This window comes from Thermobia domestica, chromosome 8 (assembly GCF_964235325.1).
Source record: "Thermobia domestica chromosome 8, izTheDome1.hap1.1, whole genome shotgun sequence".
NCBI lineage: Eukaryota > Metazoa > Arthropoda > Insecta > Zygentoma > Lepismatidae > Thermobia > Thermobia domestica.
The window spans coordinates 15,933,068-16,005,156 of record NC_137461.1 but is presented as its reverse complement, the minus strand read 5'-3'; the positions used below and the strand labels follow the sequence as shown (position 1 = coordinate 16,005,156).

Below are 72,089 nucleotides of genomic sequence, written 5' to 3'. Positions count from 1 at the left end.
TATGTTTTCTGGAGACAATTGAATATTGGGTTTCTTAGCATCTATTTACGTTTTATTGAGAAGAGTCGATCACAGACAATTTTTCCTTTAAAGTCAGATTGTCTTTTATTCTTTACCATAACGTGATTGTTTCACAAATCTTACCATCACATCGATCTACTATGCACTATATTGTTGATATTCATTTGATGCAACGCATATTAGGTTATAAACTTTGATAAAGCAATTTTGATTTTTTGCTTAGGTTGGGTCATATTGAGTGCATACATAATTTTGAAGTTGTTATTTTAGAAGCCTGTTGAGGCTAACTTTCAGCTATTCCTGAGCTACGCTCTTGCATTCGTATTGGTTCGCTTTCCAGAAATTCCCAATTCTCATTATCGCCGAATTCCAGTCTTCTCAAAGATTATTTTCTTTAACCTAATCTGTTTTATCGTGGCCTAACATTTCCTGGCAATCAAACATTTCGTGTCTGTTATGGGCATTATCGGTAACTGATATTTGTTCACGCGTTTTTTCTGACGCAATTAATAGATGGCACAAACTTATAAGAAAGTAAGGGATTGTCCATTAAGTACAAAGCGTCATTTTTAACATTTATTTACCCAATTTGTTGCACAGTTACCTTCAGTGGCGGATTTACGCCGGGAAAAGGACTGAGCCCCTCCAAAATTTTAGGATTTCTATAGAAAACGAATCAAATGTTACTCATAACCTTCAAGCCCCTCAACTTAAAATTAAAAATTTCTAAACACAAAGTATTCCTAAAGAGAAGCCCCTACTAATTTTTTTTTCTAAATCTGTCGCTGGTTATCTTCGTGCCCATCTTCTTTTTCCCCTTATACCCAGATGTTAGAATCTCTAATACTCAGATTATAATCACTGTCCATTTTTCCGTTTTTTCTTCAGCGCGAGTTTTTCTTAAATATTGCCAGATTTTTTTCCCCCTTTTCTTTGGTAATTTTACGATCAGTGAGATGCCACAAAATGATTGAAAGTTTGTGACAGTTAAATTGTTAAAAAGAGTCTCTTATGTCACAAAGCGTAACAAATTGTAAACCTTCCTCATGCTCTATAGCGTTACATAATTAATGAACTGTCCTAATAGTATCTAATACCGAAATCTGCAATACATCGCATGCATTCCATTTTCATAGGAAAAGTAGGGTTACATACAATGCTCCTGTATTGATTGCGATGCGTTATCGGAAATGAAACGGTTAGCAGAAGTCTGATAAATACGTTATTTTGTATGTCATTATTTCAAAAGTGTACATTATACAAAAATGCACTTTAAGAACTCTGACATGTGTGTGAAGGGCCCTTTTCTGCCTGGATACCCAGTAGCGATTTCTTAAAAAATGCACTGCCGAGGACTGTGAAACTATTCATATTTTGTGTAAAGTAACTCCTGAAGTGCAAAATAGGTATGTCTTACGGTCAGTGATGCTAGCTTGAGGGAAATTTCCCGTGGAATAGGGAAATTTAGCAAAGAATTTTTCAAGAAGGGAAAAGGTAAATTTTACGAATATGAAATAAAATGTAGTTAAATTTAGCTTTTCAACAAATGTTATGTTACTAAGCACTGCAGCAATATGACGAAAGACGATGGAATTGTTTTCGAAATCACACACATAAAGTGACAAACATTTTTTTTTCCCCACATGCCTTCCGTGGCCTGGCTTGAGGATGTCATTATACAAGATAACATTGGAGTAATTACAGAAGATCAAAAGCACAAACGTATGTTGTGGATATATGAGCACAGTATAATAATTCATAGATATGCAATAACGTTTTGGGAAATTCTATTTTGAGGACCTAGCATACTGCTTACAGTACCTATTTACTCCAGAGTAGCAGGTTAATCTAGTTTGGAGAAATTCGTCCTATGGGTATTAAATTTCACTCTACTATAGTAATACTAAATCTGAGAATAGATTTGGCTAGAATTATTGTTTTATATTCTATTTCCCTTCTTTTCTTTTCCCTTAGTTTTCCTTTAAACCCTTTTCCACTTTTGTCCATGACCAAAATTTCGGGGTACATGTCCCCTGTTCCCCCATTGGCTACGTCCCTGGTGTGCAAACCTGTCTTTATTAATGCTGGCTTCAGTTAGTGAGTTTTTTTTTTTTTTTGAACGGAGTACTACCATGTATGAAAAAATGTAAAATGTAACAATTGTCAGTAAAACGGAGTTATAATAACGGTCATTACAACTGTCATACTGGCACAATTTAATACTAGTCAGTCAAGAAAAAAAGATCGATATCTCGAATTCGACTTCAGATTTTATGTTTGTAAACAAAGCAGAAGCCCAGAAGCTATTTGTGACCGTTATTTGTGTGCATACTTCGTATGTGTTTAATAAACTCTACTTATAAAACCTGTGAGTACACATTTCTTTGCTGTGCAAGAGTTGTGGTGAGTGTTTAAAATGATATAAAAAACGCAAACATGAAAAAATAAAAAAAAATGAAAGTTCTTAATTTTTGGAATGGCTGGACAAAAACTGTCAAAAGATTTTCATCAAATGTTTGTGTATTATTTCAAAATACGCCTACAACAAAACGTTTATTAATTACCTCATGTGTTTATTACTTATTTGTTTAAAAAAATAATGCTACAAAAAAATTGCTGTATGTGCAGAGTAGCTGCTCCACCATAAGAAACTAACGAACAACCTTAAGAAAGCTGGGCGTATTGCCTGCCATCTTTATAAAAAATCGGTTGGATGTCGTATGATGGTAATACCTAATTGAGTGTTAAATGTTATTATTTTCGTATGCGATTCACTTTCTAGTAAAGTTCGAGTAACTTATTGGCGAAAAAAAAATAATCGGCAATCATTTCATGCTTATTGTTGATCTAGTGGTTTAGGTACAAGGATTCATTTTCAAAGAAGGCCTATTACATGTTATTGGTAGATTTAGAGGGTAAGGTTTTACTTTAACACAGACTCCGTATTCGTTTCACTGTTTACCGTTGGTGCTCGAATACTCATAAGTTTAATACTCTAATATACAATTGAATCGTTGAGTTCGAAAACCGGTCATCTCCATCGAAACTAATTTGAGAGGAGTGACAAACAAAACTAAATTAATCAATGTGTATCTGACATTTAGGGTTATTTTCATTTTTGAAAAGTAGAAAAATGTCAGTTCTACGGTCCGGAAGTGAAAACAGCCCTATATGCCACATGCATATTGACTAATCTAGTTTTGTTTATCACTTCTCTCAAATTAGCTTCGATGGAGGTGACCCGTTTTCGAACTCAACTATTCAATTTCTTTTCCAGCTTAGAACCAGTAATCTAAAAAAAAAAATCTTTCAGTGATTCTAATCATATGTTTTAGTGATAGTTTATTTTATTTTGTTCAAGATGGCATACAATGAAACAGATATAGCTAGGAAACTAGTGTTACTTTTCGAAGAATTTAGGAAAGAAACGGCAGAAGCTTTTGCTAGATTACTAAGAGTGAAGATACTTTGCACAACATAGAAAAAAGTATGTTCCACATATTAACAAAACGTAATGTTTTCGCTTCAGTACTTATACACTTCACTTTCTACACAAAACTGCATGCAGTCTACAAATATTGATATTAGAATTATCGTACCGGCATCAGTACTTAGTATGTATTATCGATATTTGTAAAGAAAATTATGTATTTTCAGATACCGGTACAGAAACCACATTCAGATTAGCATATGTCCCACACATACATGCCAACTCACGAACAGCAAAATAATAATAATAATAATAATAATAATAATAATAATAATAATAATAATAATAATAATAATAATAAAATAAATAAATAAATAATCCCGTAAATTGATTTGCCTTGGTTATTCCTTATGTCCAAGAATATCATCCCAATCGTAATCAATGAAAGATTTACGGGGTTTGGGACTTTCAGTTTGAAGCCCATCCAAATTGCATAATTTTTAAAAAATAAATTTAATGTTAGTCATTCTTATGCGTATAAGCTTCAAGCCCCCCCCCCTTAAAGTATAGTGATTCCTTTTAAAAAAACCGAAGCCTTCCTGAGTGAAGCCCCTCTCAAACTATTTTTCTGGATCCGCTACTGTTCATAATTTATTTTCCAGAAAGAAATTCATTTCGCCTTCTTCCTAAATAGGAAATTTACCTAAATTTAGAATGCAGGAGGTTCCAGTAGTAATAATTTCCTAAGGGGTGCAAAATAACCCCGATTAGAGGCTGAAACCTCCTTCTTCCAGTTTTATTATTTTTTTAAGACTTTAAAACGTCTCAGAAGTACGCCCCCTCTTGGCCCGAATGAGCCTTTGTGACGTCATAGGTCAAAGGTCAATGACCTTGGCCCGGAGTCAATGATCTAGGGGTACTTAGGACCACCCCCTCTAAAATTCGGCAGGGGTACCTTGGCCTACCCCTAAATTTTGGCAGGGGAACATAGAACCCCCCCCTTAAATTTTGGAAATTGCCAAATTTAAAAATTATGTATGGTAGCCTAGGACCATATTATGTACTTCTATCAGTATTGGGGTCTATGTCGTTCCCTTTCATGGGTAAAAAAATGCCAAAAATTTAAATTTCGGAGATTTTTGACCTAATTTATCGCCTTTGACGAGGTGTTATTACCCTATATGGTTATATGGGTGTATACAGGGGTCCATCACCTTTCATAAGACATGGGTATATTAATGCACCCCTTTAAAAATTTGGGAGGGGTACCTTGGCCCACCCCTTTAGTTTTGAAAATTGTCAAATTTAAACATTTGGTATAATAGTATAGAACCCTAGTATGTATCACTATAAATTTGGGTGGTCCACCTTGTTCCCTTTCATGGGTACAAAATTGCCAAATTTTAGTACAAGGACGTGTTTGCTTTTTGGCCCAATTTATCCCCTTGGATGAGGTCCTATTACCTTATATGGTTATATGGGCGTATACAGGGGTTCATTCCCTATCACAAGACATAGGTACATTTGTGCACCCTTTCAAAAAATTGGGAGGGGTACCTTGGCCCACCGCTTAAATTTTGGAAATTGTCAAAATTAAACATTTGGTATCATAGTACTGGACCCTAATATGTATCATGATAAATTTGGGTGGTCCACTCGTTCCCTTTTAGAGGTACAAAATTGTCAAAAAAAAAAAAAAAAAATAAACGTAAAGCCATACGTTGTACTACGTGTTTGGTTTTCACCTAATTTATCCCCTTGGATGAGGTTCTATTACCTTATATGTTTATATGGGCGTATACACGGGTCCATTTCCTACCAAAGACATAGGTATATTAATGCACCCCTTCAAAAAATTGGGAGGGGTACCTTGGTCCACCCCTTTAATTTTGGAAATTGCGCAATTTAAACATTTGGTATTATAGTATAGGACCCTAATATGTATCATGGTAAATTTGGGTAGCCCACTTCGTTCCCTTTAAGTGGTACAAAATTGTCAAATTTTAGTATAACTACGTGTTTGGTTTTTGGCCCAATTTATTCCCTTGGATGAGGTCTTATTACCTTATATGGTTATATGGTCATGTATATTGGTCCATTTCCTATCATAAGACATGGGTATATTGATGCACCCCTTTAAATTTTTGGGAGGAGTACCTTGGACCACCCCTTTAGTTTTGAAAATTGCCCAATTTTAACATTTCGTATTATAGTATAGAACCCTAATATAGATCACTATAAATGTGGGTGGTCCACCTCGTTCCCTTTGGGGGTAAAAATTGCCAAATTTTAGTACAACCACGTGTTTGCTTTTCGGCCCAATTTATCCCCTTGAATGAGGTCCTATTACCTTATATGGTTATATGGTCATGTATATTGGTCCATTTCCTATCACAAGACATCTGTATATTGATGCACCCCTTTAAATTTTTGGGAGGGGTTTCTTTGGACCACCCCTTTAATTTTGGAAATTGCCCCATTTTAACATTTGGTATTATAGTATAGAACCCTAGTATAGATCACTATAAATTTAGATGGTCCACCTCGTTTCGTTTCATGGGTAAAGAACTACCAAAAATTAAATTTCGGAGGTTATTGACCTCTTTGATAAGGATTTAGCACGTTATATGGGTATGTACAGTGATTTATTACCTTTATATCTTTATGTTCCCTTTTAAATTTGGGAATTGTCAAATAACAAGTTGGTGTCCCTCTTATGGACAAATATTCAAATTTTAAAGGTTATTGACCTATTTTATCTTTCTTGATACGGCTTTATTATTGAATAAGTACAGGATTTATTACTTTTTTCATAAGACACAGATGTATTTGTGTACCAATCTTAAATTTTGGGAGGGGCACATTTCTTATTTCCATATCAATAATTAGTAATTGTTCTTAAAATTGGATGGTATCTCTTTCTTTGGGTAAATCATTGTCAAATATGAGTATGATCACGTGATCAGTTATTGACCTATGATGGGATTAGGAGTCCAGGACATTGGTACATTGAAACTTTGTAGGATAATTTGAGAATTGTCAAAATGAAATTACGTCATCTGTTTTGATTATTCTCGCCAAATATAAACGTAAGCAATACGATGTACCACGTGATTGACCTTGATGAGGTAGTGTACAGGGATTCATTTCCTTTTCAAAATTCGTGGAAGTTATCAAATAACACATTTCTAGACAACAGTTGGTTCTGCTAAGGTAAAAAATTGACGGTGATTATTGACCTTATTGAACATATAATGATATGGTTATTTTAAGACAGGTTATTTCGAGAGGAGTATTCGAGAGGAGTAATAGGACCTCATCCAAGGGGATAAATTGGGCCAAAAAGCAAACACGTCCTTGTACTAAAATTTGGCAATTTTGTACCCATGAAAGGGAACAAGGTGGACCACCCAAATTTATAGTGATACATACTAGGGTTCTATACTATTATACCAAATGTTTAAATTTGACAATTTTCAAAACTAAAGGGGTGGGCCAAGGTACCCCTCCCAAATTTTTAAAGGGGTGCATTAATATACCCATGTCTTATGAAAGGTGATGGACCCCTGTATACACCCATATAACCATATAGGGTAATAACACCTCGTCAAAGGCGATAAATTAGGTCAAAAATCTCCGAAATTTAAATTTTTGGCATTTTTTTACCCATGAAAGGGAACGACATAGACCCCAATACTGATAGAAGTACATAATATGGTCCTAGGCTACCATACATAATTTTTAAATTTGGCAATTTCCAAAATTTAAGGGGGGGTTCTATGTTCCCCTGCCAAAATTTAGGGGTAGGCCAAGGTACCCCTGCCGAATTTTAGAGGGGGTGGTCCTAAGTACCCCTAGATCATTGACTCCGGGCCAAGGTCATTGACCTTTGACCTATGACGTCACAAAGGCTCATTCGGGCCAAGAGGGGGCGTACTTCTGAGACGTTTTAAAGTCTTAAAAAAATAATAAAACTGGAAGAAGGAGGTTTCAGCCTCTAATCGGGGTTATTTTGCACCCCTTAGGAAATTATTACTACTGGAACCTCCTGCATTCTAAATTTAGGTAAATTTCCTATTTAGGAAGAAGGCGAAATGAATTTCTTTCTGGAAAATAAATTATGAACAGTAGCGGATCCAGAAAAATAGTTTGAGAGGGGCTTCACTCAGGAAGGCTTCGGTTTTTTTTAAAAGGAATCACTATACTTTAAGGGGGGGGGCTTGAAGCTTATACGCATAAGAATGACTAACATTAAATTTATTTTTTAAAAATTATGCAATTTGGATGGGCTTCAAACTGAAAGTCCCAAACCCCGTAAATCTTTCATTGATTACGATTGGGATGATATTCTTGGACATAAGGAATAACCAAGGCAAATCAATTTACGGGATTATTTATTTATTATTATTATTATTATTATTATTATTATTATTTTGCTGTTCGTGAGTTGGCATGTATGTGTGGGACATATGCTAATCTGAATGTGGTTTCTGTACCGGTATCTGAAAATACATAATTTTCTTTACAAATATCGATAATACATACTAAGTACTGATGCCGGTACGATAATTCTAATATCAATATTTGTAGACTGCATGCAGTTTTGTGTAGAAAGTGAAGTGTATAAGTACTGAAGCGAAAACATTACGTTTTGTTAATATGTGGAACATACTTTTTTCTATGTTGTGCAAAGTATCTTCACTCTTAGTAATCTAGCAAAAGCTTCTGCCGTTTCTTTCCTAAATTCTTCGAAAAGTAACACTAGTTTCCTAGCTATATCTGTTTCATTGTATGCCATCTTGAACAAAATAAAATAAACTATCACTAAAACATATGATTAGAATCACTGAAAGATTTTTTTTTTTTTTAGATTACTGGTTCTAAGCTGGAAAAGAAATTGAATAGTTGAGTTCGAAAACGGGTCACCTCCATCGAAGCTAATTTGAGAGAAGTGATAAACAAAACTAGATTAGTCAATATGCATTTGGCATATAGGGCTGTTTTCACTTCCGGACCGTAGAACTGACATTTTTCTACTTTTCAAAAATGAAAATAACCCTAAATGTCAGATACACATTGATTAATTTAGTTTTGTTTGTCACTCCTCTCAAATTAGTTTCGATGGAGATGACCGGTTTTCGAACTCAACGATTCAATTGTATATTAGAGTATTAAACTTATGAGTATTCGAGCACCAACGGTCTTGACTCGTATCACTAGTTCTGGCGGTATATATATCCTGTTTTAAGGCAACATTTATTCTATAATGGTAAATGTTCGAGCAACGACGATCTCGATTCGGGTCGCTGTTTTCGGATGTCGTTATTCTGTATGCGTATTGTATATCTGTTCGAACACTAACGGTTTCGATTTGAGTCGCTGTATTAGGGAGCCATTTATTTTGTAAGCGTATTCCATATCTGCCCTCCTGTTGTCCCACAACAAGTGCTTTTAGGAGATCTTAACTTACCTGGTTAAGATGTCAAAGAACATTTCCAAAAAAGGGATTACAGACCTTTTCCCGGATCGCCCTCAGGTTTCAACAATGAAATGAGCATCAAGCACCGAGAGGTTCGAATGTCTCGTCTCAAAATCCTCACGGACATCCAGATAATCACTCAGACCACGACACACAAAAATATCATTCACACATGCAACGAAAACACATTAAATAGAATAATACTATGTTTATTTATTGAAAGCACTATGTGTAAAAACAAAACAAAAAATACGTAGGAGAAAACCAGTCACAACACTAGAAACTGATGAGAACACTTAACTACCATATTCTCGCGTGTATAAGCCGCACTTTTTTCACGAAAAAGCAAACGAAATAGGGTGCGGCTTATACACGCCAATGATTTAAAATGGCATAAAGATAATTATGGTATTAATTTTTTGCGTTTGTTGTACGGTATTTACCTTACATCACAAGAAACACGTATAGAAAACAAATCCACAAGGTCACAATAAGACGAAACAACAATTCAACACAGGAACAAACACGTTAACTCAAATACCGCTATTGTTGATTTGAATCAACAATTACCGGTAAACGAACAAAAGATTCCTCTGCGATAACAATCGCGCAATCAAGAGTTTTTTCTACGAGAAGGCAGTCTATCTCGTGCGCTGCACCTATACGTTACGAAGAGCGTGCTTTGTGGATTTCTTCTAAGGAAAATGTCCAAACGACTTAGCTACGATGCACATTTTAAATTGCAAATTATCCGATTCTCTGAGGAAAGCGGGAACCGAGCTGCTGCACGTCATTTTCACGTGGATGAATCCAACGTGCGACGTTGGAAAAAGCAGAAGAATGAACTTCAAGTAACAAGGGGCAAGAGGAAGGCGTTTTGTGGAAAAGCAGCTAAGTATCCACAATTGGAAGAAAATGTTTTATCTTACGTTAATGAGAAAAGAAGTTCAGGTTATGCTATTACAGTTGATATGATACGCTTTCAAGCTCTTGAAGAGGGTCGTCGGTTGGGAGTAAGCCACGATTTTCGAGCAAGTGCTGGATGGTGTGCACGTTTCATGCGTCGGAATGGCTTGTCACTGCGTTGTAGGACAAAAGTTGCTCAACGTCTTCCAGTAGATTTTGACGATGGAATTTTGAAGTTTCAGAGATTCATTATCCGTAAGCGACAAGCCAATGAGTATGTGCTCTCCCCAAATCGGTCATGCTGATCAAACACCCATTTACTGGGACATGCCTATGTCTACTACAGTTGCGCCAAGAGGCTCGCGCACCGTAAGAATAAAGTCTACAGGTGGTGAGAAGCAGCGATGTACCGTTATGCTGGCTGTTCTGGCAGATGAAAAAAAAAAAAAACACCCTACGTTGTCTTGAAGCGAAAGACTGTACCAAAAGACATACCGCCGGAAAAAGGATGAATGGAAGAGAATCTGGTGTTGGACTGGCTACAAATGGTGTGGAACAGAAGACCTGGTGGTTTGCTGAAACTAAGCGCTTGTTAGTTTGGGAAAGCTTCCGAGCTCACGTGACTCCTCGTGTGAAGCGAACATTAAATGAGTGTAAAACTGACATAGCTGTTGTTCCTGGGGGCCTTACTTCCATGCTTCAGCCCCTTGATGTTACTGTTAATCGCTCCTTTAAAAGTTCATTCAGGAGACTTTACAGTGATTGGATGATTGCAGGAAACCATGACACTACACCCAAAGGTAAGATCAAACGTCCGACTGCTGTGCGGCTTGTGTGTGAATGGATTCTGGTAGCCTGGGAAAGTGTTAAATGTGAAACGATCGTCAAAGGATTTAGAAAGTGTGGAATATCCAAGGCTCTGGACGGCTCCCAGGATGATATGCTATGGGATATCAGCGATAGTGATCGTGATGCTAGTGATGCCTCTAATGCAGGTACTGATAGTGCAAGCAACCTCTCTACTGGTAGTGACAGTGGTAGTGACAGTGAATAACATTACAACTGTACATTTTGAGCAACCTCTCTAGTGGTAGTGACAGTGTGATTTTATTTTAGAATAAAAAAGTTTTAGTGTGTGATAAGTACGTACACATGATTTTATTTTAGCTGTAGCTTGATAGACATTCTACAAGCGGCTTATCCTTGAGATTTTTTTAAACGGATGTAAAGGTAAATTTTATGGGTGCGGCTTATACACGCGAGAATACGATATTTCCACAAACATAAAATTACACTTCACATTTTAAGATATTATAGCCCTTTGTATCACTGTATAGATGAATGAAATATTATATTTGGGGGTTCACCACAAACACTCTTCTCACACCACTCACTAATGGATGTGGGGATTAACACTATGGGGTAACACTAAAGTAATCCCACGACCTAAATTCCTGGCTGCTGCGGAGTTTGAAGTTGACGATCCACGTAACTAAATTAACATTTTAAATAAAATTAATTATAACTTATTTCCTCATTCTCTTTTAACAAAATAGTTTGTATGAAGTAACACTAGTGCTATGCATTATTTTAACCCGCTCATGTGGGGCACTAACATTTTGTTAGGTTTCTTTATTAAATATAAATGAAGAAAATGAGCTCCCTAAACAGAGCGGACCTACAATTGCCGCTGGGTTCACTGTTACTTAAAACAATTCTGTTTCTGGCAGTTTGTGTCGCTTCGTTGACAAACATTACCCTCTTAACTTGAAATCCCGAATTTAAAATTTTGTAAATAATCATAAAATAATAGCTTGAGAATAACTGGGATTGAAATCAGCCAAGGAAAAAAAGTCCTTCTTGCTGGTCTACATTATCAATAAAGTAAGAGAGGAGCCGCGGTGGCTCAGTGATAGAGCGTTCACCTCTGGTGCTTAGGGTCCCGGGTTCGATCCCAGCCCCCGCCAAGTGAACTTTGTGGTGGACAAACACCGTGTGTGGGGGTTTTCTCGGGGTTCTCCAGTTTTCTCCCACATTCTTTACTCATCATCACCGTCTCCTTTAGCCTAACCGGCATAAGCGTGAGACGTAAAACTCAAAGATTTCATTTCATTTTCAATAAAGTAAAAGCAATAACTTAAGACATTACGATTAACCATTAATTTTAATCCCTTAACCTTTCACACCTGTTACGGCATTTATGAAGAAACAGTGCTTGGACATTTACAGTGAGTGTAGCTTAGGGAAATTTCAAAATCTAATAACTTAGTTAAGATTGCCTACATAAATAAATAAATATTTATTTCTTCCAACTACTGTTGTTTTTAAATAAGAGCTATAATGGAAATTCCCATTCAGTTAGTTGGCAAATGGTCGGCAAACTGACTTACTACTGTGTAGGGCAGAGGTTAGCAGTTGAGAAGGCCAATGGGGACACAATTGCTCAGTGGTAGAGCACTTACCTCTAGTGCGTTGAGTCCTTGGTTCGATCCCGGGAAAAGTAAGTTTGTGGTGGACAACATCGTGTTCGTGGGTTTTCTCGGGGGTACTCCCTCCCACTTTCTCATTCCACCAATACTTCCATCATCTTTCACTTACTTTAATCATCGTCTCCCGTAGCCTAACAGGCATAATCGGTAGACGTTAAACTCAAAGATATCAATGATTTTTGGTTAGGCCAGTGGTTTCCAACAGAGTGTGACACGAAAATTTGAGAACTTGAAAATAATCCCAAGTAGCATTTTGGGTTAGCAAACGGTTGGGCCAACCGACCATAGTTGGTTGGCCAACAGTGATTTTGGCGGTACTGCAAATCGTTAAGACAACAATGATTTGCAACGTTGGGCCAACAGAAGATTGTGTACAGTTGGCCAACCAACCAATGGACGACAGTGTGCCAACCATGGAGGAGTTGGGCCAACAAAATTCCAACAAAATGCCAACGAGAAAATCACAGTTGGCCAACGATCGTTATCCTACGGAACGCCTACATTGTGACGACAAAATAGAACATTGTCTTTCGATGCGTTGCCGAAACAACGATGCACCTACGTTGAACCACTGTTTTGTTTTCGCTTGTTGGCATCCTTGGTTGATGGATTGTCGAATTTGCCGTTGGCATTTTGATAGTGGCTTTGCCAACGATACCTACAAATAGACAACGGTTGGCACACCGTTGGACAAGGAAAATGTTACTTGGGATGAAGCACTTACAGGTAATAATTAGTTAAAATTACTTTTGAAATAGTCAAATCTAATTGTCAGTGAGCATCTAGCTGTGCAGGGAAAGTGCTTGTGATATGAATACTCGATAAACTTTGCAAGAAGGAAATAATACCGCGGTTATCTACAATTTCTTCTTGACCGTGCTGTTCCAAGGTCATCGTTACCCTTGACTTAGTTGGTGTGGTGTTGAATTTTCCTAAGGAAATCACACAATGTCATTTTTGATTACTCAAGGTCAATTTAATACAGCATTATTATTAAATATCTCAAAGCTAATATGCACATTAACTGTAGGATATAGGAATCTTTTCTTGACATTGCTAACCATTATCTATGTATCAACATAATAGCACTAAACGAATTCCTTGGCATTAATGATACCATAGTGAGTAGTGACACCTGTAAAACACGCAGGATAGATAACATCTTGTAATGACAACTGTTAAACATTCTCAGCCTTCCGTTTATATCTTTTTTTATTCATTTTTCCTGTAAACTTTTAAAGTCCTATTATTCTGTTTATCATTACAAAAAAAAAAAAAAAAAAAAGTTTGAAATTATTTCCTGCACGTGGTTCCTTTATTTTATTATTACTATTGGTGCCTATGAGGTGATTGAATGACGGGTAAAAAAGGAAGAGGGGTGAACGCGAAGTGAACAGGAAATTAAAAGACATTTCAGTAATCCAAAGAAGTCACTGGTAACACAGACAGGAAAACAGCCGGCGAATTCTCTGAACGGAAATAACTTAAGGTGAGACAGAAACAGAAAAAAAAAACAACTTATTTTGCAAATTTCGTAGTTTGATATAGTGCATAGTGTATAATGGTTAATTTTGTGATGCTCAAGTAACTTTAAGAGGCCTAATCACTGCGAAATTAAAAGACCGTTAATTTTACAGTAGATCCTAATTATGTGATATCTTCAAACAGATAAAAGATAAAATCGAAATGTGGAACAAGAGCGCGCTAGACAATATTATTCTGCATGAGGTACCGTTATCACGAGTCACCTAGTATCTTTCCGTTTGTAACAATTTAGAAACGCGAAAATAAATGCCGATTTTCTAAATGGCTGGAAATCGAAAGCGGATAAGTGAGTCGTATTTTATTGTCTAGCGATGTAGGTGCAGCTAATTTTTTAAAAAAAAATGATTTTGAAAACATTTTCAGAGAGAAATTTGTTGCGAGGAAAATTGCTTCAGTACGTAAGTTTTAGGAATTAGAACACGGTACAAATTTACGACACACATTACATACATGATGCAGATTTTATTACGCATTTTTAAAAATACGACCATTTTTTCTTTTTGCCTTTTCTCTTAATCTTTATACAAAAATAAAGAAATATAATGAACTGTCTTTCACGTACTTTTTAAATTTTGATAATTGGTCTACTATATTATTGTTGTCATTTTGTGAACTATGACCAAAGTAAAGAATTTTCTCTTATTGGAAATTGATGTAATGTAGCAATATGTTGAGTTTCTAATGAAGTGATTGACTACTGTATAGTAAACCACAGAAGTGGTGCATCTAGAGGTAACCTCACCTGATTCTTCAAATTTGTATAACATTTAGCTCTACTTCACTACGTCATTGATTTATTTATGTACTCTTAACAACCACTAAATGAATATATATTACATTTCTCCTGTCGAGGGGTGTAAATCATAATTATTACACGAGTATTGGAGCTTGATAGCATTTATTTTACCGGATTTTTGTACACTGCATTTCAGGACTCCGTTACCAAGTTGCTAACGCCAGTGTTCCTATTCAGTCGGTTCCTATCGGTTCCCTAGAATTGGTTGCCAAAATATTTCTAGTTCGCAGAACTGTTTGTTATACCTAGACATAACAGTAAATTTTACACAATTATACCCAGGAACAGTAAATTTGTTTTAAGAAACTCTTACAGCTACAGAATACGTTATAACCGTTTATTTCTTAATCTCAAATGTTCAGATATCAAGAATGAGAACTGGGATCACATTAGTATAATGGTTTGGGTTATTAATATTTGAAACGGATACATACCATTATCAACAACTGTCGATTCATTGCTGGATTAAGGTAGCCTATTTCTAATACGACAACCATCTATCCTGGATAATTCGTGTCCTAAGAGAATTATATCTATTAAATCTATCTACAGTATATATATATATATATATATATATATATATATATATATACAGTATATGCTTTAGCCCTCCCTTGATCATATCCTGGATCCGCGGCTATATATAACCGGTTGTTAAAGAATTGAAACGCTTAGAGGATAAGAGTGTTATGTTAGATTTTTTTGAAACATTGCATTCTGGCGGTTCATGCACGCGTTATGTGTTAATCACACTACGTAACATATTATTTAGTGAGTCCTCGTCTGAGTACAGATATTTAGAAACGATGAAGGCGGTGTGTTAATGGACAAAGTTGTGAAAGTCAATTTTCCCGACATATTCAATTTGTTACATAACACCTGTATCCTCTAAGCCAGTGTTTCCCAACCTTTTTCAACTTGCGGCACACTACGGGTGTAACTTGAATTCTCGCGGCACACTTATAGATATTATTATTTGTAAACATAAAGTACCGAGGTTTTTCTGTGATTACTGATCTTCTCACAGAGAGGAAAGCTCGATCATTGGTTTTTACTCGTGGTAAATCATTATGCTTATATTTCATTCTAATTTAAAAATAGAAAACAATTGCAATGAAATATTGGACACGGGATTTTAAAAATAAGCTTTCTTTTTCAAAAACTATATCTAACTTTTACTAAGAAGGAAGATCACTAAATAACGAACGAACAAACAAATCTCTTGTACTTTTAAAACACAAATGTTGGTAATTTGTCGACATTTTAAATTTTCAAGTTACGAAATAGTCTGCCACAATAAAGAAGCATAACAATGATCTATATTTTTTTCAACATTAGAAATGTACAGAAAAGTAACATGATATGAAACTTAAACTTATAGACTCATAGTAGAGGTTCATAGTAATGTAAAATACAAATATACATTCTTCCCTACGTTTTGCAATTTGATTGCTATAGAATTAATAATTTTGTTTCGATTTCCTCGCGGCACAGCAGTGGCCCATTCACGGCACACCGGTTGGGAAACGCTGCTCTAAGCGCTTATTAGAATAACACCACTGGAACGCACGTGGTTTGATATTCGACTGTTTGCTGGACATTTGCTTTGGATACAGTGGTTCGAATCCCACTTTAATCGGTAACCTAGATCTTATCCTATTTCGCCTCAGTGCCGAAAATGCCTTCGATTCAATTGAACCAACCAGCCTTAGTGCAATTTCAAACGATCTATTGGATTCAATACGAAGGTAACATGAATCAGTAAGATTTGTTATATATATATATATATATATATATATATATATATATATATTATATATATATATATATATATATATATATATAAAGAAAATGCGTATAGGATTATATAGTAACTATATGAGTGATAATGTTTGCCAGAAGTAGAAACTCTGCTTGCCGTATTTTTCATTCGTGGAAATCCCGGATAGATATGAAAGAAGCATTCGTCCAGTGTGTTTTAACGGACGGTCAAACAACGGATAATATGAAGGTGTATTAAAGTGGCTTCATGTCTCATCACAGTGGGACATGAAATACAATTATAATAATATACAGGGTGTTTCAAAACAACACCGACAACGTTTGGAAGGTGATTCCTGACACCAAGATAAGGCAAAAAAGTATAGACCGACCTGGGTACACAAATGCTTCCTTTCGGAGTTATAGGCTGCCGAAAACAGGAAAAAATGAAATTTGAAGGTCCATAGCTCCAAAAGTATGAGATCTACCGTAGTCCGGTCAAGACTTGACTCAGGAACTAATATGTGAGCTATCCAAAAATACATGTTTCAGAATCCTAAGGTACTCACGCAACAATTTTTGGATAGGCAGTTTGGCTACGGGCATATAATTTGAAGTACTCACGAAGTACCTCTGTAAAACTCGTTGCGGAACTACAGCAGGATTCTGAAACATGGATATTTGTATAGGGCACATACTAGTTCCTAAGTGAAGTCTTGACCTGACTACGGTAGGTCCTATAGTTTTGGAGTTATGGACTTTTGAAGTTCATTTTTCCGAGCTTTCGGCAGCCTATAACTCCGAAAGGAAGCATTTGTGCACCCAGGATGGTCTATACTTTTCGTCTTATCTTGGTGACAGGAATCACCTCTCAAACGTTCTCGATGTTGTTTTGAAACGCCCTGTATAATTAAGAAAAAAGACCCATGGCTCTCCTAAGGTCTCTTCTTACGCAAACAAGGAAATTGTTTCGCAAATATATGTGCTGACATCTAGTGAGCGAAGTGGAAGACCAGACAACAACATACCGTTAGCTCTACTGATAAAATATGTACTTCCACGTGCGACATCCTTTCTTTCTTTTTTCGTCATTGACCTTTCTTTATAATTATGGACAACAACAATAACAATAGTTGAAGATGTCCCTGGTTATGCTTCACTAATATTCCGGTTATAACTACTCTTGTATAGTAGGCACATACGTCAACGCTTAAATATTGAAAGAGGATAGTTCTTATTACGTAATGTTAAAAGGAGTGAATGCATTCACTTTACAGTATTTTAAATGTATAATCACCTGGAAGACATTCATTAAGGTAGTGCACGCTATCGGAAGTTCGAAATTTTTAACACCCGTGTGAGCTGATTTCGTGCGATGAGTTGTTTTATCATTCCCTCTAACAAATTTAAGATAGGTATAGATAAACATTTTGGGGCTATAAATAACAATAATAAGCTAGACATACACTGTTAGACATCTTCCAGGACCTAGTCAACCTATGAGCGAAGCAGGCCGGTAGCCAGCCCAAAATTGTAGGAGGGGCGGCCGAAGTTAGGGGGGACCGATCCAACCATATTATAGTTCATCACCATATTATAGTTCATTCGCAAGCCTACCGTGAAAATTTTAGGGGGCCACGAAAATTTAGGGGGGCCCGGCCTCCCTTAGACCCCCCTGGATACAGGACTACAGCGAAGCCCCTTTGCTAAGGGCACCGATTTTTCTGTAACTTTGGGGGGAGGGCATTGAGATGTATGTTTGGTTGCACACACAGGGTTTAAGGAAGCATGCATATATGAGGATTTTAAGACAAATTGAATTCAAATTATGTCAAATTATGTATAGATATTCATAAAAATACATATTACAATAAAATGCATATACAAATATATATTTATCAAAATACATGGGGACCCACATGAGCATTGGGGGTCAGGTTCCCTCCAGGCCCCCAGGATCAGCGCCCTTGCCCACGACTGCCACTATTTACTTGACTGAGCGTGTTCATTCATTCGCCAAATGTTGTGAGCGTTAGGTCGGAGAGCTTAGTAGATGACGTTACGCAAGTCTTTTTGATCAGTGTTTGAGTGTGAACTACGAAGTGGTTTTGCTCAAAATAAATTGTTTTGCTATTTTAGACTGATAAAGAAATTGGCAAAGAAGACAAAACGTAAAACCTTACAATAAACTCTAATAGAGTAAAAAAGGATCACGTGCTAGAAATTTTAATTTCGTCCGGTAGATGTCAGCCGCCTCAGGACATTTGCCGCTTGTCATTTAACGGCAAGATGTGTCATTTGTACTACCTTTGTTTTAATAGTGCAAAATAGAATATGAGTTGCTACCATTAAATGCACCGTTACCCGTTAAGATGTTAACGAATTAACGATCTCAGCTGAGATAATCGCTGTAGCTGTACAATATGATAAATTTTACTTTGGTGATGCTCATGATTATTTAGTAGAAAGAATTAATTGTTCCAAATGTTAATTTTCTTTTTCCTTTGTGGTCTCTCTGAGTTCTGTGTTGTTTGGGACGTTGGCTTTGTTTGCCTCGTCGGAAATTCAATTCTTATTAAATAATAACTAGTAAACATTTTATCAACATTCCTACCACTTTTCTCAAAAAATTCCAGTATCAAATCGAATCCTCATACATTTTAACAATAAGAATAAAGGAAAATGTTAGTCTGACCGTCATGCTATCCTGGAATGTTATACAACCATGATTAGGAGATTTGTAATGTTTGGTTGTAGAAAGACAAGGGGCACAATGAGAATTCCTTCTAATAAAGGGCACACATCTCAGTGCATGCAAATTCCTAATGGTAAACAGTCAACGCCAATAGATGCCGCTATCTGGACTATTAACTTCTTGTCTGATGTTAATAGAAGTCGCTACATGCTTATTCATAACGAAATACTTGAATATTGCATTGAAAATATAGTATGGGGTCTGGAGTGGTTGTGGGCAAACTAAACAAAATTATTATTATTATTATTATTATTATTATTATTATTATTATTATTATTATTATTATTATTATTATTATTATTATTATTATTATTATTATTATTATTTTAACTTTATTTGTTACGGTGAGGATATTATACAGCGTAAGGATATATGTTGAAAGAAAATGGTGACAAGTTTAGCTTAACTTTCGAGGTAACGTATACTAATTAAGGCGAAACTAAACTATTGTTTTTTTTTAAAAAAAAGAAAAATACTGTATATATGTATATGTGGACTTTTAATATGTCTAAGATTAGTTGTTTCAATCCTATATGATATTTATAGCTTTTTCTGACATTTTAAAGCATTAGACTCAATTTCTGAATGTTTAATTCTTCGAATACTTTTATATATTGTGAGTATTGCAAGTATCATGCTATAATTACTTTATTTTTATTATTGTTCATGTCAAAAAAATTGTAATATTTGTTTGGTAGTCAGTTAAGGGTCTTCACTACAGCGGAATTAAACTACCGATAATTTTAAAGTTTTTCCATAATATCTTCAAAACAAATAAAAATATTTGAAAAGCAGAAACGTAGTGAACTAGAACACATGATTTTGCATTGATACCTTTACCACAATTCACCTATCTGCTTTTGGTATGCCGCTATTTACAGAACGCGCGCGCAAAAAAAAAAAAAAAAAAAAAGCTAAATCTATCTACAGTTGCAAATCGAAAGCAGATAGATGAGTTGTGATAATGGTATGACATGGAAAATCGTATTGTTTAGTTCACTACGTTTCTGCTTTTCGAATATTTTTATTTGTTTTGAAGATATTACAGAAAAACTTTAAAATTAGCGGTAGTTTAATTTCGCTGTAGTGAAGACCCTTAAACAACAACGATATAAAGTTATTCTTATTCTTATACAAGAACGATTCTGTCTCCATGCAATCATCGCTAATAGATCACAGTCGCTCTGATAGATGTCACTACGTGCTCTAACGTGTCTGACGCCAACAGATGGCACCAGCATGCAGGTAGTTTGCAAATTTTAAAAGAAATATTGTTACTTACGATTGCTGAAAGTTAACAACTGCATTGTTTTAATTTCATTGTTTGAAAATACAGGATAAATCCTCGTCCAAGTAAGTTTGTGGTGGACAACATCGTTTTCGTGAGTTTTCTCGGGGTACGCCCCTTTCCTTCTACATTCTCATTCCTCGTCTCTTCCAGTATCACTCCCTTCCCGTAATCACCCGTCTCCCTTAGCCTAAAGAGTATAATTGTTGGACGTTAAACTGAAAGATATTCTTTTTCTTTCATAGTAGGACAAGATCTGCAACTATATTTAGATTTGAGAATTAGTATTTTTGTAACCCCAACTTAGTCGGTGCAGAAACTTAGAAACGAAGTTAAATGTAAACATTACTAATTTGTAATTAAGAATGATTTTAACGTTCAGTGTAAGTAATGCGAGCCGAAGGCTTAAGGACATGGGCGGCGATTAGGGGGGGGAAAGAGGGAGCAATTGACCCCCCACTTTTTTGAAGTGATCTCTTAATGTGTATGGTTTCATTTGGAAATGTTAAGTTTTTTATGTATTACTGGTTCATAGAAAAAAAAAATGGTGCCATATAATGTTTGCCATTGCGTGAGTATGTTTATTTTATTTGTCTTCCTGTGGAGTTAAGAAATCTACAGGAATCAAATCTCTTCTTACACTTTCGTTCTTTAAGAGTACAAAGGGGTAGTACCTACTTGCGTTGCTCTTGTCAATTTAGTTAATAAAATATGAAATACGATATACGGTATTTTAACTGAAGAAGATAGTATCCTATTAGTTATACACCCTTTCGTCAATGTTAGAAACAACCAGGAAAACTAACATTTATACACAAATATTCAGATCGTCTTGCCCCCCACTTTTAACGTCCAATCGCCGCCACTGCTTAAGGAAAACAATCAATATACATAAAAATAGTTAATTCTCTTTGAAATATTGTACCGGGTGTCCATAAATGTATACCCTGATAACAAAATAATGTAACTCTTAATTGGATGCACTAAATGGAACATTCGTTATACCACATATGCTTCTACTTATTAAGTTTTGAGCCATACATAAACTTTAATACAGTTAATACGCTTCAACATGTACACTCCTGGTAACACGCAAAATATGAAGTCGGTGTTGAATCTCTTGCCGGTGTGATTGTGGTAATGATATCTCTGATGCGTTGTTCAGAGATGGAATGGGTCAGTGGGTCAAGATTTCTGGACATGACCCACTGTAACCCACCACCCACCGTGACCCACTTTGACTCACACACACACTGTCCCCTTCGCCATTCTGACTCACGACACCCTTCTCCTCATATGGACTAAATGTGTGAACTTGTGATAAAATAAGCCAGTGATTTATTACTGCATCAAATTTTAACATTATGCTAGAAAGAAAGAAAGCAGCCGAGAATATCTAAAATTTGACGTGCGATCCAGTGACCTTACGGGGGCGCGGTGGCTCAGTGGTAGAGTGTTCAACTCCGGTGCTTGGGGTAACTGGTTCAATCCCAGCTCGCGCCGTGTGGACTTTGTGGTGGACAAACACCGTGCTCGTGTGGTTTTATCGAGTTTCCCCTGTTTCCTCCCACTTTCTTCATTCCACCATTTCATTCATTTCTCATCATCACCGTCTCCTTTAGCCTAACCGGCATAAAACTGAAAGATTTCATTTCATTTCCAGTGACCTTACATCTGATGTTCATGCTCCATACATCATCAACTACAGTGTTGCAAACTTACGGACGTAGGTAGGAATTCCCCAAATACTGGAAATACACCAAATTACCCTATAGGTAAAAGCTCTCACTGATAATAAAATGTTATCCAGCAAACATTCTCTCAGTAACCAGCAGTGAGTCACACCCCATAGGTTGAGAAATGCTGCGTTAGATAAAAAAAATATAGTAGTGTTTATATGCGAAACAAACATTGATATGTGACTTATTATGAAACCCTGAAATGTGATTTACAAGGTGCGGAATAACATAACAAAATGCATCTGAAGCCCACTAGAGAAGCAGAGAGCAACGAAAAATTGTAAAGTTTAGTTCATATGAAAACAAAAATTCTCATAAAATAAGCAAATGAATTTATGTGAAAATTAGCAGTTAGGGTGTATGATCCTAATACTACGTTCGCAACTGCTTATAAATTGATTGAAGAAAAACTGTTTTATTCATTAAAAAATATCGCAAGATGAAACTATAATGACAAGTATATAAGTCAAAGATGCTTGTATCAAATTGAATTGTACTGAATAAATTGTTATTTTGGCGCCGGGTATGATTTATTCGATTACATATTATTTTAAAAATTCATTTAAGATTATAAATTGTCTATAATTCAAAGCGTGTCAAAGTAAAAACATATTAAAGGTGGGTTCAAAACTACTATACTTATTCAGTCGCCAATTTTTCTCGATACCCAAACAATTGAAGAGTTTGATGCAATAGGGGCGTAAGTCGGAAACATGCAGTTGGAGAAAAACGATGTTAAAAATTTAAGTATTTTTTTTATCTTACATAAAACAATGTAATATGCAGCATTTTATTCCGATATTGAATTGAAATGTTACCATGAGGCTAAACAAGCATGGCAAAAGCCACAAAAGCGTTTGATGCAAAAAGGGCGTAAACTCGCTTACGCCCTTGTAACGATATCTTATATTTTCTGTATAATTTTTAAATATCTTTTCTTATATTTCCGGGCAATGTGTGATTTTAAAATAGGCACTAACCAGTTCGAAGAAGAAGAAAATATAAAAAAAAATGATCCCAAGATTATTATTGATATTATCAAGGATCTTATAAAATAGAGGATCTGCCCTTACAACAAAAAACTTGAAGCAATACGTCACAGTTTCGCCACCCCTACTCTGCCCACTCCGCCCAATAGGATCGCAATGTTTTGAGCCAAAAATCATGGCGGAAACGAAAGTATCGAATCAGATAATAGCAGAAACGAGAGTAGCCCATCAGACGTGCCGATGCTCGGTTATTTTTGGCTTCATCGATTTAATAGGATGAAGATACATATGGGCAGATCCTCTGTAGAGATCGTGATTTGATGAGTTTTTGTCTAGGTTGTCATTACAACGAATTGTAAATAAATGTTATAATTCCGGGTCCATCTTAAAGAGGAAATATATACACATAATCTTTAAAGGTGTGTATTTATTTTAATAATTGTGTGCCACAATAAAAAGAAGAAAAATCAAATGCCAATAAACCGTTTTATGTGATTTTTGTAGCTTGTTCTAAATATAAATATGACTGAGGGTTTTTGTATAAGTGTCGTCATATAAAATATTGTTATATAATTTTGGTGGTCCTCGCTGCAGGATTGCCGTTATACCCTTATTACATAAAACTCCTCAATTGTCTTTAGAATCTTTCTTAAAATATGTAGTAGGGATAAAAATTCAATATATTTAACAAGACAATTGTATTTCAAACTTCATGTGTATACAAATACTAAATAGAAAATGATCTTATATTTTCTCTCCACTTTTGTTTAGGTTAAAAAAAAAAAAAAAATGAGGAATTCCATTTGGATACAGCTTACTGTAGCAGTACTTATTCTTTTCCTTGGACAAGCTTCAGGGCGTAAGTATTACAAAAGTCAATATTAAATACAAAATGAATTTGATAAATACAAAATGATGTCAATATGAAAAAAATATTCATCCAAAAGAATTAGTTTACTTGGGAATTTATTGAAAGAAGATGGATTTCTCAATATGGAAGTTTTCTAATCACAATACCTATGTTGAAAAATGTATTTATTATTATTATTATTATTATTATTATTATTATTATTATTATTATTATTATTATTATTATTATTATTATTATTATTATTATTATTATTATTATAAAAATAAAGGAAAACGAAATACAGTTGAACACTTTCGGATTTACTGCAAATAATATGTAACTTATAGGAGGGTTAAAACGATATATAAAACGATATCTTCATGGTTTCTCATGAACGACCATAATTTATTCTTTTAAGAACAATATCGTATTTGTAGAGCAGAAATAGTTATTGTGGATTTACTCCACTGATTTGAACGAAATATCTTAATCATCAAGTCACAACCCAACAACAAGTATCATCAAGTATAGGTAAGCTAGAATAGTATTCTTGTTTATTCAGTGTAGCAAGTTCACAATATTTATTACTGTTTTAGAACTAGTACATTGGGCTTAAGTGGGTTAATCAACTTGGACAATAGTTTTACTATTTTTCCTGTACAGTGATAAGTTGATTAGGTTAGCCCATCTGTGATTTCATGTGAAACTGAACTGATTTTCATAGGTTATCAAAATTTGCCGTAATGATAATTTTTATTTTATTTTAACGTCAAAGGATTATGTCTGTTAGACTAAGGGAGACGATGATTAAAGCAAGTGAATGATGATGGAAGAATTGGTGGAATGTTAAAGTGGGAGGAGGCGGCAGTACCCCCCAGACAGCAATTTAAACTTGCTGCAAGTTGCCACAAACTTGCTGTTGCAAGGTAAATTAGCTTGCCGCAAGCTATACTATGCAAGCCAATTAGCTTGCTTTAAGCTTGTGGCAAGCTAGTTAGTTACATCTGGGCAAGGCTTGGGGCAAGCTTGTCTTCACAAGTTAAACACAAATCAAATTATCTCAAACGCAAGCCAAGTATAAGCGTATTCTCATCAATGGCAAGCTTTATTAAGCTTATTGCAAGCGAAACACACGCCAAAGAAGTTATATGGAATCTTGCACTAAGCGAATTTAGATAAAACAGTATCAAATCAGTATAATTTAACCGTCTGACTAAGTCTATGCTACAATATATTGTCCCCTCACATCTCCAATTATTGAAGCATACGGACAACCATGAAAACACCCAAGTCTCCCATCCGCTTCTGCAAAACATCAAAATAAGCATAATTGTAACGGTTTAGTTGTGACACGCAACCCGCCGTTGCTTCTTACAAATATCTAACATGTTGCTATATTAGCAGCGAGTACTTGAAATTTCTACCTTTTTACATAAAAACGCAGAAAAATGTTTATACTTTAAACACAGCGTTCAGATAAAGTTTATAATAAACTGTAAGTTAAACTTGAAGTTTATATTAAAATATCTGCAACAGTTCTCTATTCTTTCGCGAAATAAGTAGGCTCAAATCTACTGCCATCTATGTTCACATTTATGCTTTATACGTAAATACTACAATTCGTTATGCCTCATAGTTACCGAAATATGAGGATATAAAGAGCGATATTATAGGTACGTGGGACTAGAGTACTAGACGGAACAATTAAAAAAAAAATAATTAAGTTTGTCCTTTATTCAAGTTGAATGCTAACAAGACACTAACAACGCGAACACTACCATATCGCCGAAAGTAAGGAGGTCAGCGTCACGTGGATTTTGAGAACAACTGAAAATCGAACGCGCGCTGGCTTTTTACTTCAATCTAAAGAAAAGCGTCTCGCAAGCGAAGCGTGGGTTGCCCGCACTACGGCTTGCGCTAAGCAGAAATAAGCTTTTGTGTATAAGCCAAAGCGAAATAAAATCAAATAAAAGCGATAGGCAAGCTTGCGGCAAGCAAACATGCTGTCTGGGCCGAGAAAACCCGCAAGCACGATGTTGTTCATCACAAACGTAATGATAATTGAAAGCATAAATGTTAGTTTTCACAAAATGTGATCAACTTGAGATCAAAATGCAGATTTTTAAATATTTTTCGACTTTTTTTTTTTATAAGGTAATCATTATCAGTCCATTGTTTCGAGAAAAAGTATTACGGATTTGCTTCGAAGAAAGATGGGTGAACGTTTGCACTCACTAGATGGTGTTGGCATCGCAGCGTCCACCCACCGTCGTGAGGAGAACTGGGACACTACTTGAAAGAAAGAAAGTTAGTTTTAGCATTTGATCTAGAAAGTTAGCATTAACGCCGAAGGGAACCGGTTTGCTGATCACACGTCACCCCAAAGACATAGCTGTTGGCCCCCTGAGGCTGTTGCGCCAGGAATTTAGTTTTAGTGTACTTAAAGTAATGCCCTTCCATTTCAATTGATTGTTATTCCTTCTGTTTATTTTTCTCCCATCTGATAGAGGTAGTGACTGATCAAATCATTTATTGATTCTTCTACTTCTGTTCATAGGATAAAGGTGGAGGAGGGGGAGAGCAAAGTTTTCTCTATTACATTAGCACCCTACAAAAAAAAAAAAAAATATTGAATATTGCACAAATTTTAGAACAAGTTTATTTTATTTATTTATTTATTTATTTATTTATTCAGGGGTATGTTTAGTACAAGGAGTCCAGAAGCGCATAAAAAAACAAAATTTACAGGAGAAATGAATTATGCAAGTACTTAGACGTAACATAACGCAACCAAATCTAACCTAACCTAACATAAATTAACCTAAGCTAACCTGAACTAACCTAATATTGGTAGAAATAACCGAAATTCTATCATTTTTTTGGAACATTATGCGGGACCCGTACACTAATATAACATAAACTAAACTAACCTTAACTAACCTAACCTAACCTAAACTAAACTAAAATAACCGAATGTGAACATAAATTACCAAAATTGTAACATTTTTTAGAGAAAAGAGCTGAACCCCTTCTGCTAAATCTAGACCTTTATTGCATATATTGTTAGGTCCCTTTATATCTGTCTATGTATTGTAATTTAATATTTTATGATTGTAATCTTTCAAATCACCAAGTGAAGTGCCGAGATCCATGTTTAAGTGTAAGATGCAAAGGCCGATGTGAGCAGAAGTGGGTCCAGTGCTTCGCCCCTCCCTGCTGTCCGATTGCAGAATGCGTTCAAGATGAGAAAGGTAAAATACATTATACAGTAGATTTTGTTGATCATGTCTTTTCTAATTCGATGCTTAGCTGCACTAGACTTATATTTTCATCTGCTAGAATGCAGATGAACTATTAAATAATCAATTAAATTGTTTAATAAAACATTATACAGTAAGGTCAGGATAAACCGAACCGGACATGGAAGACGAGGAACTTAAAAGCGCTAGTATATTTGATGAAACAGCATGCAGTTTTTATTTCACAGATTTAAGATTAGGAATTAGATTTGTCGGCTTTCGGCATTTGTGGCCATGTTAGTTAGCCCGTCATTTATGGGGGATAACGTCCCCCCCCACTGCCTGGAGAATTGCAGAGAAAGAAAGGAATGGGGAAGGAAGGAAGCTGACTGGGATCATTATGTGGGGTACTATCCCGGCATTAGCCTAGTATGAACAAGGAAAACACAGAAAATCTTACTCAACACACGAAAATGCCGCTAACGAGGGAGGCCAGGATATTCATTGTGAAGAAATATTACTCACAGAGCAGATCAGTAAAAGGAACACAAGAAAAATGCCGTGCCGAATTCAACAGTGATACACCCACAAAGTAATTCACATACGAACTCATAAGTTTGAGTAAGTAGGATCCGTACTTAATAAGTAACATGAATACCCACGTTGGACAAAGCTGCAGAGGCGCAGAAGGAAGATTTCTGCAATGCATGTTGCAAAGTCCCACTAAGTCTACGAGGAGTCTGTCTCAGCAGACTAGAATGTCGCGAACATCTGAAGGCCTTCAACCTAAATACATGCAAGATCATGGTTTTACAGGAGTTCAAGTCCATAGACCATGCTACACGTATGCAGAACTGCACATGTCTATCGCAGGAAATTGAAGTCGGTTTTCTCTATCGGAATCTGTTTTCATGACGGACAAAGGATGGGTCCATCTCCCTGGCTACATTAATTCCCAAAATACGCGGTGTTGGTCTTTCGCAAACCCACGACAAATATTCGAGCTACCGCTACATGATGTAAACATTGATGTGCTGTGCACTGTGCTTAGTACAAGAATAATTGATCCATTTTGTTCGGAAACAAAGTGAACTCAGTGCGTGCGTGACATCTTCGAGTCCTTCGTGGATCAATTGAAGCCAGATGGACGACGTTTCGCAAATTTATAGCAGGACAGCGTGACAGCACTATTGCCTCCTTGGAAACAATGCACACTATTTTCACACTTCAGAGAACTGTCTGTGAAGATCTATGGCATTGAAAGTATCTTGATTTATCAGTTGCGATTTTTATTTATGGGTTAACCTGAAAGGTAAAGTGTACCACAACAATTCACGAACCACTGACGTACTGCAACAGAACATACGGAACACTATCACCAACATCCAACGGGACAAATTATAGCAACGGGACAAGTCATACTGAACGTGATCCATCAGGCCAACCTGTGCCTGGAATATGACACTCAACATTTTCTGAACTAACTGTAGAGACGGTGGAACGCAAGTAAGTACACTGTTTGGTCTTCATCTACTTGTTTTATATCGCCTTGCAGTTGATAAGTTCATCACTGATTTCGGTTCGGTCTACCTTGACTTACCCTTTGTATTAGAATCGACATAATAGAATTTGTGTAAGAGTGAAGTAAAGTATTTAGATTTGTGCAAAATTAATACATTTTTATATAGCTATGTAAAAACAAATAAAATCATGAAATTATGAATATTATGAATGTTAGTTTTATGAGAGTAACGATTGGGATTCTTAAAAACATATACTTTACTGTAATTTATTGTGGATTTACTTTGCGTACTAAATCAGAGTTTGGGTTTTGATTGGAATGGAATTTTGCGTCATTTTTTTTTTAGCACCGAGGCTGTATGATATTTGGACATACAACTTAACGTGGAATCCGAACCACACGTGCTCCCATCGGTAATCTAACACGGGTCTTCATATATCGATGAGGAAGTCCAACGTCTGGATTTTAAAGAGAGACATAATCACTTAAAGGAACACGTTGGAAAGAGGAAATGTAGACCCTCTCAATGAGGGCAAATGTTTTGAGAAAGAATATCCTGTCGTCAATACATTTGCATAGAAGGTTCTACGGGTTAATTTTACTTACTTCATGCATTCTAGGGTTAATTATACGTATATTAACCTTTATTCTCTCTCCCCGAAAAACGACCGTCATTTTATACTGTAATTGATACTACAGGGTGTCTCAAAAGTCTGGTACCACCCCTATTAAAATCCAAATGGATATACTTTCAGCGAATTTGATGTGGTAGGTGAACTTGAGGGTTAGGGGGACACTTTCTGGCGTAGGTTACGCAGACGACCGCCATCTTGGTGCCGCCATCTTGAATTTAACTTTTTTATTCCAAACGCTACGTGGGTCATGTGATACATGATCATAGGCTAGAATTTCACCAGAAAACCGAATCTGAAGTCAAAATGCATTTATCTTTATGTGGTAATTGAAGTTGTGAATTTGACTGCGTTTCTTTTGTGTTGCAGGTTGTGAATCATGCCGTTAATGAGGGACGAACGCATCCAGATCATCAAAATATGGGGCTGGAGGAGCGCCCGCGCAGTGGCTGCCGATTTCAATGCGCGTCATCCACAACGAGCACCTGTATCGCTTGTTGCAGTGGCACGGTAATTGACCAAATTGGAGGAAACGGGAACAGTTGTGGATAGACCCCGTCGTGGACGGCCTAGGACAGCCACGGACGAAGAAACAGCTACTGCCGTGCTGGCCTCCTTCTCGAAGTCGCTGCAGCGAAGCACACGTCGTTTAGTAATGCAGTGTGCTGTGAGTCACAGTTCAGTGCACAGGGTGCTCCAAAGGTATAAGTGGCATCCATATAAGATGCAATTGCAGCAACATTTATCGGAGGACGATCCCGATCGTCGCGTCCAGTTTTGCGGGTGGGCTATTGAGCAATTGAGGGTAAATCCGCACTTCGCTATGCAGATACTTTTTTTCGAATAAAGCCCATTTCTACGTAAATGGTGAGGTCAATAAGCAAAACATGCGCTAATGGTCCCGTGACAACCACGCTTGGACAGATCCCTCGAAAATGACCGGTGCATGGAAAACTATGGTATGGGCAGGCATATGGGGAACAAAGATCGTCGGTCCGTTTTTCATTCCAGAAACGTTAAATGCAGACCGATACCTCGCGTTGTTGCAGGAAAACATAATGCCGGCTCTGATGTTCGAGGATGGTACCTTCCCCAGGTTCTTCAAGCAAGATGGTGCACCTCCCCATTATGGCATCCAGGTGCGTCAGTTTCTGGATTAACAATTTCCTGCGACGTGGATTGATCGACGTGGACCAGTGGAATGGCCTGCCCGATCACCAGACTTAACTCCCCTTGACTTCTACCTGTGGGGACATGTGAAGGCTATGGTGTATGCTGTGAAAATTCGTGATGCTCGCCATATGGAAGAGCGTATCATGGCTGCCTGTGAACAAATATCCCCAGAAACCTTAATACGTGTCCATAGCAATTGGAAGAAGCGTCTGAACACGTGCATTGCGCAGCACGGACAACATGTTGAGCACATTATGTAATACGAAAGCCACACCTGCAATTGCGGATAACTGTTTACTACATAAAGATAAATGCATTTTGACTTCAGATTCGGTTTTCTGGTGAAACTCTAGCCTATGATCATGTATCACATGACCCACGTAGCGTTTGTAATAAAAAAGTTAAATTCAAGATGGCGGCACCAAGAGGCGGTCATCTGCGTAACCTACGCCAGAAAGTGTCCCCCTAACTCTCAAGTTCACCTACCACATCAAATTCGCTGAAAGTATATCCATTTGGATTTTAATAGGGGTGGTAACAGACTTTTGAGACACTCTGTACTTGTCCCTTCTGACAGCTCGCTGTGCGCACGTGGTGCTCAATGCAGTGTTGCCAGCTTTTGCGTCTGGTGTTAAAACATAAAATTATCCATTGCAAGCAAATCTCAGTTTTATAAAATTAAATAACACAAAAGAGATCTAAAAAAGAATGCTTTCAATAACCAGCAGATTCACTACTCAAGTTGACATTCGACTAAAACAATGCGAACTTGTTTATATTCAAATTAGCAACGTGCGGAAAGGATAGAATGTTTACCATTGCAGAGCGAGAGAAATGAGTCACTACAATTGGGTGAACGTGCTGTTGCCATAACAACAGTTCTTCTTGTCTGATTGTTGTGACCACGTGCAGGAAGGAAAAAGCAGAGGAAAGCAACTGTCAGATGGGACAAGTTGTATCAAATGGACTGTAGTTAATTATACTTGTGCATGGTAAGAGAATTTATTATCAATTTACAACGATGGAACAGGGCAGCTCTATGGTAGAGCGCTTAATTCTGGTGTGTATGGAGTCCCTCGTTCGATGCCCGGCCAAGTAAGTTAAGTGGACAAAATCGTGTTGGTGGGTTTTCTCAAAATACTCCCGTTTCCTTCCACATTTTCATTCCACCAATTCTTCCATCATCATTCGCATCATCGTCCCTCTTAACCTAAAGAGCATAATCATGGGACGTTAAATCGAAATATTTAATTTTTTGTCAATTTATAAAGGGACAGGCCAATCAACTCTTTTTTTTTTTTTTTTTTTTTTTTACCTCTAGAGGGACAGGTTGATCAACTCATTTTAACAACAAAATGAACCTCCGAATGCGCTATATACAGTTTTAAATGTATTAGGGTTTGGGTTTTAGTTTTACTTCAAGAGTTCTACCTTTGGGTTGAAGAAACGATGAGAAATGAATGATTCTAATGAATTAAATGGAGAAAAGATAAAATATAACACTCAAAAGCCTAAGCGGGATTCGAACCCTCGGCAGACAGGTATTGTCATCGTAAGAATAATACCTTAACCACTCTATCATGCCAGTCAGATTGTATCTTATTTTGTATGCAATATAAGTATGATATTATATAATGTTAATGTAATGGTACTGCGGGCTTAAATTATATACTATCAAATATAACAATATGATGGTCTGGTCTACTCGTCAATGGTTTCGGATAACATACAGGGCCGGCTCTACCATATGTGCAACACATGAATTTCCACGGGGCGTCAACTTTCGAGGAACGGCAAAATCTGTCATAACTATATTACTCATAATAAATACTTCTTGTTGAACACTGACTTCATGATGATGACAGTTAAATTTACCAAGTTGACCTTCTATTTGAATATTACATTCATAAATCATGTTTAGGTCGCATTAGTTTAAGGTCACATGGACAGTGCTAAAGCAAATGGTCAAACAAATCCCAGCATAAATTGCTTGATTGTTATAAAATACAACAACTCAAATCTTGAACAGTAGCGAACACTTGTTTCAGTTAGTTAGCTAGCACAGTTTTGATATGAAAACTAGTCTTATCTTTGTCACAAACAAGTTCCTTATCATCGAAGGTGGTAACAAGTTTTTCTTGAAAATTTAACACAGATGTAGAAGGAATATCAAGAAATAAAGATAAAATAGCTAGTTGCCCTAGAATTGCAAACTGATATATTGAGATTGAAGCTCGATATTGAATTCTATAAAAAGAATTATAATTTTTCCTCTGCAAGTGTGTTTGCTTTATCTTTCACCAACATAATAGATTATTAGTTACAAAAAAAAGACATAACATACAACATATTTGTTTGTATAATAGTAGTCGATATCTTAAGTAAACTTGTCTCCCATGATTTAATACAATTGAGATCTTTCTTTGCAGAAAATTCAACGAAACCAGGCGTATGCCCCAAACCTCCACGGGGACAAGGAGGCGCATGCGCAGAATTCTGTTCATCAGATAAAGATTGTGAAGGAGATGACAAATGCTGTAGCAATGGATGTGGTCACTCATGTCAACGTCCCATAATTAACGGTTTGTTCTTTATTTTAAGTTATTATATGGTAAAAGTAACTCAAATAATGATATTTTATTTGAGATTTTGTAAATACGAGGGATTTTAATTGATTAAATACGAGAGAGGATAAAAAAAACTAAAGTTACAACGCCGATACTTCTAGAGATTCGTCTCTATAGATAAATGAAGAATGTGCGGTAATTTTGATATACGGAGTTGGCAACTGCGCAAAGTTTGGGCCACCGGCTACCCACGGCGCTAGTTCTATGTAAACACAAATGACCACTCATTTGGAAAACTTGTATCGCGACGAAATCCGCTCAGCTGTTCGATTTCTGTGGGCGAAACATGTAACGGCGTCTGAAATTCACAGAGTAGTAGAAATTCACGGCTGCTGGTAGAGGTTTAAGGAGAAGACTGTAATGTCTCGTGAGCATGTCGCAGAATGGTGTCGAAAGTTTGCGGCTGGTAGAGAAAACGTCATCGACGAAGAGAGCAGTGGCTGACCCAGCACGGCATCAACAGAAACGACTGTTGAAGCAGTTTCTCTGAGACATCATCGACTACCTCTCCCTACAGCCCAGATCTCGCTCCAAGCTACTTTCACCTATTCCTGCACTTGAAGGAGCACTTACGAGGCCGTCGCTTCGCTTCAGATGAGGAGGCAAACCATTTCGTGACAACGTGTCTGAACACGCAAGAACAGAACTTTTACCAGGAGGGAATCTTCAAACTTATTCCATAATGCGACATGTGCCTCAGCCAATATGGAGACTACGTCGAAAAATGACGTAATGTATGTACTATCTATTGGCTGTATTGGTTGTATGAAATATTATATAATCGTTTCACTGCAGGCTTTGTAACTTTACTTTCTGATCACCCCTCGCACTAACCCAAAGTATCCTATTACATCTATTAACAGTGATTTAATCAAGAAAGAATTCAGGATTAGGAATTCAAACATGTTTATCACTGACTTATTCATCATATCTATCTCTATTGGCCTTTCACGTTTTACTAGCTTGGCGTGGGAGACCTGGGTTTATGTGATTTCAGGCAGGAGCTCATGTGGTCCCGATTCCATGTTAATCAGTAGGTAACGTCTCATATAGCCTCGCTGCTGAAAGAAACGTTCCTTTAACGTGGTAAATCAAGATAACTGGTTACCCTTTACGAGTTCCTTCCAACTGAAGGCGACTGATCCTATTGTCGCATGAGACTTTTTTTTTTTTTTTTTTTTTTTTTTTTTTAGCAGCAAGTTGCATAGTAGCAAAGTTCGTGATTTTTGGCCATATACCATGTCATTTTAAGTTCCTCAAAGGCAGAAATTCGCCTATGTTAAGTCTAGAGATCAAAGTGGGTTTCGACAAATCAATTTCGTTTTTTTTTTTTTTTTTTTTTCATATCTCTGAGTGCATGCTCACGAGAAGAGAAATTTGTGCTCTCGTCTCGAAAATGAGACCAGAATCGAGTACTTTTTCAAATTTGAGACGAGGATCGAGACAAGACGATAAATTTTTCGGGTCCCTTGGGCAACACTAGTTCATCCAAGTCTTAGATCTAATCTATTTTAGTGTTACGTGATTGATAGTGTAAAAGCTATACATTGATAAAGAGATTGTACGAAAACATTTATCAGTGCCGTGACGTGAAGGGCGGCGAGCGGGCGTTGAAGTAAAGGGGCGCAAAATTCGGGACAAAAAATAAGGAAACAAAGAGAGGAAAATGTTACTCATGTTAGGAAAATGCATGTGCACACATGTAAAATGGAAGGAAAAAAGTAACAAAAAGTACTCAAAATCAAGGAAAAGCAGGGTTTATTTTTGAAAAATTTTCTTATGCTTCGCGGCTGGTCTGTTGGCTTCACTCATATGTACTGGGGCGTCGCACAGTGGTCGGAAACTGGGAAAAAGCGGTCAAAAATCCATTTTGTCAACTTCACCGCCTATGAAATCGGTATTGTTGATTATCTCTCCTGCTTCCAAACCTGGTTTCTGAGGTCGATGAAAGCAGTTGGGTAGTACATTAGACTCAAATACTGCGTGCTTGGTGAAGAGTTTTACTTGTTATTCATTGTCATATCATTTATGTGATAGATTAGTTAGTGTTACCGAAAAGTAGTAGCTCTGTATTTTAAGCTTATCCTTGCTTATCTGCAAAATAAGGTTTATTGGGTTGACCATGAGTCAGGCCCGTAGACAGCCCAAAAATGTAGGGGGGGGCCGGCTGAAGTTAGGGGGGGCCCGATCCAACCATATGATAGTTCATCACCATATTATAGTTCTTTTGCAAGCCTACTGTAAAAATTTTCAGGGGCCAGCAAAAATTTAGGGGGGGCCCGGCCCCCCCTAGACCCCCCCTGGATACGGGCCTGCCATGAGTAGTACAAAGGTTGAGCATTGAAAGGAAGTAGCTGCTGCAGCCAAGTGCAGTTGAAGGACTTAAGTCCCATCTAACTGGAAATGCGTGATGAGTAATGTTGTGGTTGCAATTGAGATCCACTATTTGAGTCTTACAAAGAGAAAAGGTACATTGTCTTGTACGTAATTTGGATTGCCCATCGTTCCGAATCAAAGTTGTAGTGAAAGCCTCACATATCGCAGTGATAAACTATCAGTCATGTGGAGCTGCTGTATATTACACATCAGCAGCGGCGTAGCGTAAGCGAACGCCGGTATGCCCGGCATCCCCTGTTAATAAGAAAAAGTACGTATTTCATTATATATAAATTGTCTGCATGTAATTATCACAATTATTTCCACTGCAATCTTCTGGCGCGCTCTCTCGACTTACTTTGACAAGAGGAACCTACGCATGCGCGTCGCTCAGATGTACATTTTCTGTCTTTCCTCCTGTCGTATGCTATTTTCCTCGGGCTTACAGGCCTACTGAAAGCATCGGAGTTTTCGTCTGCTTTCTGTTGAATGCGTATGCGCAATACTTCCCTTCTCACTCCTCCCCATCCTTTGCAACCATACATTCGCTTTAGATATACGCTGGCATATTCAAGTATTTCCAACTGTATATATTTTGAACTAAGCTATAGTTTCTCAACAGAACGTACGAGCCCTAATATAAAGGAAATAGAACAAAACGGAAATGGTTAGTTCAACGCATTTTTGAAGCATGCCGGTTATGTAAATAATAGTATTAAAATAGTTATGCCTTAATCGTAACTAAATGCATCGCAATTGTAATCTTCATCATAAAGGAGCTCACAGACACAGGCATAAATTTAAAGCATTCTGTAGAATTACGGTCACCAGTCTGGTAGGACAAGAGAGCCACCACTCCCCGTCACTCGCAAAGATTGTGCCAGGGCCCTTCAGTCACTGCCACAAATCTCGGGGACATAAGAGGAACATGTTCCCTACAATCTTGTCCCCCCCCAATAATCCGATTTGAGATTGTGATGATGATTTCTATCCGACTGCCACAAAGGAAACTGATGTCCTTTGACTTGTTTCATTTTTAAAAAAGAATCGTATTCTTTAATATTTCATTGTCATTAATTATTGGTAGTCTATTTTCAACTACAGTAAACCCTCGTTAACACGAATTCCAAGGGACTGATAAATCAGGAGTTCGTGTTAAAAGAATTCGTGTTAACCGGGGACCCAAATTTTATTATTCGAATACATTTTCTCCACACATATGCACTACAGTATACAGACTATACATACCACTACAGTATATTATGTATGTCATAGAAAACACTAGAGATGGTATCGAGACGAAACTGAGTAGTCTCGGTTCCAAATTCGAGACGAAACCAAGACTATTCTCTGTCTTGATACCATCCACAGAATTGTATCGAGACGAGACTGAGAGTTTCGGTCTCGTCTCGATTTCGAAAAGCACTCCTCGGTCTCAAATTCGAGTTAAGATCGAGATCGAGACTAGTTTCGGTCTCGGTACCATCCTCTGAAAAGTGAAAACACTACAGTAAGTTTATTATCCTATATTCGAAGATTTAAAAAAAAAAAAAAAAAAAAAGTTTCCACGCAGGAAATCCAGGTCAAGTTATAAAATTGATAAGTGGCAACAAATCAACAATAAAATTGTGAATTGCGATCTAAATTTTTTCTTTTCTTTTTTCTAAGAAAGGGAGGTGGTGTTTTTTGTTAACAAAAGAAAGAGTGGCAGTACTATTTAGAAACAAAGTGAAAGAGTAATGATAATATAAAAGATCTCAATCTAAGTGGATGAGATTTCAAATTGAATTTCATGAGTTGCAGGTGTAGTGATCTTAAATAGGGATATACCTTATTTTCTATTTAGCTTAGTGTTGTCATATTACCCGATTTTTGCGGGTACCACCCGATTGTCAGGTTCTATATTCGTCCCTTGCTATCTTAATCACGAAAAACCACCTGCTTTTTGGGATTGGAGAAAAATCTAAGACGACTTAGTGAATAAAGTGTTGGTATATTCAACGTAAACCGCTACACCTTTGACAATCTTAATCGCGATTGAGTTAAATTTGGAATTGCGCTCAGGCTCAGGCTGTGAGCTATCTGAGCAGTGCACGGGTGTAGGGCCATTCGCTAATAAGAGATCTGCTCTAATGCACAATAGTTTTCTTTGTGTAATTCATGTGTTTTTAATGTAATGTATTGGAGGTTCTATACGAATGAATATTCTTTTGTAGATGTTGTGACAAACATACTTGAATTATTCATGCCTTCATAAGCTACAAGAATGCCGAACGACAATTTCAAGTGTAACTTTAACGACACTTATAGAAGCGAATTTACGTATGTTAGCCAGGGCAGAACTCAGTTTGAAGCAAAATGTACACTCTGGAAAACTTAGTTTCGTTTGAAAAGTAGGCTGCAGGGAAGCAAAGTGGACCCTACCTGATTTTTATATATTTTGTAAACTAGATCACAAGGGACACGAATCTGGAGTTTTGACATTCCGACTTCCGGAGCTCGAGATATTAAAACTAAGTTTAATATAGATATATTCTCTATACGAAACATATTATGTCCTGTGAGATATATAAAGGTAACTAAGAAAGTTCTGTCGCTTTTTGTGGAGGTCTGTGTTCAATTGATCCTTACACCGTGAGTTGAATGCGAATGGAGAAAAGGCGAAGGTCAGATGTTGGTGTGGGTATATCCAACATTCTACCTGCTTGTGGCAGTTCAGTTACAACGTGAACTTGTGTAAGGACAGAGTGAATATGGAACCTCCACAGAGCGTCATAAGGGTGTGTATGCTGTACGAGTTCAAACTTGGATCAAACGCCACTGCAGTGGGGCGGAAGATATCTCAGGCCTTTCGTGAGGGTGTCGTGATTACGCAGACAGTGCAAGGGTGGTTTAGAAAGTTTAAGGACGGTGACAAAACACTCACGAAAGACGCACCACGTGCCGGAAGACCAACACATTTACAAAATGAAGATCTTCAGGTAGCAATTGAGGCGAACAGTGGAGAGACCTGTGAGGAACTGGGGCTAACATTCAATGTGAGTGGAGAAACCATCCGGCAGCACCTCCATCAACTTGGGAAACACTATAATTTGAGTCTATTGGTCCCACATGAATTAACTCCGGGCCAGAAGACTACGCGTGCAGACACCTGTGTTTTTTTGCTGTCTCGTCTGAGGAAGAAGCCATTTCTGGACAGGATGTTGACATGTGATGAGAAGCTCCATGGCGTCGTCATCATTCGTTAAAATCCCATGAACTGGTTCCAAAACAGCTGAAACCAGTAATGCAGTAGAAAGTCCTGCTGTGTGTTTGGTGGACTGCTCGCGACATCGTGCATCGGGAACTGCTACCGGCTTGTCAGAGCAGAACATTAATGCAACTGTCTACTGTCAGCAGTTGAACCGTGTTCAAGAAAAACTCAAAACCCTGGAGCCAGCACTTCTCAATCGCTAAGGGGTTCTCCCGTTACGGGACAACGCTAAGCCCCACATGATTAGAGTGACCCGGGACACCATCCTACTCCTTAAATGGGAAACACTATTGCAACCGCCATACTCCCTGGACAGTGCACCGTCCGATTATCCCTGAACCATTTCTTGGACACTCACATTAGAGAACTAAAGTTCAACTCCGTAGTAAAGGTGCAAAATGCACTTGATACCTTCTTTGCTTCACGGCAAACCAAGTTCTACCGCGAAGGAATCCATGCCCATCCCGAACATTTTTCAGAAGGTCGTTGATACTGATGGGTACTATTTTTGATCTTCCAGGTACGTCTTAGGCAGGGGTGTAGCCACGGGGGGCCCATCGGTGCCAGGCTCCCCAAATGATTTCCTGGCCCCCCTAATGACCAGATGTTAAAACATCATCGTGAGATTACTTCGCTTCAGTCATTTAAAAATAACAATGTTTACATATAATTAATAATTTACGGTAAAATAGTACGGAAAAATAGTATTTTACCATACCGATCACAAAATAGTATGGTATTTCTTCCTTATAGCGATCCGAAAATAGTATGGTATACTTTTTGTGACAGTAGATTACACAATTTACGGCGATTTGTATTTAACAGTTTGAAGACAAACTTTTTCAAACAAGGTACTATAATTTCTATGAAATGAAATGAAATCTTTGAGTTTAACGTCCCACGCCTATGCCGGTTAGGCCAAAGGAGACGGTGATTATGAGAAATGAATGAAATGGTGGAATGAAGAAAGTGGAAGGAAACGGAACCCCGAGAAAACCCATGAGCACGGTGTTTGTCCACCACAAAGTCCACACGGCGCGAGCTGGGATCAAACCAGGGAACCCTGAGCCACCGCGCCCCCCACTATAAATTCTATCATAAAACAATGGTACTATACTAAATCGTAAGTACATTATATTATTTATATGCTGTAATCAGTGTTTCAAGAAAACTTTTTATCAGATGGAAAATTTGGTGAAAAGCAACGTTTTTATTCAGTTTTTCAGTTTGGATTTCATTCGCTTTTTAAAATGCTATTTCTTGTAAAACAGGAAGTGAGATATAGCTGTTAATAAAATAATTACGTCTTTTTAGTCACGAATAATAAATAAACATTTTTTTCAGAAAATCTTAAAATAAATTAAGTGCAATTTCAAAGAAAATCAGCCTTATGTATAAAATTAACCAAGAAAGTTCTGTCGCTTTTTGCGTAGGTCTGCGATAGTTGGCCCTCACTGGCGGCCGGGTTTCGTCGAGTCGAAACATATATCTCGCGTCGGGGTGTTGAAGTACCACCGCGTAGCAGCGACCAGCGAGAACTTCGTCTTGGTCCGCACTTCTTAGATTCTTCGCGAAGAATCGTGAAGGGACCAACACGAACTGTCGCCAGTCATGTGTATGCGGTTATTATTATATATTATTTTTTGCTGACGAATTGTTCCTAAAGTGAGCTCCGAGGGTCAAGAATAACCTCTGCCTCAACATCATGACGTGAAAAATCTTGAGATAAGTGCGATAATTGTATGAATTTAGATGACAACTGTCGTCGATCACTAGAAAGTGAGTATGCGAGAACTATGAAATAAAGTAAATAGACACGCGTCATTTTGTTACAAAATTACATGGCGAACACATTTTATCTAATTCCAAACAGTTATCGTCGAATATACACGGTTAAAGGAGCACTGTGATTGACCAAATAAAAAAGATCTTAACGATTTATCCCTTTACAAGCGACGTTTCCTTCATCGCCATCGTAGCGAAGTAGGAAGAACACTTGCCTAGTAATCATAAGGTTGGTGGTTTGAGTCCCCTTCGGGGTAATTTTTTGGTACTTTTTAAAAGTGTTTTTTAGACTCACCTTAATGTAACTAAATCACACATATAGCCGATTTAACATTTTGGGGGAGTAATTTTGTGGTTCATTGGCGTTTTGTCGCATCTCTGCCGCTGGTGGCATAATTTTCAAAACGGTAGAGGGGCCACCGGGGATCGTCGCTGCGGCGCCGCCAATGTTTGGCGTGATGTCGCTAATTGCCCATTTGTGGTTTACCGACGCTTACGGCATGGGGACAATTCAGTGTGAGTGACGAAACCATTCAGCAGCACCTTCATCAACTGAGGAAACACTAGAAGTTGGGTCGATGGGTCCCACATAACTTGATTCCGGGTCAAAAGGCAACGCAAGCAGACACCTGTGTTTCTTTGCTGTCTCGTCTGAGGAAGGAGCCATTTCTGGACAAGGTGTTGTCATGTGATGAGAAATGGGTCCTGTACGAAGTTCCACGGCGCCATCATAATTGGTTAGCATCCCATAAACGGTTCCAAGACAGCCGAAACCAGTACTACACCAGAAGAAAGTCCTCCTGTGTGTTGATGAACTGCTCGTGGCATCGTGCATCGGGAACTGCTACCAGCTGGTCATCGCATCAATCCAACTGTGTACTGTCAGCAGTTGAGCCGTGTTCAAGAGAAACTCAAAACTCTGGAGCCAGCACTTCTGAATCCCAAAGGGGTCCTTATGTTACAGGACAACGCTAAGCCCCTCGTGGCTAGGATGACCCGGGACACCATTTTACGCCTTGGATAGGAAACACTATTGCATCCGCCATACTCCCTGGACATTGCACCGTCCGATTATCATCTGTTCCCTTCCTTGGACAATCACTTTAAAGGATGCCAGCTCAAATCCCAAGTAGAGGTGCAAAATGCACTTGATAACTTCTTCACTTCACGGAACACCAACCTCTACTGCGATGGGATAAATGGCCTTCCAGAACGTTTGCAGAAGGTTGTCGCTCTATTCTTGATCTTCCAGATACGTGTTAGGTGACATATGAATGTCCGAAGGTGGTGGGTGAGAAAGCGATAGAACTTTCTTTTTTACCTATATAGATCGGTTCTGTGTATTGAAATAGTTATGCACAAAGGTATAATGTTTGGTCGGGGGCAGTAGTTCTTGGTTAAACATAATACAAACTATCTGTAATATAATTTATGAAATTACTATTATCATTATCATTATTTTTATTATTATTATTATTATTATTATTATTATTATTATTATTATTATTAATAATAATAATAATAATAATAATAATAATAATAATAATAATAATAATAATAATAATAATAATAATAATAATAATAAGCTAAACAGTGTTTTTAGTTTTCCGGAAGGAAACCAAAATTTTCCAGTTTTTTTCAGGCTTCAAAAACACTAGCTGTACGGGCCCCTCCTACAGAAACCTGCTGGCTACACCCCTGGTCTTAGGTGACATATCGATGTCCTAAAGTAATAGGTCAAAAAGCGACAGAACTTTGTTCGTTAATTTTATACATACTATGTAAAACTACTGTATAAGTTCTAGTATCTCAAGTTCGGGAAGTCGGAATGTCAAAATTCCTTAAGATTCGTGTTCCTCGTGCTCTACTTTACAAAATATATAAAAATCAGGTGGGGTCCAGTTTGCTTCCCTGCAACCGAAAAGTACCTTGGAAGTGTCATCAAAGAAGTAACTAAAAAAAAGTGCAAATGATCCCAGGTCAGTATTTGTAACACACAAGTTCACATCAGTACTTACGGAGTTCTAAACCGTAAGAAAGTGGGAGGAAACGGGAGCAAATAAAAAAAGTTGAAACACAGACATAAATCAATACAATTGTCTCGATCGATAGATGCTTTCATAATTGTTAAAAGGTGTAATTAAAAACATTGGTTTCGGTTTTGAAAACCGCATTTGCGGTTTCGGTTTTGAAAACCGCTTTTGCGGTTTCGGTTTTGAAAACCGCTTTTGCGGTTTCGGTTTTGAAAACCGGATTTGCGGTTTTCGGTTTTCAGAAAACCGGTTTTCTCAAAAACCGAAAACCGCAAATGTCACAAAAATTCAACAGCACTAGTTTGCAGCCTGTTTGACAGAGACAGAACTTTCCTTTCCCAGTTTTGAAAAATAAAACTATATACAAATTTGATTCTACCACTATAGCTGTTAGCCAAACTATTACCGACCCTATTATTTCTGTATTTTTCTATAGTATGAAATGTACACCGTGAGGATCAAGTCCTGCCCTGATTATACAAATTTATTACGGAATAACCGTTGGACAGAATAATGTAAATTCTGGCCCGTTAGATAGGTTAGTATTACAAGTTTTTCTAAAGTAAATATGGATGTGAATATCCACTTGTGAATATGGATTATTTATTGTTGTATAATGTTATATCGCTCAATCCTCGATGTGCCATATACCTAAGGAGGCTAAAAGTTGCATTGATAAATTGTTACCAGTATTCAACGCATAAGCATCCGCCCATGATATCAAACTTGCGGTCACATGCATGAAGTTTTTGTCAATGTCATGAAAATGTTATTTCGATATTAATTTTTTGAGCACACATTAAAAATTTCTAACGGATGCTTGATCCTTGGAGCCAAGGCCATATCCATGTAGCCGGCACCTATGGTGTACGGAATTACCGATGTTCAATACTATATTTCTCTTTAGTTTTAGAAGAAGAACATCATTACTATTTTGAAATGATGTAATATCTAGTTTTACGTGCCACGATTATGCACCGAGGCAAACAGAGATGGTGATGATGAGAAATTAATGAAATGGTAGAGGGAACGGAAGTAGGAGGGAACGGAAAAACTCCAGAAAACCCACGCACGGTGTTTGTCCACCAAACAAGCTGACAAGGCGCAAGATAACACCTGCCTGGCCTGAAAACAAGTAATAACTACAGAAAACGTGAACAACCGATTCAGAAAACGACGTACTCTAGCTACATGCTACAGGAGCATATCGACTCACACGGATTGCATAAACTATTGGGAACACATTCACTCCAGCGGCATTTTTACTAAACCCAAGAAATTCAAGTGAAAGATATAATGATTTTTTCCCCTTCCTTTTTACATTCTATAAAAAAATCAAATAGTATCGGTACTTGTGCAAGACTCTTGCGCAAGAGTCTTGGTCTTGATCTTGCAGTCTTTGGTCTTGCATCGGGATTCCTGGTCTTAGTCTTTTGGTCTTGAATGCAAGACTCTTGCAAAAACTGTAAGACCAAGACTCTTGCGCTCATCATTAGCAAAATAGTATTCACTATTGAGTAATTTGTATATCTTTACAACAAATATCTTGAAACACAACTTTATTTTATTAGTAACTTTTTTTAATTCATGACTCGATGGACTTAGATATGTTCAACCTTTAATTTGGTTTTCTTACATTTGGTTTTGGATAGCTATCAATAACCTTAGGTTTATTGTAGTAATCCTACGTTTTTATTAGAAAATTTGTATAATTCGTGTTTTTTATCTTTCCTTCAGAAGCAGGATGTAGAAACCCTTGTCTGAATTTCCATTGCAAAGAAGGCGAGCGATGTGAATCGCTGCAAGTGCAATGCTTCAGGGCTCCTTGTTGTCCAGTTGCTACGTGCAGAAAACAAGAGACCAAAGATAGTATAGGTAGGTGACAAATAATAATAATCGTAACAAAAATATTTATTGTACTACAAATGATCATTAGATAAAAAAGCATTACTTTATAAACACCTGAAATTTATTTTTAAACAAAAACGCATTATATTGTGTGTTTGGAAAACAATCGTGTTTCCACTGAACAGAAAAATGTAAACTTCTATAAACAGTATGTTACGAAAATCACTATGATGCAAAATCCTCTAATAGTTGGGAGAAGTATGATATCTCAAGGCCCAAGCAGCCTAGAGAAGGATTTCCACAGAGTTCCGCGCAAACTAAGTGGAGTGAATTTAGGATCCTTAATGCTCCAGGCAAGCAGAGAAGGGTTAGAAAGCTACAAAACTCCAGGCAAGCTCGATGGCTGAGGTCAGGAATCCCACAGAGTTCTGAGCAAACTAAGTGGGCAGGATAGGAGGCCTAGAGCTCCAAGCAAGCTAAAGGCTTTGGATTGAGTTCCTCTCAAAACACCATAGAATCTGTGAGAGTGGATTTGACGATGTCTATAGTGATAGTACTCTCGGTTTTATAGTTGCTCCAGTGTGGTGGTGGCCAAGGGCGCCTATGTTGTGGTTTCCAAGGGGGGGGCAAGTATAAGCGACTTTTCAAATATAGCTAGTTTCAAATTTTGCTGTAACTAATGTAAAAGTTCTATTGGTTTTCAATAATCCCAAGTACAATTTTCTCTTAGGGGGGGTGCGAGCGCCCCACCTTGTTCCCCTGATGGGCGCCCTTGGTGGTGACGCTGGTGGTTCTTCATCACATGACTAGTGACGTCGCTGCTTTTCCTGTCTTTGTATTACTTCGTAGTAGGATGCACATCATGTTGTTTATAAATTCAAACATGCGTTGGTTGTTTTTAAACATAGCCATATGCAAGATATTACAATGTGACTGTGTTTCTGCTGAATACTGAATCATATTGTGTAGTTTCCGCTATGTTAATGGTAACGAAACCGAAAATGTGGGTTCTGATCCTGTAGTTGAAGTAAACGTATTTAATTCGGCGTTCTAAAGAGGAAAACCAAAGATTTTTCGACGTCGGTTCTGTTCATTAAATAAACAAATAAATAAAACATGCAAATATACATCGATTCTAGTCATAAAATTTAAAACCAAGACAAACATGGTCAGCTGAAGAACTTCAAAGTAGACTGAATAACTGTGAAATCATAATTAAACATATAAATAAAGCAACGAAAGGTCGGTTTGAAACAATATCAACTTCTACTACAGACTTAATAAAAGTTTCCCCCGAAAAGCTTATTTTGTTTCAAGAACCAAATTTCTCAGAAAAACAACTATAGCTGCGGGCGGAAATTTATTTTTCCACCGGAAAATTGGTTTTGATACCGGTTGCAGAAACGTTTTTCTGAAAAAGTATCTTTTAGTTCCGCTCCTGCGCTCGTTTTTCTTTTTCGGGAAAATTGAACTCGATCTTGGGATTATGCTTCTGCCACTGTCACTTCTTACCTGGCCGAGTCCTTTTGTTTAATCTTGCTCACGTGGAAGCACCTAGAGATATGTCCATTTAGCGCAGAACCTTGAACTTTCCCAATCAATTACGCCTGTACAACTTTTGCTTATTGGAGTGAAGTGACAACAACCGAGTGCTTTCAAAAACATGAAGCAATCAGCAGCCAATGATAAGCGTGCTGCCTTCTGCTTTAGATGATAGTGCTACGCGACTAGAGGACGGTTTATACAACGCCAAAAGCATAAAACACAATTCTTTTTCTTCCATTGGTCTCGTTACCATTGACAGCTTCGTATAATCTGGACGTACTCGTATAATCAGGAAGTATTTGTTCAATCTGAAAGTATTTGTATAATCAGAAAATATTTGTATAATCTGGAAGTATTCGTATAATCAGGAAGTATTTGTACAGTACAATCTGGAAGTATTCGTATAATCAGGAAGTATTTGTACAATCTGGAAGTATTCGTATAATCTGGAAGTATTTGTATATACAATCTGGAAGTATTCTTATAATATGGAAGTATTTGTATAATCAGGAAGTATTTGTACAATCTGGAAGTATTCATATAATCAGGAAGTATTTGTACAATCTGGAATTATTCGTATAATCAGTAAGTATTCGTACAATCTGGAATTATTCGTATAATCAGAAAGTATTCGTACAATCTGGAAGTATTCGTACAATCAGGAAGTATTTCTATAATTTTAAAGTAATTTGTATAATCTGAAAGCATTTGTATAATCTGGAAGTATTCTGTAATCTGGAAGTATTCGTACAATCTTAAAGTATTTGTACAATCTGGAAGTATTCGTATAATCTGGAAGTATTTGTATATACAATCTGGAAGTATTCTTATACTATGGAAGTATTTGTATAATCAGGAAGTATTTGTATAATCTGGAAGTATTCGTATAACCAGGAAGTATTTGTATAGTCTTGAAGTAATTTGTATAATCTGGAAGTATTTGTATAATCTGGATGTATTCGTATAATCTTGAAGTATTGGTATAGTATAGAAGTATTCGTGCAATCTTAAAGTGTTTGTATCATCTGGAAGTATTCGTATAATCAGGAAGTATTTGTACAATCTGGAATTATTCGTATAATCAGGAAGTATTCGTACAATCTGGAAGTATGCGTATAATCAGGAAGTATTCGTACAATCTGGAATTATTCGTATAATCAGGAAGTATTCGTACAATCTGGAAGTATTCGTACAATCAGGAAGTATTTCTATAATTTTAAAGTAATTTGTATAATCTGAAAGTATTTGTATAATCTGGAAGTATTCGTATAATATGAAAGTATTTGTATAATCTAGAAGTATTCTGTAATCTGGAAGTATTCGTAAATCTTAAAGTATTTGTATCATCTGGAAGTATTAGTATAATCAGGAAGTCCTTTTATAATCTTGAAGTAATTTGCATAATATGGAAGCAGTGGCGCCGATTGGACGTTAAAAGTACGGGGCAAGACATGATCTGAATATTTGTGTATCAATCTTAGTTTTCCTGGTTGTTTCTAACACTTTGTTTGACGAAACGTTGCATAGCTAATAGCTCGTTTTCCGTTAAAATACCGTATATCGTATTTCATATTTTATTAAGTAAATTGACAAGGGCAACAGAAGTGAATACCCTTTAAGAGTGCAAAGGGCAAATTTGTGAGTAGCCCTTTGCACTCTTAAACAACGAAAATGTAAGAAAAGATTTGATTCCTTGCTCATGAACATGTTAAAAATTATGTCTGGAAAATTATGTGATCAGATTATTTAATAACAAATTTGCAAAACAAATAAATAGAAAATATAATATTAATCACAGTAATGAATAATGAGGCTTGTTTTGTAGAAGTTATTTTGAAACTGGGGATTAATGAACAACTTACATTTTTAATTCCATACATGCTTAGAAAATAAAAAACAGTAAATACTACAAGCATATGTTACGACATTTAAAGAAATATTTGCTTTTGCGGCTTCCCGAAACACGTTCTTTGCCATTAGGTTCAGTTTTCACTTTCTTGGAACACATCAAGACACAATACTTAGAAACATTCCACAGTCCAGCTATACAAAATAATCCTAAAACCTAGAATTATGTTGAATTCACTAAATTTAATTGTATATACACTTATACACCCCTGAACACACCACTGCAAAACAATGGAAAAGGTTGAAGTTGTTTTTATTACTCTCTTTTAAATTAATATTCTTTACTATTAGAAAGAAGAAAAAACATTTTAGGAATTGTCAATTTTTGTGCAATTAAAGAGTAAGTTGTGAAAGACTTTCTCTCAATTAGTTTCAAAGCGGCTGACTAACATATCGAGTCTTGTAAGAAGAAATGAAAGTACGCTGGAATTGTTGCCCTCCAATAGGTTAATTTTTGGGTTATTTTCAGTGGCAATTCAAACGCAATTCCTTGTAGCTTTCTTAACTCCACGGAAAGACAACCAATACGTACTCACGCAACGGTAAATATTATGTGGCACCATTTTTTTCTATGAACCAGTAATACATACAAAAACTTTGCATTTCCAAATGAAACTATATACATTATAGGTAACTCCAAAAAAAAAGTGGGGGGGGCAACTGCCCCCCTTTGCCCCTCTAATCGCCGCCCATGTTTAGAAGTATTTGTATGTGGAACTGTTCGTGTAATCTAAAAGTATTTGTGTAACCTGGAGCATTGAAGATCACACCAAACGATTTCTCGTTGTCGATATTTCCATTGTACAAAATTTCATATTTTTTTTAAAAGAAAATTTATTATAATTTAAAGGCATATATAACGTTCTCATTACCTCTTTTCTTGTCCTAATTATATCCTAATGTTATTGTGAAGTTATAATAAGGAACGTGTCATTAATATGCATACACTATGTTGTTTACAATATACATTTAATTTTTAAAACTGACCTTTCATTCTTTTCAAATCTTAGACAATAAGCTTTTAATTTAGGTTAGATAAATTTAGGTTAGATTTGGTATATTGAGACGATTGACGTTTTTTTAATTAACTACTCTTCATTCCAAGTAACCTGATAGAAAACCAAAACAAAACTTGATCCCTACTGGTTTTTGGTTTGGGAACTGCTAAACGTTACTATTGTTATTCTTCTTGCAACTGCGGTCCCGGGTTCGATTCCCGGTGGGGTCACTCGGTCGAAAAAGTGTAACAGCTTTTTCAGGCCAGCCACCCTGAATGAGGTTTTCCTGGGTTTTCCTCATTCACACCAGGCAAATGCCGGGGTGGTACCTAACTTATAGGTCCCAGGCCGCTTCCTTCCTTTCCCAATCCTTTCTTCCTTCCCTTTCCCCGGATTGTGTGCTCGCCGAGGGACGTCATCCCTCAAATCGTGAAGGGCTACATGGCCTTAGATGCCGAAAGCCCAGAAATCCAAATCCTAAATCCTAATCTTCTTGCAACTATCAATGATTGCAACACATTTTAAAATTACAAAAACGATTATTATTGGGTGAACTTGTACAGAAACTATCAAAGTTGTTGCTGTAATCAAGGGCGGATCCAAGGGGGGGGCTACGGGGATATAGCCCCCCCCCTTGACGCTCAGGTTTACACTGTATAAAATGGACTTCAATTGTGCTTTACACTGGATAAAACGGCAAATTATGGTTTAGCCCCTCCCTTGATCATATCCTGGATCCGCCACTGGCTGTAATGTTACAGAAACAAAGGAAAGGAATGATACTTTAGGTTAAAAAAAGTCTCATAAATACGTAATTTTAAGCAGTATAGCAATATCTACCTATATATATTGTAACACAATGTCCATCTCGGCCTCCTAATCGAGTTACGGACGTCCAAAAGGGTGGGAAAATGAACTTTGAAGGCTAATTCTGGCAAAACGACAAGAGATTGAAGGGCGGTGTTAGGCGACCCACACAGACTCTCAACATGGACTATCCAAAGATACTAAGATTAGATGTGTACAAGGCGAGCTCAAGGGATTCCCCAAAAGATGCGAAGCATGCCGCGGACGTTATGAGGGCAAAGTGAGGTGACAGGATGTATGTCCCTTGCGCTCGCCTTTTACACATCTAATTTTAGTATCTTTGGGTAGTTCATGTCGAGAGTCTGTGTGGGCCACCTAACACAGACCTTCTATCCCTTGTCTTGTCATTTTGCCAGAATTAGCCTTCAAAGTTCATTTTCCCACCCTTTTGGACGTCCGTAACTCGGTTAGGAGGCCGAGATGGACAAGATACTTCTACTTGTTTCCATCTGTAGAATCACCTCCCAAGCGTTGTAAACAACTTTTCTTAACACCCTGTATATATATATATATATATATATATATATATATATATATATATATATATATATATATATATATATATATATATATATAATATTTTCGAACCGATTTAACCCCTTACCGCATGCCGTGCCATATATGGCCCTTACTCTTTTTTCACTTTAGCTTTTTTGTGATTTATCAAAGGCACCAAATGACTGTTTTATCTGCTGTGTGAGATATTGACGTGTATGAATGAGAGATTTTGGTGTCCTTTGTGAGTTCTAAATATGTCATATATGGCACTTACTTATTTCTCGTCGGAATTAAGTGAAAAATCTAAAATTCAAGTTTTAATTCATTTTTCAAGTTTCCATATGAGGATTTCCAATACTGATTATTTTTTTCCGTTAAAAGAAAAAAACATGCAGAAAGGGGTTAAGATATAATATTACTGTAAACGGTGTTCTGACCTTTATATTTATTGAAAACTCTGCGTGATTGGATGTGATACTTCTGTAAGCAGTTATTATTATTATTATTATTATTTTTATTATTATTATTATTATTATTATTATTATTATTATTATTATTATTATTATTATTATTATTATTATTATTATTTTAATCAAGCCTTTGGGAAAGAGGTAAAAAATTTTAATCAATTATAACTTTTCTCTACTTATTCGCATCGGCGGTCTTACTTGCATTATTATTGTACGGTAGAGACTTCATTAGTTTCATGCTTGTAACATTGTAGCGTCCTCAGTTTGCAGAATGAATAATAAATGGCGTTGTAAGTTTAGGTTTAATATGTAGATGTGTAATAATCAGTCGTGGTACCAGCTGAAAAGAATAACTTTATGTTTGGTTGGCAACATTGGTAAATTGGATGTATTGTAGGGTGTTACAATTTTCTTTTGTTGAAATTTGTTGCATAAAAAGTTTCGACGATTTTTATTCATTAGTTCAAAAGTTCAAGGGCATTTCGGGATAAATCGTCCATCCTGTAATATCTCCATACAAATGGTTCGTCTTTTATCTCTCACTGAAACCGAAGGTGAAAGAAATTTATTACCAATTCCGTTTCCAATGCTAATTCACGTAGAATAAAAATAGTAATACATAAAGAAAACTTTTCTACAGTTTAGACTCAGCAATCTAAGAATATGCTCAAATGTTATAACAAACTACAGTTTAGACTCAGCAATCTAAGAATATGCTCAAATGTTATAACAAACTACAGTTTAGACTCAGCAATCTAAGAATATGCTCAAATGTTATAACGAACTACAGTTTAGACCAGCATTTCCCAACCTTTTTCAACTTGCGGCACACTACGGGTGTAGCTTGAATTTTCGCGGCACACTCATAAATATTATTACACGTATTTGTAAATATAAAATACTGTGGTATTTTTTTCAGCGCTTACTGATCTTCTCACAGAGAAGAAAGCTCTATCGTTGGTTTTCCCCTGTGGTAAATCATTATGCTTATTTTTCATTCTAATTTAAAAATAGAAAACAATTGCAATGAAATATTGGACTCAGGTTTTTAAAACTAACCTTTCTTTTCCGTAAGCTGTATCCAACCTTTCACTAAGAAGGAAGATCACTAAATAACGAACGAACCAACAAATCTCTTTTACTTTAAAAACACAAATGAAGGTAATTTGTGTTTGGTTTGTCGAAAGGATTGAATGATATTTTAAAATTTCAAGTTACGAAATAGTCTGCAACAATAAAGAAGCAATAATAATCATAACAATGATTAAAAAAATACTTTTTTCAATATTAGAAATTTACAGAACAGTAACCCAGTATGAAACTTAAAATTGTAGATTCACAGCAGAAGTTCATAGTAATGTGAAATACAAATATACATTTTTTCTTATGTCTTGCAATTAGATTGCTATAGAATTAATAATTTATTTGGATTTCCTCGCGGCACACCAGCGGGTCATTCACGGCACACTAGTGTGTCGCGGCACACCGGTTGGGAAACGCTGGTTTAGACTCAGCAATCTAAGAATATGCTCAAACGTTATAACAATCTTAGTGACACTTTGTTTGTTACTTAGATTTTGCCCTGTCGCCTAAACCTAAAGAGTGAATGTCCTGTCTCCTAAATGTTAAAATGAATGTCCTGCCGCCTAAAGATTAAAGTGAGTTCGCTATTACAGACCGTTGTAATACTTGACATATTCAGTATAAGAGCAAGTGAACCTTCCTTGTTGCTTTCTTCTTGTCTTGTAATTGTTTGAATTCTCTTTTTCAGAGCGATGCAGAGACCCATGTAAAAATTTCTTCTGTAATGACGATGAGCGTTGTATACCTCAAGAAGTGACCTGTATCAGAGCTCCTTGCTGTCCGGTCCCAGAATGCATTAAGGAAGATGCCAAGAAGAAACAATAAACGTAAGTGATTGAAGTAATAGTTTAGTAAGTATCATGTTGTCTAAAAAGCATAGATCCTTTTCTACACGAGATGGCATTAGTGCCTCAAATCTCAGAGTATATGAGACGCAGCGGTTCAGGGTTAGTCTTTAGTCAGCTGACTGTTGACACTAGTAGATGTGGAAAAATGTTGGAATTCTTATAACCAGAAGTAAGACATTGCACCGCCAGACAGAACGATACACTAGGGTGTCGTATACCACACTGGCAACGGCAGACCACATACATCTTTAACGAACCTTTAAAAATCGAGAGAAGTTTGCTAGGAGGATTTAGTATATCCACCAGATAGTCCGGATCAGACTATAGTTTGTTTCAGTCTCTGCAGAAGTTCCTGAATGGTTTTAAGTTAGTTTCAAAATAGGCTTGTAAAAAGGGACATGCCACTTTTTTTTTTTTTTTTTTTTTTTTTTATTATCAGGAACCACACTAGTTCTATATTGACGGGATTATGGGGCTGTGGGGAAAGTGGCAGAAAGTAATCGAACAAAATGGTGTGTATATATATGATTTCATAATGTTATTTTCAAATAACAATAAATATATTCTCAATTTTGATCTCCTAAGACTCAATACTTCTTAAACAATCTGATTTATCGGGCATTCCAATAATAAAACTTTTTTTTTTCAAATATATAATTCAAGTTTAAATGTGTATATTGAGACGCTAAGCACAAACACATCAATATACATCGATTTACAGAATGAAAATTACAGAAGCTAGCTACTAGAGCTGTGTCAAAACCAATACTGAAATTGTGTGGATTATGAAAGTGTATAAAAGCTCGATAGGTAAGCAATTGGCTAAGATTCGGAAAGCAGGGTGCATAAGAAGTGGAAGACTTGGCAGATGTGGTCAAAAAGTGAAATCCTTTTCTAGACAGAACAATGCATTGCTGTGGTTGTGTCTTGCATACATATTCGGTATGGTTCATGTTATAATTTGTGTTTCGTGCCACTTAACGAAACTTTATTTTGTGCTTAGTTGCTAACACTGCATTATATATGATGTTATTGAGCATGTCTGTGTGTAAATGTTTGCTTACTATACTGTTGTGTAGATGTCACTTTGATTACTTTAATCATTTTGAAGTTATTTCTCTGTCAATATCTTTTGCATTGCTATCTCCACATGATTCTAGATCCTTCTTTCCTCTGTATCTCCTGTGTTTTTGGGTGTCGGTCCGTGAAACTTTGGATTTCTCACTTTTTTTCACTCCTTTATCGATTGCGCATTGTTTGATTGGACAATGCTACTATCAATATAAGATGTTCCCTTGTGAAGAATGTGTGCGAGTCTGAGCAAAGAAACTGAGGGAATTTGCGAACTTTACCGTACACTTAAATTTATGCTTACTTCTGTAGAAACTTCTTACTCAACCTTCTAAACGCATAAAATTAAATGGAGTTGCTATTAATCTTTCCATAACTTTATATGAAACAATTCACTTATAATTGTTTTGTTTCACATAGAGTAACTTGGGTAAAGATGCCCCAGTTTTTCATTATTACCCATTTTCCTCTCCTGCAATTGAGGTTGTTGAATTTATGATCAATTAGAAGACTGATGTTTTGTCGGTAATATCGCGGAAGACAATTTTATTTTAGTAAATTTAAGAACTTAAAATAAACCATTTATAAAACCCTTCAAGTGGGGCGTCTTCTGCATGTATGTTGGGAAAAGATGCCCCAAATTCACAATTTTTTAATTGTGTTCATAAACATCATAGAAACAAGTAACTATGCTTTTGTACCACTAATATCACTAACTTTAATATCTACTAACTATCTACCTACCTAATTATAAAGAGCATTTTCAACAAAATGGCAAATATTCTCCATGTATGTTTTCTAAATCCGTTTGTAAACAATGGATAAAAATAAAGGATAAAAAAGAATTGTGGACCTTACACATTATCATTTGTTCATTTTTTCAAACTTTGATTCTTGAGGTCACAATTTATGCAGTGACATGCAGTGAACCTACAGTTTAAATCCAAACTACCGTAATTGTTCAAATTTTCCAAGGCGTTCACACTGGGAATCGTACTCGGGACTTCGTGCAGCAAAGTGACACGTACTAGCCATTAGACCAGAAGGGTGGACGGCTTTCTTTCAATATATAAAAACCTGCTCCCTGAAAAAAAAAGGAATGCCTCCCTTTGTAACAACTTGCTATACTACAACACGGGTACACCTATGATGATATCTGATGAATTAGTGGAAATGCTCTTCACTTTGCAATGAAGGGGTATTTGATTCATCTAGAGATTTACCTTTTCAAAATACTTCAACCACATAAAGGAACTTGTGACAAATCAAGTGTGTCGCAGGACCCCTCTCCCAAGGACAATTTTTTTTAGCATTTTAAACCCTAATATACATTCACAAATGGTTTAAAACTCAATCCATGCACATTCTTTTAATTCAGCTTGCTAGCCAACTATAGTGCTGCCAAAATGTCTTGAGCCGTGGCAAAAATGCGAACTAAAGCTCACACCCTCACGTTGAGTCAATAAGGGTTCAGCTGTTGCTAAGCGAGAGAAAGCGAGTGGAATTCCTTCAGCCGATAGCAGCGCTTGCAATGGAAGACTAGGGATCAAGTCACTGTGGTATGTTTTTAGTGTCATACATACTGTATATGTAAAGTCCATTCAGTTCAACATTGATCACGTAAGGAGCGAAAAGAAAAATAGTTTATAAATAGAATATTACATCACTGAAAGCAGCAACCCAGCCAGAAGACCAAGCCCTTGCTCCAAAGGGGAATTTCCCGTTTGTTTCTCAATGAGCAAATAATTACAGGTTATTACTTATTACACAACAATAAGTGGTTCGTATTCAAACCAAACATGATTTAAAACATAATGAACCCACAAATGCTTCAAACGCGTCATAAACTTGTTGTCCCGAACAGAAATCTTAAACCTTTAGTGTTATATAGTGGGTCATCTTTGCTACAATGTCACTGGGGCAACTTTCCCAATTTTCAAGCAAAGATGGTCCAGTCAATCACGTGACATACTCATGGATGACGAAACACAAAGCATATTAGCGTTTGTAAAAGACTGAAGTTCTTAAGCAATTATGCTTTATTCATGTACTTCTAATTAACTACCGTCAAGAGCATTACAACGTTTCACTCTCTAAAATTATAGACGCTGAAATAAGAGTAACTTATGTTTGTGAACGTATCTGAACAAAAGCAGCTTCTTTCTCTGATGCAATTTCCACACATATATACTCAAGACTGTGTACCCTTTCACGCGTATGGCAAGTGCTGTGACCACAAGTATAGTCTTTGAGTAATTCGAACAGGGGCATCTTCACTCAGTGGGGCGTCTCTACCCAAGATACTATGAGTGCCGTAACAATGGGTGGTGCAACGCACCGGGGCCCCCAAGCCTAAGGGGCCCCGTCGAGCCCCTTAATTACTCAGTAGGCTACTGAATACTTATATTTTATTATTCACTTCTTATGTATGGGAAAAAATCATTGTCAATGTTAAAATTACCAGCAATGTTAGTAACATCTGTGTTGTTTTGTTTTGCCCCTTCCTCAAGACTATAGGGCCATTTATTATGTGTGAGAAATAATCATTGTGGTGAAACTCTAGATGACTAATAACTTTCTTGGGCGATTCTCTGGCAAGTGGTCCATTGTCAGTAAATTTTCAAAATTAATTTGAAACTATGATGTTTATGTTTTCTATTAAGAAATAGTGTAACTATATACTGAGACATTTAAAATCTTTTTGTAAAATATATTTACAAGGTTTTGACCACATAAACTTTAACTGTTCTACACCATGCTCAATACTGTTCGTGTATCCCGATTTTCAAATAATTTTCAAACTCAATTCTAAATCTATAATTATATGAACAATACCAAAAAATATGAAGTGCGCCTTTGGCAAAAATTTGGCAATTTTGTTTTAATTAATGTATTATTCTGATAGGCAAAAATAGTAGTTTTCTCATGTCATGTTTTGCTGTCCCGTGCGTAACGGAAAACATGTATTTTTCGTGTTTTCTTTGTAATTGTAGAAGATAAAGTATTGAAATTTTTGCTCCAAAGTAGAATTATTATTAGCCTGTTAGTGGTACTTATTAAATTTGTTTATTATGCTCCTTATTTATTTCATGGGATATAGAAATGTTGTCCCGTGCGTAACGTTACGCACGGGACATTTACAGATTTATGCAAGGAAGTGAATACAATTAAGTTATTAAGATTTCAATACCTGTTTATTGTTATTGGTGTTAAACAATGAACAATAAACTTTTATATTAACTTAAAGAAACATGAATTTGCTGAGAGAAACTAAACCAAACATAACTACCAAAAACTTCTACGTTAACTTACGTAGAAACATTTACCACGAGGCTTAAAAACAAATTATCGTTATAAATTATACTTTTTTCTTTTCGTTTGAAAGGTAGGTATCTAAGTTGGTTTGACAGTCTTGTAGCGGGTAAATTATTTTCTTCAAAGTTCTTTACAAAAACGGCTATTGGTTCTGGAACTTTATAGTACATTCTTTCACCCTTTATCAACAAATTAGGTGCTTGAAGTATATTTAAAACTTGATCAAATGAGACATAAGACCTATTCTTTTCATCAAAACAGAACTTTGTATAACTATTGTACAAGTATTTTAGATTTTTACTCTAATGTCCCCATCTTCTTCTACATCACTTTCAGACACACACACATACCACTATTTAATCCTATTTCTGGAAGAACCACAATCAAATTTCACTAGGAGAAATACACCTGCTCTAATATTGCCTATTCTGAGTTCGACAGTTATAGGGTTGGAATATCATGATCAACATCGTCTTCAAAGATGTATTCTGAATTAATGTCGCTCTCATCACTTACTGAATATATCATCATTCTGTACACTGGCACTCTTTTCGTTTTCTTTGAACTAATCTAAGTTGAATTACCTTGTTCTTCTTCATATTTTAGTGTGTTTTCCTCTTCTAAATGGTCAACAACGAAACAATACGGAATGAGTTTCGCAAAAGGGGCGTGAAAGGAAAAGAGTTAATATCTTAACTTGCCTATAACGCTGTATTCTTAATTTATTTTTCATTCTCACCTTGTTCCTATGTTTAAATCTAAATTTTCTAGCCCTTTCAGCGCCACTCATTGCTTTTGTTGATCGATTCAGTTCATCACTGACAATATTACTTGGAACAGAGTTACTTGCCTGTGACTCATATTACTTACTTAAAAAAAAAAAAAAAAACACTAAAGCAATTCTTCACTGCGAAGTAATAATCAATAATACCAAATAACCAAAAACCAACTGTTTCCCTTCAATTCACTTTCCCGCATTTCACCTGACAATGTCAGCATTCAAAGGACTCTACGTTTGGTAGGTAGCACAGAGGATCGAGCAGCTCAACAGTTGCACAACATTGTGTGGTTTGAACGCCATAAATCAGCCCTCAGACAAATACCCCAAAGACATGGTAATAACACTAAGCGAGTTCCCTAGTTGATACTTTGGAATGTAATTTAATTCATTCAAATTAAATTATAGATGCAAATTATTTATGCTTGTTAATGTCCAAATGCTAATCTTAAAATAGCAATCTCTTTAGTAAGGATATAGCATAATAACAGTCTTAGAACAACCAAACAATTGCATGGTTACTTTTCTGTCCCGTGCGTAACGGTGAGTCGAAAAAGAAAACATACTGTGAAGCTAATTAAATTCTATTTTCCAGTTTAAAAAATATAATGCACAGTAAGGAGAATGAATGTAGGACATAAGTGATGGCATATAAAATGAAAATGCTGCCATAAATCGCAGAGAATAACCAATGAAATTGGGGTTGTCAAATGAGCTTTTTGTCTGAGTCCCGTGCGTAATGCTTAATTTTGGCTTATAACTCAAATTTGCAATTGTTTTGAGTGTTTCATTTTATTTAACTATGAACTAATAATTTCCCCCTAATTTTGACATACTTTTTATTTTATTTGAAAATACATTTTTGTTCAAAAAAGCAGTTTTTGTGTACAAATGTCCCGCGCGTCACGCTGAGAATCGCCCTCTTAACATTTTTTTCGTTTTTGGGGTCCCCAAGCCCAGGGGGGCCGCTAAACATGTTTAATACTCGGCACTGAATACTTACATTCTGTTATTTGTTTCTTATGTGGAAGAAGTAATCATTGTGAAATTTTAGATTATGAGGAATTTTGGTAACATTTTCTGTTTTTGGGGTCCCCAAGTCCAGTGGCCTCTGCTAACCCGTATATTTCCTATATGGAAGAAATAATTATTGTTAAATTTTACGTTACTATTGCAACTTTGATATAACGTTTTCTTTTTTTAGTTTGTTTGTTTTGAGAATCCCTTGCTACATTAAATTACAAGTTATGTTTGAAAGTAAAACTGATTTCGCTGATTTGCGTTGCGTTCATGATAAAGCGGAAAGGAACGTAACAGTTCATTGTAAATATTGAATATTGACTAAGATCACCTTCTCCTTCCACCCACCCCCATTCTTCGTTTTCTGACAGGTTTGGATCTTACCTTTCAATACCAAACAGATAAAGGCCAGAACAGGAAAAACGTTTCCGACAGATGCCCTCTATTAGTATCACTCTTCGCGTTGTTGTAAATTATGAAGAAGAGACATTAGAAATTAAAGAAAGTTTCGTAGGATTTTATGCATTAGATAAGCATGGTATCGAGAACTATGAACATCTCGTTCGTGAAATTTTACCCTGCAACCAAATCGACATACAACGGTGCAAAAGGCAGGGGTATTATGCTGGAGCATCAGTAATGAGCGGAGTTTATGGTGGTTTACATGCCAGAATTAATAACACTACTCCAAATGTCCCGTACGTTCATTGCTGTGCGCATAATCTGAATCTTGTTATTGCCGATACTCCAAAAAGTCTCTACATATGTTTCCATTTTTTTTTTAATGTTCTTTCAGATATTTTCCTTTTTCCCAGTTCTAGTGCACCTAGATAGTCACTTTTAGCTCTTGGTGATGAAATGGCTTCAAAACTAAAGAAAAAATCTAAAAAAAAAGGCAATGTATAACTAGGTAGGAAACAAAACATACTGCTGTTAGCTGCATGAAAGAGAGAATTGTTGATGTTCAAAAGTCCCTTACCGCGATTTGTCTGACAAGTAAGAAACCAGATGAGTTGAGAGTAGCTGAGGCATTAAAGAAGCAGACAGAGACATTTGAATTTGTGTTGATGCTAGTCATTTGGGAAAAGATCCAAATGTTCATGTATATAATTTCCAAAAAGTTTGCAGGCTTCTGATATTAATCTGTAGCAGAGAAAAATCTGAAGAAATCACTTCAGCAATTGAAAGATCTTCGGGAAAAGTATGACGAGCTTGTGAAATTCACAGAAGACCTATGCTCGAGCTTCAGTATTTCTGAAACATTTCAAGAGAAACGCAAAAAGTTTGCAAAGAAATATCCTGATGAACTGGCTACGGATAGTAGACTAGATGTATCGGGAGATACATTTCGTGTCACTGTATTTTATCCTATTCTGGATACTATTCTGTCACAACTTAGTACCCGTTTCCACGGAATGACTGAAGTGCTCAATAGCTTTTCTTTTCTCACTCCAGCAACGTTGTTCTCTGCATCTGAGGAAGACCTTGAGAAATCTGCATATGACTTTGCTACGAAGTACAGTAGTGATATAAGCTCAGATTTTTCACGGCAAATACTGGTATTCAGAGATTATAACAGAACTGAAATAGGTAACCGTTGAACGATTCGGAAAATGGCTTTGTTTTTAGTGAAAAATAGGTATTCTACGTCTTTTCCCGATGTGCTTGCCGCATGTGTAATTTTCCTAATAATACCTGTAAGTGTGATTTCTGCTGAACGCTCGTTTTCGAAATTAAAACACATAAAGAACTACTTGAGAAGTAGTACCTCACAATAAAGGTTAACAAATGTTGCTATATTAAACGTAGATCGAAAACAAATTTCAAGACTAAACATAGACAAGATTGTATCAGATTTTGTTGATGCTAAATCTAGGAGAAAAATCTTTTTGAAACGATTTAAAATTTTTGTTGTATTGTATGGTAGGCTACTTTGGATATTTGAATATTTGAATTCAGTTCAATAAGTTTATTTTGAAATTTTTCAGCAGTTGTGCAAACCCCTGACATTCCTATTTTATTTCTTAATCATGATATTTTTTCTGTAAATAATATGTGTATAACTATGGTACACTATGAACAACATAATTTCTTATATTTTTTTCTCTTTAAAAAATGTATGAGATTAATACTTTTTTTCATTTTGACTAATATTGAAAAGACATTTCACTTATTTTGCCCGATGAATATGGTACTGTGCTTTTTAAAAGCTCTGTAAAATTACTGTAAATTGTGTAATCAGTGTCATGCGGTGGAAAATCAGCGCCCAGAGCGAGACTTTTTTTTTTTTTTTTTTTTTTTTTTACATTCGCTCAGTCGCGTTACTCTTAGTCGGTTACCTAGAGCATTCGAAAACCGACGAGTTATCATCATTGCGAATGATTTCTATAGTAGTTTTGTTTTTTTCTTTATTTCCATAAGTGAAAAAAAAATAGGAAAATTTGGGAGGGAAAGGATAGGGAAGGAAAAGAGACCAAAAAAAAGGGAAAATTTACAAAAACGAAAAACAAACAAAAAACAAACAAAAAACTAAGAATTTAACAAATAAGTTTGAATCTAGATTGCTTGTTTTTTGTGTATTTCTGTGTGTGTTTGGTATCTGTGTTCTCTGCGTATTTATGTTTTTACCTATTGGCTGCTTCTTCTTTTTACCTTAGGCTTCTTCTTGTTTCTTGCAGGTTTTCCCTGTATGATTAGGTTTTTTCACCCATATGTTTTATATATATTTAAATATATTTCTTTGGTATTCACCTATTTCTTTCACTGCACTAATGGTTTTCACCTGTGTTTCCACACTAACACTTGTGCACCAAAACTAATATTCTTAACACTACACTACACTGTATGATTTTGCTGTCACTAACACTAATAATCACTGACACATTTTTCACCTATATGACTTTCTATTTATATATACTCGTATATATATATATTTAACTTCACCTTGCACCACACGAATTTCTGGCTTAACTTAAGCTTTTAGTTTTACAGCCTGTATGTTTTTCCATTTATTGTCTACTTTCTCTCTTCCACATACTAAAAATTTATCTTTTCATTTAACTCTAATACTGTATTCATTATTTATTTATTTCTTTTAACCGCTCATTTTGCGTTCCTTGGTATCTTGGCTGGTTCTTATAGACTGGGTCCGGGGTCCACTCGGAGCACTTAGTGTGGACCCCGGTCCGTTGTATCCCAGTGCTATCCTCACCAACTTCACCTGGCGAGAGCGAGACTATACGACGGCGCCCCCATACATACTTCCAAGTATTTTTCCTCTCTTTTTCCTTTCCTCCGAATTTTGCACACCCTTATTTCGGCGCCCAGGGTCCTCGCCCCGCTCGTCCCCCTCACGGCATGGCACTGTGTGTAATGCTACCCTTTCTATCTAATGTTATTCCATTATTTAATATTACTTTGGAGGAAAGTATTTCTGTGTATATGTGTGTAATATTGTTTGTTGCTTTTATTATGAATAGGGATGCGCACGAGACGAGTCGAGACAGGATTTTTCTGACAAAATTCGAGTTGAGACACGGCTCATCCAATAGAGAAATATACATTTTTCGAGTCGAGACATCACTTTTACAACACATTTTCGAGACGAGACAGCCTCAAATCTTGTCTCGTGCGCATCCCTAACTATGAAAACTACATTGCTTGTGGGGGGCCCCAAATATCCATTTGCTACGGGGCCCCGAAGAGTTTTGTTACGGCACTGGATACTATATGTAGTTTGTTTAATTTATTTATTAAACAATTTTTAATTGTTTTTTAAAAATTTTTTTACTTTCAGTGATGATGACATGATGATTATGCTTACTGGCGATGAAATGATGTAAACAACGTTTCCTGTTCCAGATTAATCTATTGTGATACCACGTACATGCCTCAACTATGAAGATAACACATGTCTCCGTCTAATTCAAATTGGATCTATTTTTTATAAATAAACTCAAAAGATATCCTAAATATTCATTGGAAAATCGTTGCTAATAAATGTTAATTGTATTATGTAAGTTATCTAATACTTAATAAAAATAATTAAAATACAAATAAGTTAGAAATGTAATGATTTCGCTCATTGTTCGTTTAATCTAGGCCAGGGTTTCTCAACCTGGAGGTCGCAAAGATAAGTGGAAGAGATAAATATAATTAGAACCTAAAACCGAAAAATATTTTTAAATATTATTTTGAATTTTGCTCTGATATGCATTTTTTTTACTTTATACACACTGTTAAGTACAACAAAAGATAGGTTTACTAAACATTTTCAACAGGTGCAGAGTTGTTTAAAAATCAATTTAAATAAAAGATGTACGAAATGAAACTAATGAGAAGTGCATATTGAAGTACCAGAAGAATACAAATGCAGGAAAACCTGCATATTGAAATAACAGTTAAAATTGAAAGCTAATGAGATACCCGAGCATGGTGTGGTTTCACTAGTGCGACAATGTCTGATTCAATCTTCGTGACGCACATTATCAAGTCATTTTTAACTGATAAGCGTTTTCTTGTCTTTATTTTAATGCCTACATCCAAGGAAAATCGTTTTCGCACAGGAACGATGTAGCAAATGGAATTACAGTGAAATCTCCCTTAACGGACACCTCTTAATAACGGACACCTCTATAATACGGACAGATTTTTTTGTCCCGGCAAAAATATATGTTCTCTTACGGAACAAAACCCTCCCTTTTACGGACACTCTCAGATACGGACAGTCCTTTTTTACCCCCAAACGTTTCAATAACCTCTTCATAACGGACAGGAATTATTCTTGGTTCTGCCATATTTTACAGTAAACAGAAAAGTCTTTTCTCCACAAGTGTATCTATCATCAGACAGAACAACTTCAAGCTGAACTTGAAATGCTTTTTTTTTCTGTCCGCAATAAACTGCTTTCTGGTGGAAGTCCTAGAAAATCTTCAATAAGCACTAACACTCATGCTGGATTAGTCGTATGGTCAAGAATTCTATGCGGATCTTCCCTTCCCTAACAAATTTAGCGCTTTTTCCTCTGGGCCTTGCATCTTTCCCGACAATTTCATAGATAACAAAAGAAACATTGTTTATTTTGCGATAACATTTTTCAACGAGCAATGTTTTCTCTCTTACTTTTTTGGAAAAGCAAAATTTTTCTTTTGTACAAATTGGTGTGTCAAACAGTTGAACACTTAAAGAAATTTACCATTAATCGCGGTGAAATACAAGTTCTCCAATTGATCCAACAGTTTCAAGCAAATTTCGAACAGAAACTAGTGTCCGTAGGATGTACACGCAGACAACTACTGCAGACTTTTCCCCAAGAAATTTGGTTTCTTCTCCACATTTTTAGTACTTAATAATAATATTGCATACTTTTTAAAGCTATTTTTACTTTTAATATAGGCGGTAAGTGAATTAATGGATTTTTTACGGGGTGATGACATGTTCTTAAGAAAATTACCATACACGCATTATCATTTGCAGTATACGAACATATTAACAGATTCCCAAACAATAATATTATTTAACAGAAATGAATTTCTCCTTCATCCGTCCCAGTAATTCAAATACGTACTAAGTACAGTATCTTCATATTGAATTTTACGTATTTACGCTCATACATAATGTACTTACTGTATATTACTGCATACAATTACCGTTGAGAAAATTAAATTTTTGTAACCTTTTTGTAACGGACAAAAATTTCCGTCCCATTGGTGTCCGCTATTCAGAGGTTTCACTGTATTACTTTTAAAGAAGCAGATGCCAGACCTGAATATTCTTCTCTCCTCTTCAGCCAAAACTTGTCCAAGTCTTCGTTACAGAAAACCTGTTGCTAGGAGTTGTCGCACGATAATTCTATTAGTTGATCAACAAATGTGGGCTTAGACCATCTACTTTGATGGCCTCTTCAATGAAAGGGTTTCTTACCACCACTTTCGTCGTAGGGAATATATTACTGTTACTATATCCACTATATACAAGAAATGAATTCTACTATTGTAGAACTAGATGAATATCGTGAGATCTTCGCAATACATATATTAAAAATCCTACACAAGCTTATCACAAACCAGAAATTATAAGGGATTGCTGGCAAGAGTATGTGCTAAAATGGGGCTCGCTGTAGGAATTAGGTTGAGAACCACTGACCTAGGCTATGCACTGTTCAGAGGAGAAATTCAGGCAAGCCCGGATATCACGAAGCATGGAACAATTCTTAAATAGATGGAGCTACTGTCGTAGTAGAAGAAAAAAAATGTTTCTCGTTGAACGTGCAAGGTTATTCATTATCCATGCAACTATATCTTTTCGATATAGTGTCTCTTATTGAAATAAGAATGACGAAATGAAATCTTTCATTCTTTAGCCTTATGATTATGCTTTTTAAGCTAGAAGAGATGGATGATTAAGACAAGTGAATTATGATGAACGAGTTGATAGAATGAAAATGTTGGAGATGGGAATACCCAAGAAAACTCATGGACACGATGTTGTCCAACACAAAACTTACTTGGCCACGGAACGAACCAGGGACCTCAAGCACCAAAGGTAGGCGCTCTACGACTGAACCACCGTGACCGCACTAGAAATAAGTGAAAGGGGATTGTGCATCAAGTGAAAGAAATAAAAGTCACTAATTTTGTTGTGTTCGCATTTTAAGTCAAATTGATCAAATCTTGATTCCGAAGAGGGGGGTGCGGTGGCTCAGTGGTAGAGCGTTCATCTCTGGTGCTTGGAGTCCCTGGTTCGATCCCAGCTCGGGCCGTGTGGACTTTGTGATAGACAAACACCGTGCGTTTTCTCGGGGTTCTCCCGTTTCCTCCCACTTTCATCATTCCACCATTTCATTCATTTCTCATAATTATCGTCTCCTTTAGCCTAACCGTGGTCGTAAAACTAAAGATTTCATTTCATTTTTGGTTCCGAAGAGAAACTTTAGAATGCTTCTGCACTAGAGGATTTTAGGATTCGTGCGAACCTAAGTGGAACTGTTACAAAGACATCAAAATGTGAGAAGTATATATTTAAACTTCGATAAAGTGTGATGGGAAAGTTAAGACGTCATTTTTCTACTGTGTGGTTTCTACATCCTATTTTTCTTTTGTTTCTAAATATGTTCTGACTTTTCACTTTAAAAAGTTGGCAACACTACCAACAAAATTATCTTAAGCCACATTGTCACGTTAGAAGCACTTGTAGCTGTCATAAAAAAAAAAAAAAATTGAAACCCTACCATATTTGACCGTGTACACAGTCTTGAAAGGGTCATAAAACATTTTTTCCATCTTGCAAGAAGTTGAACGATGCTCAACTTCCTGGGACGTCTTGCTTGCTACCTGCTATTTCCCTCTCACTGACATAAAAGAAAAACCAGTTTCGCCGCTTCCGAAACAACGGTTTCTTTTGGACAGGGAAGGGAAGTGCGCCAAAATACACGTTTTTAATGAGGAGGTTCACTGTTTGTCCACTAGAGTGCAGTGCTGTATGTGTGGAGAAACCTTTCTTGCTTTCAAGAAGTTGTAACATGTAAAGAGTAAATAGAAGAATCGGGTTGAAAGTTTTTTTTTTTTTTATGACAGTTACAAGATTCATTTAACGTGGCAATGTGGCTTTACTCTAACTTGTTTTGTGATAATTTGAATCACTCTTAATGACCAACTAGCAGCTAAATGTATGAACGGATAGTATGAATAGCCCTTAATGAGCATCTAGCTGCTACGACACTTAAAAAAAATAAAAGAAATCAAAGGATGTTTTTATTTCAGTGATACCATAATGATGATACTGTATGTTTGCTTTTAGCTAAAAATTAAAACAGAAAACAATTTAAAGTAGAAACGCGAAAGTTTGAAAAAGTGACAGGTAACTGACAATCGATAAATACGTGCGGAAACCTACTACTTAAAAGACAGGAAATATTTATATGTTTGTGGCATGTTAACAAAGGTTGGTGCTTCACTTCATAAATATTTTCTTTCTGTATTAGAAAGAACGAAGCATTTGTTTACTTAAAGGAACCTCACTCAAAAGGTGACTAGTTTGTATACCAAATATTACTTAAGTTCCAACAGACCCTCCCCACTAATCTTGTGATTAGCGTGTGCTTCTCTAATATGTGGTCCGGGTTCGAGTCCCGGTGGCAGACCATTACAATTTGAACAGATTAGGGAGGGTTAAGTGCTGTGTCGCCGGACCAACTTTAGGAAATTTACCAGGTCAATTGGAGAATTTATATGTTTGTGATTAAGAATGAGTGAAAGTCAGGTAAGGGGAATAGTAAAAGTAAAGAAGAGGTTGTATTTTTGATTGTTTTTGATATTGTAAGCGGCACTATATGCGGAGGCGGATGGACTATTTCGCGGAGAGGTACACTTGTTTTACTATACGGATTCATAGATTGTAAAATGTACAGAAAAATTTGGGCAAGTCTTTAATTTGCGCATTTTAAGTCGAGAACAGAACCCAACCAAGCCCTCTGGGGTTCAACCCTTCCTACTACTACTACTACTACTACTACTACTACTACTACTACTACTCGTACTACTTATACTATGGATCAGTATAGAAATACTGCATGCCTAGTATAATGTAATCTGACGTAAGTTAATGTAATCCAACCAAATATAACCGAATAGGGTACATTTTCGTACTTTTTTTTTTTTCGATTTTCAAATTGGTCCGGCAATACAGCACTAATGCTTTATGGAGGTTCAGATTCCACTTTATATTGTATGTTTACAGCTTATATATTCTCACTACTGAAAAGAGGCGCTAAACTAGAACCAAAGCACTAACAAACAAACCAACAAACAATGTTCAATAGCAGAAAAATATTACTTTACGAATGCTGATATTTCTGCAAAAAAAGTAAGTTAAATCGACTCTCCAAAGCAGTGATCACCGAACTTACTAAGCTTCTGAGCTATTGTAACATTTTCAAATCCTACTGTAAGCTAGCAATAAGGGCACTGATCATGGGCCCCCGGGCCCCCCATGCTCATGTGAACCCCATGTATTTTTTATGAATATGTATTTTTTATTGTTATATGTATTTTTATGAATATAGAATATTTGGCACAATTTGCATTCAGTTTGTCTTAAAATCATCATATATATGAATTCTTAGACACTTGTCTCCAACCAAACACACATCTGAATGCCCCTTCCTCAAAGTTACAGAGAAATCGGTGCTCTTGCTACCAACCAAAAAGAACTATCAACTTTTTTAAAATTACATTTGTTTATTGCCTATAAACTTACATTTCTAGTAGATATGGAATCAAAGTATGCAAGTTAACAAATGTCTAATATAGTATACACGAAAACATAATGTGCACAATCCTACTGTAAAAGTGGGAGAGCCAAGGAGAGATAGATCCAATGTGTGAAATATGAATATGTAAATAAAATGAATTTTAAAATAAATTTAAATATGTTAATTTGAAATGCAAAGCGAATGGTCTTAATTATATGTAAATTTACTAGCAAAGTCGATAGAGCTCATTTAAATGTCGGTAGTCAGAGATGGAGTGGGTCAGTGGATCGGTGAGTCAGTGGGTCAAGTGGGTCAAGTTTTCTGAGTGGGTCAGTGGGCCGTCGGTCAACAGCATGTGACCCACTGTGACCCACCACCCACCATGACCCACTGTGACCCACCACCCACCGTGACCCACTGTGACCCACCACCTACCGTGACCCACTGTGACCCACCACCCACCGTGACCCACTGCGACCCACCACCCACCATGACCCACTGCGACCCACCGACTCAGTATGATCTACCGACCCTTTCTGCTCACTGCATTGTAGAGAGTATCTTCTGAATACTAGTAAATTTGTCACCGTTTTACTTTCAAGATCTTAATTTCCCTTTCTTTTCCACTTGTTTCTGTTTACTTACCTGAGGTGAGTATATCTAACCAAGTGAAAAAAGAACTTCAGGCACTTTTGGATATTGATATTTTTAATAGTAACACTAGAAGTTGGCTTTCGAGACCTGTGGGTTTTTAGAGCTAACTACGGGAAAAAATACATTTTTGAATCACTGTAATATATAAATGGGGAGCAGGAAAATTCGGTGTAGGAAATTTCGGTGTAGGAAAATTCGGTGTAAGAAAATTCGGTGTAGGAAAATTCGGTGTACAGAAAATTCGGTGTACGGAAAACTCGGTGTGGGGAATGTTTGGTGTAAAGAAAGATTCGTTGTAGTATGCCGTAGGATTTATTAAAAACTCAACTTTGGGGATAAATTAGTGTATTAGTTTGAAGTTCAAATTTTGTGTAGAACGTACTTTTACTGTCTACCATCATTTTTACTGTTTACTGTCTACTTTATATTGCTTTATATTGAATTGTGTTCCTGAAATTATTGGAATTCTAGATTTCGAGGGATTTTTAACATTTTATGGCCCTTACATGACGAGAAATTTGTCCTCCAATCAGACACTTTAGTCCTCAAAGTCCTCCAATCAGACACTTTAGTTTGTTTACCTTAAGGCAAACAAACTAAAGTGTCTGATTGGAGGAGAAGTCAACTATTTGTACAACTATTATCTGATAAAACCATCCTGCTTTACATTGCCCTTTCCACTAAGACTTTATTGATCAATATATTTTTGCATCTTACATATGTGTATACAGAGTGATTCTTTGAAAACTCACGGATTTCATTTGACTCTAGAATTTCTAACTTAAGTCAGATTTTCATGCGGTTTGCTGCAAATCATCAAGGAGGGATGGGAGACTTATGGGACTATGTTTAATGGTTTAAATTCATCCGGGATAATATAGAGCAGGCAAAAAAAAAAAAAAAAGCAAATATTCGCCATTGTACGTTACAGTTCGAATGAGATATTGGATATTTGAAGCGAAATCACATGTTGAATGGAGATTTCTTGGGTGACTTAGAGTCGGTACCTGACATCTTTCACAACATCCGCCAGCGAGGTCCGATGCTTCCCTGTCTTCCTCAGAAGCGTTCCTGTTTCCTGTAATTTATTCACTAACGACCATATTATGTTCCTATCTGGGGCAGAACGTGAGACAGAGTTGCGTGTAAATGCCCTTTGCGTAGTAACAACAGATCCCGTTCTCCAAAAACTTTTTAACGATAAAATCACGTTGCTCCAAAGAGTACCTTATTGTAACTGTGTCCTGATCATATTGATACAGTAGCACAGCATAATTCTCAATACAACGGCCCAGTTTCTTGTTTCTTATTAGAGATGCAAGGGTTCGGAAAAAAACCGGCTTTTTTGGAAAAAAACTCGGTTTTTTCTGCTTTGCTTTTTTGCTTCGGAAATTTTGGGCTTTTTTCAAAATACTGCTTTAAATTGATAAAACAGACTTTGTATCGCTTCTCTATAACACAAAAAATCATTTAATTAGTGTTTGATGCTGATAATAATATAAAACATCGAAAATAAACTATGAATTTCGAAAAAATATTTCAAACAATTTTTCTTCAGCATATTTACATTATGAATTCCACAGGATTAACCAATGTATATAATAAGAATTTTTTAACCTCCTATATACAAAAGTAAGCAGAGTTGGCAAGAACCGAGGTTGTTTTTGAAAATGCCAAAAACCCGTTTTTGGGGGGATGTTTAAACCAGGCTTTTTTGGTTTAAACCAGGCTTTTTTTACTTAGATTTTTTGCTTTATGTATTTATATTACATATTCACAGAAATAAGTTTGTTTCGCCTTGATGTTATTATGCAACAGCGGGGTTATGCCAGAAGAACTCCCATAAGCTTAAAGAAGTGCGGTCAGTAAATTTCTTAAGTTGAGAATCTCCCGCCCTAGCCATTGGGAAAATCCCGTCATTACTTGAAATGTAAGACAATAACGGGAAAATCCTGTTATTGGTTTGCATGTAAAATTTAAAGGTCAACGTACCATAATCAGTACGCTAAAACTGAGGTATTAAATTACAAATTTAGTACCGGTACGTAGATATCATTGAAAGTCCAATCCAAGCTAATGTTGAAAGCTACGTAGGCAATAGATAAATTTTGCCAATTTCTATCAATATATTTAAGCAATATTGGCTTCTTTATAAAACAACACGTATTTAGGCATGTAGAAATATACAATTTGGTTTGTTTCGTATATTTAGGCTTAACATCCTTACGAAATACCGAGGTTATCAAGGAGAAGACTTTCGCTTAAACTGACATCCGAACCGCTACTTGGGTTACGCATGAAAGAAGGTTTGTGGTTCGACCGAGAATTGAACATGGGACACCTTAATTAAAAGGTGAAAGGGAAATAAAACTATTGCAGGTGGTTTGATATCTGGAAACGTTACCATGAAGTTCACACGATTCGCATTTTTCGTTCTTTTTATTTTTGTGGTTTAAACCAGTTATTAAAAAAAGAAAAGTTTGTGTAAACCAGCCAACCCTAAAAGTAAACACTTCTTTTTAAAGAATACACAAATAACTAGCAAAATAGTATGTAGTATTTTTACTTCAAAATATTCCATACCCTCTTTTTGAAACAAAATAAAATTAAAATAAAACATAAGAGAAATACTTAGATTTATATGATACACTTAAAGGCTGCACATCTAGAGCTTTTGGTTCTGTGTATTCTTGAAATTCTACAGTTAAGTTTTATAGAACCACCATCACAGTTTACCCAATCCTCAAGTTTTCTGAATTTTTAACAAGAGGGATTCAACATATCATTACGGAACTCCCCCCCCCCAAAAAAAAGACTACGGAATATATTTAAGTTAAGCTAAATACAACTGCACAACAAACATGACTGAGTAATTAGCTTTTGCGCTTCTATCGGGAAGTCCGGGATTCAACCAGCATTCGACCATTCTGACAAAGCTTTTCTTCATTCCATCTGTGAATGTAGAAATAGTGCGTGTACTGTGAGTTGGGCGACTTCCTTTTTTATTGTTTTTAAATCGTTATTATTACTAATTACCAGAGTGACGGTTTTGCGAAGGTTAGGGGGGCGGTCTTTCGGACTGAAGCCCGTTCCCCAAAGTTACGGAATGTCTGCAACAAACGAAATATCTATTATTTATGCCTTTACTCATAAACTTTAAGCTCCCGTCAAATAAAAATTACGAATGTTTAAAAAAACTAAACATTAGTAAGAAACCCTTCCCAAAATACTTTTCTAAATCCGCCACT

The 72,089-nt window shown here is 36.4% G+C and overlaps 1 protein-coding gene across 1 annotated transcript; it reads left to right on the top strand.

Annotated features, from left to right (window-relative positions):
* The first annotated feature begins 13,744 nt into the window (after positions 1-13,744).
* Positions 13,745-62,961, top strand: LOC145692708 (uncharacterized). Its single transcript, XM_081768118.1, has 7 exons — positions 13,745-13,814; positions 23,970-24,057; positions 27,183-27,299; positions 33,044-33,196; positions 44,426-44,563; positions 52,594-52,732; positions 62,734-62,961. Exons 2-6 carry the CDS (start codon positions 23,988-23,990, stop codon positions 52,728-52,730), a joined length of 615 nt encoding a protein of 204 aa, XP_081624244.1. The 5' UTR covers positions 13,745-13,814; positions 23,970-23,987; the 3' UTR covers positions 52,731-52,732; positions 62,734-62,961.
* The last annotated feature ends 9,128 nt before the right edge of the window (positions 62,962-72,089 follow it).

Excerpts from the sequence above, each read along its gene's own strand:
- LOC145692708 (XM_081768118.1), top strand. The coding sequence starts at position 23,988 with ATGAGGAATTCCATTTGGATACAGCTTACTGTAGCAGTACTTATTCTT. Across the intron at positions 24,058-27,182 it reads CCTTGGACAAGCTTCAGGGC|TGAAGTGCCGAGATCCATGT; the intron begins GTAAGTATTACA and ends CAAATCACCAAG. Across the intron at positions 33,197-44,425 it reads TCAACGTCCCATAATTAACG|AAGCAGGATGTAGAAACCCT; the intron begins GTTTGTTCTTTA and ends TCTTTCCTTCAG.